The sequence below is a fragment of the Hylobates moloch genome, unplaced genomic scaffold (assembly GCF_009828535.3).
Source record: "Hylobates moloch isolate HMO894 unplaced genomic scaffold, HMol_V3 SCAFFOLD_9, whole genome shotgun sequence".
Taxonomy (NCBI): domain Eukaryota; kingdom Metazoa; phylum Chordata; class Mammalia; order Primates; family Hylobatidae; genus Hylobates; species Hylobates moloch.
In genome coordinates this window covers 55,144,741-55,216,829 of record NW_026652284.1, presented here as the reverse complement: position 1 = coordinate 55,216,829, position 72,089 = coordinate 55,144,741, and the positions used below count along the sequence as shown (strand labels likewise).

At 36.0% G+C, this 72,089-nt stretch overlaps 1 protein-coding gene across 2 annotated transcripts; it reads right to left on the bottom strand.

The window, feature by feature from the left end:
- Nucleotides 1–13,882: 13,882 nt before the first annotated feature.
- PI15 (peptidase inhibitor 15) lies at nucleotides 13,883–44,377 on the bottom strand. Of its 2 annotated transcripts, none has more exons than XM_032758457.1 (6): nucleotides 44,236–44,377; nucleotides 43,384–43,724; nucleotides 24,846–24,964; nucleotides 23,681–23,813; nucleotides 23,445–23,560; nucleotides 13,883–19,792 (listed from the first exon to the last, which is right to left on the bottom strand). In XM_032758457.1, the coding sequence occupies exons 2-6, from the start codon at nucleotides 43,654–43,656 to the stop codon at nucleotides 19,657–19,659; spliced, it is 777 nt and encodes a 258-aa protein (XP_032614348.1). In that variant the 5' UTR covers nucleotides 43,657–43,724; nucleotides 44,236–44,377; the 3' UTR covers nucleotides 13,883–19,656. The 2 variants fall into 2 exon arrangements, with proteins under 2 accessions (XP_032614348.1, XP_032614347.1); XM_032758456.2 differs by having other exon boundaries at nucleotides 43,384–43,696.
- Between the last annotated feature and the right edge of the window lie 27,712 nt (nucleotides 44,378–72,089).

Here is a 72,089-nt window from a genome sequence, read left to right as displayed (position 1 = left end):
ATGTTTCAGTCTGAATCCACTCTATGTTTGCAGTCTGAAAAATTTGAATCCAGGAACTTAATTTAAACTGGTTCCAGATTGACAATGTCCCTATGGGACTAACTGAAGCAAAGACCTCTTAGAGAAACTCAGCTTCAGCCCAGGCCTCAAATAATCTGCAGGTAAAATTCCTGGTGTGTGTGTGTGTGTGTGTTTGTGTGTGTGTAGGGAAGGGAGGGCTTTATGTAAAAAATCACAACAAAAACAAACTTGCAACTAATGCAGATATTAGAATTAGCAAATGCGGACTATAAAATAACTACCTTTCATTTATTCAAAAAATTAAAAGAAGCTTTTAAAAATATAAATAGAGTAAGATACTATAAATAATAACCAAGCAAATTTGAGTAAAAACCAATGAAATCTTTGAAGATAAAAATTTAAATGTTTTGTCAGATTTTTTAGAATTCTAGTATCTTTTTCTTTTTGATTTATTCAACAGTTCTGGATATAAGTACTTTTTTGGAAGTGCACTATAAATTATTTCTCCTAGTTTATACTTTACCTTTTTATTCTCTTGATGCCACCTTTTGATAAGCAAAGGTCTTAATTTTAATAAAATTCATTTATATTAATAAATAATTCTATTTTTTGAGTTAATGTTTATTGTGTCATGCTTAAGGAGTGTTTGTCTATCCCGAAGTTATAGATATTTTCTTAGGTTTTCTTCCAGAAACTTGGTTTTAATTTTTGCTTACAGTTCTGTGAATCAAATTAATTTATGGTGTGAGGTAAGCCTCAATATTATTGGTTTGTTTGTTTTCAAATGGATAGTCAAATTATAAGGAAGAATTTATAGAAAATATCAACCTTTCCCCAGTGAATTGCAGTAGTACTTATGTCTTAAATCAGGAAACACAGACACACACACACAAACACACATATACATATGAGTTTGTTTCTGGTCACTCTATTTGAATTTGTGTATTCTTATGCCAATACTACACTGACTTACCTACTCTACTTGTTAAAATCAGTTCTGAGATCTGGTAAAGTACTTTCAATTTTGTTGGTCCAGTTGAAGACTTTGGCTATTCTAGTAGGTCTTTGCATTTTCCTGTAAATGTTATATTCAGGTGGTCAATTTACCCCCCCCCCCACACACACACACACAGGAACTTTAATAGGGACTACATTGAATTTATAGATCAACTAGGAGGGTACTGGAGTCTTAAGAATACTGGGCTTTTCAATGCATACAAATGATTTATACATTTCAATTGATTAGCTTTTAAAATTTCAGAGTAAAAGTCTTACACATATTTTATTAAATTTATAACTATTTGCTACTTTGGTACTGTTATAAACTTTTTTTTAATTTAATGTTTAGCTTTTGTTGCTGATAAGCAGAAAGTCAAACTTACATTTGCATATTCAATGACCTTGTCAAACATACTTATTAATTCTAATTATTTGTATATTCTTCTAGATTTTATATGTACACAATCATGTCTTGCATTAATAGTGGCAACTCAAATATTCCCTTTCCTTTCTCTCTCTCTATATATATACACATTATATATATATGTATCTTTTTTCTTTGCCATGTTACACTGGATAAGACTTCAATACAATGTTGAATAAAAGTGATGATAGTATATACAGTTGTTTTATTCTTGGCTTCCATAGAAAATTGTTCAATATTTAAACAGATTAAATATGACGGTAGCAGTAAGACGTTTGTTAATATCTTTTATCAGATTAAGGAAGGTTACTTAGTTTTCCAAACAACGAGAGGTTTTTGTTATTGTTTTATGATAGTTCATTAATTTTATCAAATGATCTTTCTGCTTCTATTTAAATGACATATGAATTTTCATCTTTATTGTGATAATTATTAGAATTATGTTAATTGATTTCTGGATGGCAAACCAACTTCAAATTGGTTTTGGATTTATTGGTTTCAAATTTATTCAAATTACTGGAATAAACATATTTTGATAATAAAATACATAATAAGCTGTTCATATATATATATATAAAACGAATACAGAATCTGTGTGATTTCAGTCTTTTGAAATTTGCTTAGTCTTGCTTTCTGGCCTGTTATAGGGTCCAATTTGATAAGTGGTCCACGGACACACATACAGAACATTATTATGCAGTTGTTGGATAAAGTCTTCTATATGTACAAATAAGTCATATTGGTGGGGGTCCAATCTTCTAGGTCTCTCTTGAATTTTTTTGACTGCTGATTTTGTCAATTATTAAGACAAGTGCTCCAACTTCCCCCAATGATTGTTGAAATGTCCATTTTTTTCTTTTAGTTCTGCCATATCGTTACATTGAAAATATATGGCTTGGTGCCTAAAACTTTATAATTTTTATATTTTTCCATAAAATCAAGATAAAATAACTTTTTAATGTAATTACTGACATGCAAGTTGAATTGTATAATCTAGCCGTTGGTTCTCTATGTCTCATCTTTGTTTCTTAATTCTTTCTTTTTGACTTCTTTTGAGTAATCCATTTTTCTCATTTTCCTGCTCTATTAGATTTTTATTTTTACATTCTTCTATTATTCCTTCAATAATTGTTCTAGAGATTATATGGTTTCTTAAATTATTACTTAAATTAATACAGCTACTGTTTCCTAATCAATGCAAGACACTCTATTTTCCTCCCCACTTTATATTATTGTTCCCATATATATTATTGTATATACATTATAAACCCATAAGACATCATCATTGCTGTCATTTTAAACAGTTAATACTCATTTATATTCCCTTTATATTCACCTTTCTGGCATTACTTATTTATTCTTATAGTTTACTTTTTTCATCTAGTGTCACCTTCGTTGTGTCTGAAGAACACCCATTAGTTTATTCAAGCAATAATTCTCTCAACTTTTTTCTTTCAATCTGCAAATATGTTATTTCATCTTTATGTTTGAATAGTAAGTTCTACAGGTTTGGAATTTCAGTTTGGAGATTTTCTGCTTTTACTACTTTAAGGATATTATTCTTTTGCCTTCCATCGTTCAAAGTTTCTATTGAAAATCACCCCTTGGTCTACTTCTTGCACCATTAATGACAATTATCCTTTGTTTCAGCTGCTTTAAAATCTTTCATTGTCTTTGATTTTTAGTAATTTGACTATGATGTGCTCAGGTGCAGTTTTCTTTTAATATGTTGTGATTAGAGTTTTAAAACTTTAAATATATTGCCACTTACATCACTTTGGGAAAAATATCTCATGATCACGGAGAACAGGAAAAGGAAGAGAGGATTTGTTTCAGAGATCATCTTGGTCAGAAAGTCTAAGAGTCCATAACTACCCACAAACCCCAGGTCTTCCTAAGATATACTTGATATTCTCATTTAATATTGCATTATAGGCCAGACATAGTGACTCATGCCTGTAATCCCAGCACTTTTGGGAGGCTGAGGCTGGTGGATCAACAGAGGTCAGGAGTTCGAGACCGACCAGCCCGGCCAACACGGTGAAATCCCGTCTACTAAAAATACAAAAAATAGCTGGGTGTGGTGGTGCAAGTCTGTAATAGCAGCTACTTGGGAGGCTGAGGCATGAGAATCGCTTGAACTCATGAGGCAGAGGTTGCAGTGAGCTGAGATCACGCCACTGCACTCCAGCCTGAGTGACAGAGTGAGACTCCATCTCAAAAAAAAAAAAATTGCATTACAGTACATTTCATGCTGGAATGTAACTAGCTAGCTTTTCCACTAGAGAAATGAGTAGAATGCAAATAATGTGAACTGTATTTTAATATGTAAAAATATGTATGTATATGAAACATATAGAAGGTGATACCATTATACTTTTTATTTAATGTTTTGCTTGTGCATTGTGCTTATTAAAAAAAAAACTAGGAAATAGAATAGGTGCTTTGAAATGCCCTAAATAATTTTTATTTACTCGAGGGTATTATGAATTATTTAAATAGTAAAGTTATATTTTGCCATAAATATTTACTTAACAAGCAGATCAGCTATTCCATTGTAATTGGTATTTAAATTTATACTAAGTAGAAATGATCTTTGAAAATACTTTTTGTTTGTTTGTTTGTTTGTTTGTTTTGAGACGGAGTCTTGCTCTGTCACCCAGGCTGGAGTGCAATGGCGCCATCTCAGCTCACAGCAACCTCCGCCTTCCAGGTTCAAGCGAGTCTCCTGCCTCAGCCTCCTGAGTAGCTGGGATTACAGGCATGTGCCATCACACCTGGCTAATCTTTTGTATTTGTAGTAGAGATTGGGTTTCACCATGTTGGCCTGGCTGGTCTCGAACTCCCGACCTCAGGTGATCCACCTGTCTTGGCCTCCCAAAGTGCTAAAATTATAGGCGTTAGCCACCGCGCCCAGCCTGCAAATACTTTTAATTAAAGTAGAGCCTTGACCATTTTTGAAAAAATTTACAACCCTTATATCAGTTTCTCACTCTTATTTAGTCAATGTTTCTCTTCAACTTTATTCTCACATATCTTTGAAAACATCACCACACACTCACTGGTCCACTTGAAGTATGAATTACGTTACTTTGTCAAAGATTGGAAAACTAAAAATCATTCACATGTTCTCTGCATACGTTTCTTTGATAAACATTGTCTATTTCTTCTATATTTGAGTATAAGTAATGGAAAAAATATATTTAGTATACCTATGATGTAACTACTCTAAGTTCCCATAAGTTTGCAACAGAAGTATGCCACTGCAGATAGCTACAAGAGTGGCATCTGTTAGTCACTCATGTACTTGCAGGCATATGACTATGGCACAAATAATATGACAGCTTGACCACAGTCCTGAACAAAAGGATCAATTCTTTCAATGGTGAATGGCTTTTCCGAGGTAAGAGTTTGTAATACAAAGATGACCCTAGCACAGACCTTGTTGTGTACTAAAGATATTTTTAGGATGTTTATGATTATGCAGTAAGGGAAACTAGAAGGTATTTGCAAGAATAGAGATATCTTTCAAATGCTGTTGGGGCTCAAAGGAAAGAAAGTATGCTCGTAAATGAGGAAACCAAAGACCCCCAGAAGAGGTAAAATTAAAGCCATGACAGATTTATGCTGTCCCACGCATGCCCAGGCGATGTAAATTGTGTGAGACTCAGCAGAGATGTTGAGAAGTGTGGAAGAAGATATAAGAAATACCAGGTATCAGTTTATCTTTAGAAAAAAGTGTGAAGCATAGCAGAAATAAGCTGTAAATATAAACTCTGGCCTCAGCCTGAGGGTAGTTAAATGGAAATAAACGCTACTTGCATTTATTCTATAAGTGGCAAGAAGCAAAGAATTTGAACAGCAGAGTGACATGTCAGGCTTGGCCTCGGGGATGTGGGTTCCTCATTAAACCACTCAAAGTCCCAGAGATAATAGAGGTCAAGTAGGAAAATACAGAACTGAAGGAGAAGAATTTCAAGAAAAATCAAATGAAAACTGTCTTAAATTCAACAGAGACAATGAAGAAAGACAATAAAAGTGCTAGTTATTTTCAGTGAAATCACACAATTCTTTCAAGGCACAGTTGCATTTCAGGAAGAGTGGACATCACTCAGGTGTTGGCTCAAATTTTACCTCTTCAGTGGGGCCCTTCTTGACCAGCTCAGGTACCCATGGTCCCATCACCCTCTCTGTCCTCCCCTGTTTCCTTTTTCCTCATAGCAATGATCTCCACTGGGCATTTTATTATACACTTAGTGACTTCTATATTTCTGCCACCTGCCACCACGACATAAGTTTCTGGCAGGTATGCACTTGCCTGATTTTTATTTTAAATAGTACCTAACATGTGAAACATGCTAAAAAATGTTTGTAGAATGAATGAATTGCAAGAGGCCAGGGATTAAGCAGGCAATTGGGATAACCTGCAGAATGGGAGAAAATATTTTTGAACTACCCATTTGACCAGGTTATATAACCAGAATATATAAGGAGCTCAAGCAACTCTATAGGAAAAATCTAATAATCTGATCAAAAAATGAAGTCAATGACTGTGTGAGGCACATTCATGATTCTGAGTAGTCACGGACTAAACAATGGATAAGACAGTGGCTGTTTTCTGTGTGCTCTTCTGTGCTAGGAAGAAGAGTAAAACTACCAGAGAAAGAAAAGATGATTGACAGAGCAAGATCCTAATAAAGGTGACCTCCCTGCCTCTTTACAGTCTATTTTGAGCACAGTGAAAATAGTGATCCTTCTGAAATGTGTCAAATCATGGCACTTTTCTGCTTAAAACTCTCAATGACTTTCTGTTTCACTCAGAATAAAAGTCAAAGTCCTTACAATAATCTGATCCACACAGTATTTTGTGACCTCCCTGTCCTAATTTCTTTTTTTTTATTGACTCATAAGTGTACATTTTATGGGGTATACAGTGAGGTTTTTTGATACATGTAATATATTGTTATCAGATCAGGATAATGATCTCAAATATCAGTTTTTGTGTTGGCAATATTCATTATCTTCCTTGTAGTTATTTGAAACTCTATATTATTGTTAACCATGATAAGCCTATGGTGGTATAAAACTTATTCCTACTATCTAGCCATAATTCTGCATCCTTTAAGGAATCTCTGGCCCCTCTTCTTTTTTCCTCTTCTTTTAATTTTTTAATTTTTAATTTTTTTGTTTGTTTTTGGTTTTCTTTTTGAGATGGAGTTTCACTCTGTCGCCCAGGCTGTCATGCAATGGCACAATCTCAGTTCACTGCAACCTCTGCCTCCAGAGTTCAAGTGATTCTCCTGCCTTAGCCTCCTGAGTAGTTGAGATTACAGGCACCCGCCACCACGCCTGGCTAATTTTTTGTATTTCTCGTAGAGCCAGGGGTTTCACCATGTTGGCCAGGGTGGTCTCGAACGCTGGACCTCAGGTGATCCACACGACTCGGCCTCCCAAAGTGCTGGAATTACAGGCATGAGCCACTGCACCCGGCCGCCTTTTCTAATACTGTTTTATCATCCCCCTCTGCTGCACATCCGTGGACCAGATAGGCATGGTCCTGTCACAGGGCCTTTGCCCTCCATCTTCTACCGCCTGGAAACTTCTTCCCCGGAGATCCACATGGTAGATGCCTAGGTGTAGTTGCCACATGGCTATCTCCAGCAAATCTTTCCTATCTTTGCTGAAATGTTACTATCATTAGGACTTTCCTGACTCCTCAGGTAAAATTAAGCATCCTCTCTCCCCGTTCTTCCTCTGTCTCGTCCTGCCTTATTTTTTCTCCATAGTGTTGATTACCCTCGGACATATTCCATGTTTTACTTTGCATCTCTTGTCAACCTCTCCCCATCTAGAATAGATGTTCCCTGAAGGCATGGATTTTTACTTGGTTTGCTCACTGCATAGCTCCAAAACCTAGAATAGAGTCTGGCACATAGTTGGAACTCAGGAAAACCATGAAAAAAATGAACAACCATGCGCATAATTATAATAAAATACAGAAGTAAGCAGCACACAGAGAACTTTAATAAATTAATCAGACTAGTTTCGTTCTGTTTACTCATGAGTGTCTCTATCAGTGATTCTCAGAGATTCACAGTATCCCTCCTCTTCCAGAAGGGCATTCAAAACTGTGTACAGGTAATTTTGTTTGTCACCACAATATTTTTTAAATATATGGATATAGTGTTCAACCCCAGGGAAGACTGTAATTTATCTGAAAATTTGTTAATATAATTATAGTTTAGTAGAGTTGTTTCATTATATAGTATGGTTTAACATTTTATTTTCTAGCTCCAAAAAAAATTTCACACACTTAGACTTTTTTTTCTATGTGAAGTAGTCTCTTCTTCATATTCATTTAATGGCTCAAGCTGATGAATCAGTTAGACAAAATTCTCACTTTTTTAGTCTTCTGGGTAGAACTCATTAAGTGCTGTAGAAAAAAACACCCAAGTTTCAAAGATGCCAGTTGATTCGGTCATTTTCAGATTGCCCTATTTGATTCATACTGGAATTACTTAGCAAACTTACTTATTTTTCTGAGACAGCGTCTCACTCTGTTGCCCAGGCTGGAGTGCAATGGCATGATCACGGCCCACTGAAGCCTTGACCTCCTAGGCTCAGACGATCCTCCCACCTCAGCCTCACAGGCATACTTCTCTTCATGTATTTCTTCGTTGTCTTTGTGGCCTATTTTCATTTTTAAATACAGACAGCATAGGAAAAAGCTAAAGGACTCCGTGCTGTTTTCCCAGAACTTGCATTCTTTGCCACGTTCTTATCAATGTAAAGGTGAAATCAGGGGCCAACATAAAAATGTCTATCTAGGCAACCTGTATCATGAGTTGACTATTCAAACTATATGAACCTGTTCCCAAAAGATATTAATGTAATTATTTCCAGCTACAGATTTTTTTTAAAGTAACATAGCAGATGATAAATACTAGTTTTCTGAAAAAACAAGCTTGGTTTACTGCTTCTATGGCAAATTAGCTCTGTTAGCACAAACATTCTAAGAATATAGATCTCATAGATCCCTAATTATTTTTCAGAACATTGTAAAAAATGATAGAGATAAATAATGATTTGTGTTATTTCCTCACAAGGAAGCATGTTTAATGTTCTATGTGCATTACTTCATTTAATCCCTATGACCCCATTCATCCATTCGTCCCCTTAAAAAATATTTACTGGGCACGTGCAAAGTATTAAGTACATTTCTAGGATCTAGGAAAATGGCAAATAAATAAGGAAAAATCCCTCTTTCATTAAGCTTGCATTCTAGTGGGAGAGACAGCCTTAGGTCAACATGTAATGCAACTGAATGGCGCACATACGCTCACACAGGGATCTTAGCAGAGTAATCAGTGTCACTGCTATGGAGGTAATAACACTACGGCCAACGCAGGGAGTGCTGGAGGGGCGAGAGGGCTGTTTTAAATCTGGAGGTTGGAAAAGTATCTATTAGGAGGGACCAGAATAAAGTGAGAGATAAAAAGCCATGTAACTATCTGGGAGGCGGTAGAGGTAGAGGGAAGAACAATTGAAAAAACCCCACCAAGGAGATAAACCTGGAAGAAAGAGAGCAAGTAAGGTCGGGGCAGAGTGAGCGGCAGCAATGCAGCAGAGAAGGACCTTGAAGAAGGAGGCAGGAGCCACCCAGCAGAGCTCCCATGAATAGTGATGGAGCTCAGATTTCCTTATGAGTGCATTGGAGGCCAGTCGCGGTGGCTCACGCCTGTAATCCCAGCACTCTGGGAGGGCAAGGCAGGCGGATTGCCTGAGCTCAGGAGTTCGAGACTAGCCTGGGCAACATGGCAAAACCCCATCTCTACTAAAAGTACAAAAAAAAAAAAAATTAGCCACAAGTGGTGGTGGGTGCCTTTAGTCCCAGCTATTCAGAAGACTGAGGCAGGAAAATCGTATGAACCTGAGAGGTGGAGGTTGCAGTGCGCCGAGATCTCGCCATTGCACTCCAGTCTGGGTGACAGAGCAAGACTTTGTCTAAAAAAAAAAAAAAAAAAAAAAAAAAAGAGTGCATTGGAATGTGGCTTGAAGGTCTTGGGCAGGAAAGTCATGGGATGTGTTTTACTTTGAAAATGATCAATTCTGGTGCTGTGGGGCTGGACAGTGAGAGAGCAAAAGTGGAAGCAGACAGACCTGTTAGGAAGCTGCCCCGTTCGCACCTATTGCTTATAAAATTTTTGGCTGTGCAATCTGATAGTAAAAAGTTTTGGATCTTCCCTTCCCCGTTGTGTATGATATAAATTATAATGTGTGCTGATATATGTTAGACATTAAACATTAGATCCCCTGGGTTCCATGAATTATAATACATTGTATACATTATAAAATATTCAAGTAACAAAATGTTTAGAGTAAAATTTCTAATAACTGTTAAAAATATTTTGTTATCAATGTTATAAAGTCATTTTGCTTTCCCCAAAACAGTACTGAGATATTTCTATTATAATTTCAAATTTAAATTTTGCTAGTATTTACATTTTTAGTAGAGCAACGTGATCAAATATGCTCAATAATTTTGAAAAGTTTTCTTTAGTATATCACTTTAATCATCATTTTACATTTATTTTCATTTAGAAACAGTGCTAATCATGATGGCTTAACTCACCAGCTAATCTATCAAGGCAGATATGAATCATTAACAGCGCATTTATTACTCCTAGTAGTCTGGAAAATTTTGAATTCCTTGGCCAGTCTATCATAGTAGATTATCATTATTTTTACCTTATAATGTGGTTGACAGCTTGTTATTGCAAGCAAGGTAAGTACCAGCTCTTACATTTCCTAGTGTTACTTGTGTATTCATTATCAAATTATTTTTAATATTTGTTCTGTGGGAATTTTCTGAAACTTTTCATCAATGTTCATTAAAAGCTGGGTTTCAAAATTAGTTCATTCTCTTATCCGGTTCACTAAAATACAGTATGTGGAAAAGCCCTAAAAGCAAACACCCACGTGAGGAGCACAGGCAACACTGCTGTCATGGGCCACTCGCCATTCTTCAGACACCACACCCTTCTGGGGAAACATGTCCCTTACTAATGGACCAAGAGAGAGCCATCGCTGTCAATCCACTATCCTGCAGGGAATCTTCATTTTTTTCTTTCTTTTCCTTAGATAAAATTAAATATCAAAACAAGTTCTTGTGTTTCCTAAGCATGACTCTCAACTGTGCTTCTTGAGCACTAGGGACCACAAACCCCACTTTGGACTCCATTAATGTATGTGAGAGACAATGGTGTCAAGGATTAGGTGGTAGCAGCTGAAGTAAGGCCAAGCCTTACCTTAAGCGATGAATGGTGTTAGGGACAACAATCTGTGCACTAACTGAACTTAGCACTATTGGATTCCGAGTTTCTAGGACTTTACACTGTTCAGAGGTTTTAAGACTACATTAACTCAAACACCTTGAGTTAATATTGATGTTTCAAATTCATACTTCAGTGTTATTTTTTGAGATGGTACCTCTTTTCTCTTACATTGAAAACTTTGATTTCTAAAAAGAGCAGTCTAGTTACTTATGTGCATTAGTCTCCCACCCCTCACTAATAATACTACAAACAGGCTACTGAATAAAACGAAATCTTTCTTTGCAACTCTATCTTTAAAATATGTTCCACTAAGGATGTACACCCAAAATACTAAGTGTCAGAGTCATTTGAAATATTTTGGTCCATTTATTAGGTTCCCTTCTTACCCCTAGAGGTAATAATTTTTATTCTTTTCTGATTCAGCATTCCACTTTTCTTTTTGCGAATAAAAACTGATAGTATCATAAATGAATGTTTGTTACGTGTAGTATTCCCCCAGAATCTTCTCACAAGGGTAGCATACCAGTTACACTCTTCTCTACACTCTTCTACTTTTTTCACTTAGGGATGTATCCTGGGAGACCACTTTGTATGAGTTTATAAAGATTTTTTTCAACTGCATAATTTTTATGGACTGAGTGTATCCCCACAAATTCAGATATTGATATCCTGACCCCCCCAGTGTGATGATATTAGGGGGCTCACCTTTGAGAGGTGATTAGGTCGTGAGGGTGGAGCTCTTATAAATGGAATTAGCATCCTTATAAAAGAAACCTCGGAGAGCTGGCACACTCTCTTTCTGCCACATGAGGATACGAGGAGAAGCCAGCAGTCTGCAACCTGGAAAAGAACTCTCTGTAGCCTGATCAGGCTGGCATCTGATATCAGACTTCTAAGCTCCGGAACTGTGATAAATAAATGTCTGTAGTTTATAAGCCAATCAGTCTGTGATACTTTATTATAGCAGCCCAAACAAAGGAAGGCAATGTATTATCTCATGTGAGCATACTACTCAGCCAACCCCTTTCTGATTGACATTTGTTTCTGGCCTTTTGCTATTGAAACCGACCCAGTAGTCCCAAAGACAGTTTGTTGTTGTTGTTGTTGTTGTTGTTGCTGTTGTTGTTTTTGTTTTTGATAAACATAGAGATTGACCCTTCTGGTCTTAAAGTTTGAAACTCACCAGATTCAGACAATGAGAAGCCAGGCCCTTCATTCATTATGATTTCTTCTTTACCTCTCTAGAGTTCCTGTTTTTCCATACATGGTGACATTTCCTCCCTGCTGTATAAACCCCTAATTTTAGTCAGAGAGGGAGATGAATCTGAGACTGATCTCTCATCTCCTCCACTGCAAACCTTCTTCCTTGGCAATAATCATTGTCTCAGTGATTGGCTTTCTATGCTGAGAGCAGCAGGAGCTAGACTGAACCCCTGATGTTTCGCTAACACTATTACAAATAGTTACAAATCATATTATAATGATTCACATTGTACACATGTCATTTCATTTTTGCCAGTATATTTCTGCAGTGGATGTGTAGAAGAGGAATTGCTGAGTTAAAGGGTAAATGCATACACAATTTTGCAGGATACTGACAGATTCTAGAGCTTGTAGAATTTTCACATACCTTTTAGTTTTTAGAATAAAGTATAGTTATACCATTTTCATGTGCATGTTTTCAGAAAAAAAATCATTTTTGAGATAATTAACTACATTGTTCAATGTATTATGTAGAAAGTCATGGAATGAATTTCTGTCTGCACCTAATTTTGGTAAAATCCATGTGTTCCTTCATAAGCTGGCATGTTCCCTTCAATTATTAGGCTGTCAATGAAGGAAACATGCCAGGATTTCATTTGTCCTTCATCAAAGGAGAGAGTTGAGGTCACAGACATTCAACTAAGGATGTGTGCCACCTCTCCACTTTGCTAAGACAGGACCAGACAGGACCAATCACTCCTGCAAAGTGTAAGGACGGCACAGGAGAGAGTCAGTGCTTCCTGGGACCACAGTGCCAAGGTTACTGTCTCAGAAGGACCTAGGGCAGAGTCAAGTGACAGCAGGAATAGGCTTTGCTCACAAGAGTACAGTATGCTGTATCTGGGAAAGCCAGTGTCTGCCTTGTCAGGGAGCATTGCCTTTCATAATTAGCATAGGCTAATTATTGCTCACCGGTGGGTAAGACTGAGCAGGGTCATCACCCCCCGCCCCATTTCTTCACCTTCAGAGGTGTCCAAGAATAGAAGGGTGAGATTTTGCTAGCATCAGTCAGGCCTCTGTGGGGCTAGAAATTGCAACACATACACCTCACACACCTGCACACCCATGCATGCACATACACACGCACAGATCAGTGAATGGAACCCCACCTCCTCTGGAGATGACAGAACTTCCCAAAATTGTGAGTGGAAAACCAGAGGCTTCAAATAGGAGGAAGTGAAGTGAGCAAGGACAACTAGCAAGAGAAAGAGAAGCTGAGAGACAGCTACAGGTTTGTGAGGGAGATGCTCTTTGAAAAGGCTTCAGTTAGTGAGGCTCTCTCTATGGTAAGGAAAAATGTAAATGAAGTCCTAGATTCTAGTCTTTCTCAACTGGCCGGTGAGATCAACCATCTCATTAGAGATGAAGGAGTTACCTCTCTACAAGGAAGAACCACCCTGGGAGTCTCCAGCCTTGGGCAGACTAGTGGCCTGAGATGGTGCCTCTCCTTTAGAAGGGCTGAGAAGCCCTCTAGGAAGAAACAAAAAATATTCATGATCAACTGCGGCAATTTTCCTTAGTCAGAACTTCTTGATGTTGTTCTGTTGCTCTCCCTCCATGGAAATATCCTTTATAATGATACCTCAAAATATTTTGGGGGATTTAGTGGCAAAAGAAGGAAAGCAGGAGGGCAGAAAATAGAAAAGGGAAGGAAGAAAGAAAAATAGAGAAGTTGGTGTTCAGTGATGCATTAAAGATACAATCACTGTTGCTTTAGAAAAGTGATTTATCTCTCATCAAAACTGGTAGATGGTCCAACAGGCCAGTTCATCTAGTGTCTAATCTACTTTAAAACTATGAAAAAAAGGAAACAATTAGATATACTTCAAAAACAACACAATTAATTATACACTTTTATTGAAAGAAAAAACAATACAATTGACTTTAAAAAGCTACATTTGTTATAGTTCATAAGGACAGAGGTTTACACAGGTTTTATATATGTACACACTCACAACACTATATCACAACATCAGAGGCACCTTTTTTGCCACAGCATTAGGTAATGAATAAAACTTCTCCAAATTAATCTGTTTAAAAAATATCTAAAATGATACAGTATATTTGAGGATTATATAAATATGTGAGACATATTTAGATATTTTTAAAAAATAGTGTTTATATATACGCATCACAATCATCTCTAATTCTCAAAATACTATGGTACCAAAATTCTGCTTGTCAAATAAAATACAAGATGCTGCAATATGTATCCAAGCACCAGCTTAGCACAGTATTTAATTCTCCCCCAAACTAAAAGACTGCTAACAGGTACAAACTGAACTGAATATTTCAAACAACCATTGAAATAATTTAAGCCCTCCAATTTTTTTTTTTTTCATTAGCTGATTGTTTTTAGAGAAAAAAGAGGGAGCTAAACCACTTAGATTAATGTTGCTCTGTGTGATAGAATCAATCCTAGGGCTCAGAGAAGAATATTCCTAGGCACTGGGGAAGGTGCGGGGAATAATTAAGTCCATTTTATATATACTACAGGTTGGGGTTTTGCATGTGATTTAGTTCATAGAAAAGGTTCTACTGCTTTAAAATAAGTTTGAAAATATCAATTTGGAAAGTGCTTCAAGGTAAATCTTCCTTGATTATGCTAACATAATTTAAGAAATCTGCCAAAACAGATTACAAAAGAGATTACACCCAGTCAATTATATATCTAAACTGAAAGTTTAGAGTATTATCTATAATAGTTACACGTGATATAATCCGAAGCTTTTACATACATTTTTAAATCTAGAAGGACTTTGAATGGAATAATACATTAGTTCAATAATATGACCAAATAACATTGTCAAATGATAGACCAATAATTAAAGGTGGAGAAATAATAATTTTATATATGAAATTGATTATTTTTCTATATATTTTTCTCTTATGAACTCTGCTAAATAAAAATAAATGATCACTTCTGAAAGTGAGACAATTATAACTCTGTTAATTAATTGTAATTCTAATTGTATTTATAAAACTAACTAAATTTAAAAATATATTTTACCAATACCTAATTCAGGAAAAAAAACGCACTTTAATAAGTGCCTCAGAACTGGAAAATCATGGAAAACATTATTAGGAAAGTGGGTGCCAGAATATATTAACTCTCTTTTCCTCTTAGATACATGTTAATATTATCAAACATTTTAGGAAATATATGAGAATTCTAATCTTGCACAACAAATTTTTATGGAACAGAAATGGCTTTTGCTGTAGGTCAAGTAGCCATTAAGAATTTGTCTTCATAACCACCAGAGGGCGCCAGTGCCTGCAACATTATTAGCTGCAGAAGTACTCTAACCAGTTTAGGTGGTTTTTGACTTTGGACATTGTCAAGCTATAAAAAGATTTTAAAAAGAAAATCAATAACTCCCAAAGAAATATATTTACACTCTGCAACATATAAATAATTTTGGACCGTTGAATTAAAACAACAGAGTTAACTTGCCTATTTTTGGTAAAGATTAATTTAACATAGGATTTTATTGATATTTCTGAATCAGGAATCGAATGGATAACACTAAATTTAACAATGAATAAAAGGAGCATTACTAAAGCCATCAACACTAACAGTTCATTTAGCACCATATATTTAGCACCAGAATAGATACTGACAGTTCACACTGAATAAAAAAACTTTAATTGCTAAGAAACTTCAAAACTTATAGCAAGGATATGTGGTAATTGTAATGTGTTTTCAGCACCATTAATCAGTGAAGTGTTAAACCTTCTAAGTTTTTGACTGATCTCCCATAAGTCAAATTTAAACAATAACATAATTTAAAAAATTATTTTGCATGGTTCAAATGATTGGATGTGATTATATGTTTCACCAGCATAAATAACCACAAATTTTTATGAAACATAAAAGCAAAGATAATGTTAGACATTAAGACAAATGTAACTTTATTCTCCCTAAACACTTTGGTAGGTAAGAGCTTCCATCTATGTCAACTTTTGCATCCTTCGATACTGCAGAGCCTGGGTATATGGCTACACAGGAAGAACCTACACCAAAGTCTAAGCATTATTTTTCCTTCACAGACCCATTCAAATTGTATGTTTAGCTTGTGCATGTATTTCATAAGCATGGCATCAACACAAAATACTTAAGCTGGCTTAAATATGTATTAGATTTAATTATGCAGATAAGTTGGTTTCACACAGGTACATATTATGAGAAAAATTTATATTGTTTCAATTCAAATATTCTGTGTAAATTGAACTTACCCTAGTGTTTGGTCAACTCTGTGCTAAAGCTGCATGGAACTTTCAAATGAATGTTTTCATAAGCTTTTCAAATGAATGTTATGGCGCTGCCAAATGAAATTTGTAGGGCAACTCTGCTGAGTGATGGGCCACAGGAGGGATGATGCTTAGACAATGGAACAGAAGCAATAACAATAATAACAATAATGGCTTCCTCCACATTTTTTGAGCAAACTTATCTATCATAACCAGAAACATTAAGACTGTGCTTACACAACTCACAGATAATTCTATAATGAAATCCATCAGTTTAATTCTAAAATTAGAATTTTTCAGTCTTTTGATGATATGGAAGCCCCAAAACCTGTATTGTGAGAGTATTAAAATTTTTCTACTGGTCATACAAAAAAAATCAACACCAAGAGAAGATCGATGCTGTGGAATATGTATGCCAATTACTTTTTTTTTGAATGACACCTTTCCACATGAAAACCTTAATACTGACAATTTAAAGCTGCTTTTATAAAATAGCTTATACCCAGACCCTTTCTGCCTCTGGCAATTACAGTAAGAAATAGCTATCCTAGCACCATTGTTGCATGCTGTGAAAAATATGGCAGGCTGTGTTGATACTAGCAAACTTTCATTTGCTTTAGCCTGGAAAATAAAATATTTTACATGGCCAGTTTATATTATTAACTTTAAAAAATAGAATTAGAATAAAAAATATACCCGTTATATTTTCAGCTGAGTTGTTAAATTATAAATAAATTTGTAGTTTTTTTCATGGTTTGGAAAGGACTATTGCCTAAGTGTGTAGACTCTAGTCTTAATCTGATATATTTGATGATTTATCTGGATTTTTGATATAATCAAAACTTTCTATTTAAGACATTTTTGTCTTAAGCATGGAAAGATGGGATTTCTGTAAATTGTTGCCATTTTTGGCTTTTTAGTTAATTCTAAAAATCCATTCATATAAGCATTTATTAAACATTTATTATGTTACAGCCACCATTTAAGAAGCTGAGATAAATACAAAGAATTAAACAGAGTTCCTGCCAAAGAGGGGCTCATGAAAAATTTAACTTAATCTCAAATAAGTGTTTTATATTATTAATGATAATTTTAATATTCATAAATTTTTATTGATCTGGTAAATTTACCTTCATAAGAACCCCTGTGAAATATGTAGCATATATTATTCTTCCTTAGAACTGAAAAGTGAACTCACAGAAGCAATTCAGCAACAAAATTGGAACTTAGTGTAGCCATCTTCTGTTTAATAGTACTTATTGCTGTTCCAGCAGAATGAATATAGTAAAATCGAAGAAGGAAAAACTTTCTAGATAAATCAAGCCAATATTCCATGAATAAGCTTCCCTTTCAATTGTTTAGATATATTAGAAAAAAGTTGGATTAAGACCTAAATAATGTAATTACTTTTATTCTCCATTTTAATCTCCAAAAATATTTATTTTTTGTAGTGTCTACATATGTGCCCACAAAGACAGAGCAGTATGATATCAAAGCATTTGGTCACCATATTCAATTTATAAGGATAATTGGGCTAGTCATTCATTAACAAGTAGACTCAATCTCCAGGTGGTGAGTTTCTTTACCATTGAATGGATTTAACGATCTGTCATCTTTCAAAGTATCCAAATGTGTATAAGAAACTGCAAATGTTTATGGAATTTTAAACAAGTAGCTTCCCTCTGTTATTTGCACTCTGGAACTAACCATATTTAATTGTTCTGTAAATCTATGGGAGCATTACACAACCTGAATAAAACACACACACACGTACTTGAAATGCAATATGTTAAATGTCCAGACCAAGATGTTGTATTCCCCTCTCTGAAAGAGATTTCATGATAGGAAAATGTTGCATTTCCAAACTACATGAGTAAAATTTTCACAGTGACTTTGAATGGATTTCCATAATCAAACTCAATGAAGAACTGAAAATGTTTCTTCTACAGAAACACAGAAATAAAGTTGGTAACTAGCCCTTAGAAAAGCATCTGAAGAAGGCTACTTTAACAAAATCATGACTGTGTGTGGTGTGCACGAAGGATCTTTCGTACAATACTCAAAGACCCAAGATGATAAGTAGATTGATTCAACGACAAGATAAACAACAAAGAGATGGAGGTGTCCTCAGCACCTCCACATCTCTTTTTGGAATCCTTTGTCTCCTGCTGAGAGGCCTCAAGTTGTACTAGACCCTAAGGATAGCCCATTCTGAAGCTCTCCATCTGGTAGTTAGGTGCAATTACACTTTTCATACCTGTCCACTAAATTTTATTTCTCTTAGACTTCATTAGTTTTCTAAGGGTCTTACTTTCTGTTTTCCAAAATCACAGCTGTACGATCTGCTCCAGAAATCTTGGCATTTGTTAATTCTTCCCTTTCCCTTCTCATTCCGAGCACTGTAACTAAATTTCCATGAGAAGCAGAAGCCTTATGTATATATTGCACAGCATGTCTTATTACTTGCTCCACCTACAGGTAAATAGTGCTGTGTCTGCTTCCTTCAAAAATAATTTTATAGCAAAATCATTAGTCTGCATTATTTCCTGACTACTTTTGTGAGCTTCCTGAGGGCAGGAACCATGTCTAATTATCTCTGCATTATTAGAACATAACTAGCAGAGTGCCTTGCATGTAGTAAGCACTCAACTCATGATGACTGATTGAATAAAATGAGACTAAGCGGAAGGCATATTTGAGAACTTTTATAAGATATAAGTTGGCATTATCCTTTGGCAGACTCAAATAAGAAAAAATATCTCCAGGGTGAAATTCATGGTTGCTTAATTGAATTATTATTTCCAGATATCATTAAGTGTTATTTTACAAATTATCATTTTGTGGGTATTATAGAAATGGGTGTTAAGAAGTCCCATCACCTCATATATAATTGAGAATAGTTTTTTAAAAATTTCCCTCAAGTTGACTACTGAATCATATTATCATCTACGTGTTACATCACATATTATATGTTTGTGTGCATATATAACTCCATACACATACATATGTATATGTATACATACACACACTTACAGGTCAAATATATATTTATTCCTTAGGAACATAATGATATAATTCCTTTGGAATGTAAGTTTTAGGATTGGATGCATCAACTATGTCATCATTACATATACAATATCTTAATTTAGGCTTAGAGGTCAGAAAATAGAAAATGATGTTTCAAATATCTCAAAGGATTAAACAAACATGCTAGACAAACACTAACTTACACAAAGGAATACTAAGAGGAAAACAAGATTAGCACAAAATATGTATAATATGTGCAAAATTCAATATATATATATATATATACACATGCCCATGTTCCCAGAAATCATTATATTTCCCGGAGGAAAGGTAAACTTATTTAAACCAGTACAGGTAGTTTGACGTAACTCCTGGAAAACACAGATTGTCAGTACAAGATCCCCCATAACTTGGAGGACAAGATGAACATGGTACCCCTACTTTATATGGTGCTTCTCCAATCCAATTGCCCCTAGAAGGGAAAACAAAAAAGATAGCATTAGTGCAACCCACCCATTTTTTAAAAGTAGATTGTCCTGAAGCCATATGTTCATATGTATTGACATGTGATGATCTGTTTGAGAAGTTGCTTTAGAAAGTCACTGAAAGTTATAATCATTTCTTATTTCAATAGTAACTTATTCTGTATATCTTGCTTTTAAAATCTATTCTGAGTATTATATAAAAAATTAGCCGGGCGTGGTGGCAGGCGCCTGTAGTCCCAGCTGCTGGGGAGGCTGAGGCAGAAGAATGACGTGAACCCAGGAGGTGGAGCTTGCAGTGAGCTGAGATGGCACCACTGCACTCCAGCCTGGGCGACAGAGCGAGACTCCGTCTCTCTCTCTCTCTCTCTCTCTCTCTATATATATATATATATAAAATATATATATTTATGTGTATTTATATATTCTGAGTATTGTTGATGCTATGTTAATTTACAGATAAGAAGTGAATGCCTACAACGCCTGATGACACAGAGCCCTGGGACAACAGGGTCATTCCACTCAAATCTCTCTCCTTCTACAGCAGATTTCTGGAGCACATACTCAGGCCATATTCCCTTAAACTTACCCCTTTTAAACTCATAGTAATGCTCATCTGAGGATGATTTAAAAAAACAAACTAGTATTTTCTGGGAGGCTTAAAAATAATGAAACGAGTAACAAGTTATCATATACACAAAATAAAAGGACAGTTATTATGATAAACAAGTTATCATAAATAAAAGGAGATTTGCTTCTGTAAAGTATTTTAGTTTCCCAATCTTCATAAAATGAGATGTGAAAAACTTCATATATGGTATAATGGTATAAACCAATATACCATTATTCTCATAAGAGAATAATGTCTCTCAAGAACAATGAAAGGTGATTTCAAAAGTTTTATTTCATATGCAAATTCATAGCTACTAATTGTTTTAAATTAGTGCTATTAGATTTTTGATAATACTGAACCCATTTAATTGAATTACTTTGTGTTGTCAATATGTCTCCTTCACTGTGTTGATGGCGATTATCATAATAATAAACCAAAATCTCCACTTCACAGAGTTAAAAACTTCCATGATGCCATACTGTTATTTTGCTCTTTTAATTATAAAGGAGAAGTTAATAAATGTGTTTTCAGTAGCGTGGTGATAAGTAACTAGAATACTAAGAAATAGCAATATAGACAGCAATGTGAAGACAGTTGAATGGTCGGGAGAAAATTTGGTTATCGGTGGTAAAAAGTCAGGGTTGAAGATAAGACAACAATAGGTAAGAGGTTAAAATGTGAAACAGGTGGTCCTCATCTTCCTGAAGACCCAACTAAGATCAAGCAGTGACTCATAAAGTACATCTATAAGATATGAAAATATCTTGATCAACCATTCAGTTAAAAATTCAGACTTTTAATTACAAAATATCTACACAGGAAAATCTATCTTTAAAATGAAAAACTTTTATTCATATTACAAAATGAGATGGGATTTTAAGACTGCCCACTTTTATTAAATTTATTCTACACTATACTCAAGGATAAGCTTCCTCTTGCATAATTTTGATACCATCACAGGCTTGCTCAGAAAGGTTCAAGAGGGACCCATTATCTTATGAGTGTGGCTCGCTCTCTTATCCTAATCCTGTACCATTCATAATCTTATTTCCCTCTCTCTCTCTATATATATATTTTTTGAGACAGAGTTTCACTCTTGGTGCCCAGGCTGGAGTGCAATGGAGAGATCTCAGCTCACTGCAACATCCACCAGCCAGGCTCAAGCGATTCTCTTGCCTCAGCCCCCTGAGTAGCTGGGATTACAGATATGCACCACCACACCAAGCTAATTTTGTATTTTTAGTAGAAACAGGGTTTTGCCATGTTGGTCAGGCTGGTCTTGAACTCCTGACCTCAAGTGATCTACCCGCCTCAGCCTCCCAAGGTGCTGGGATTACAGGAGTGAGCCATCGCACCAGGCCCTCCATCTATGCATTTACCCAAAGTTATAAAAGCATATGGGCCAAGCTAATGCTATCTTAATTTAATCTTTTTGCTGATTTGTTTTACACACATTTTTGGAGCACATATTTTTAGAAACAGAAACTTGGAAATAAAATTGTATTGTAAGTAAAATTATTACATATTTTATATTATAAACTTTTACATAAATCTCAGATTTTATTGAATAGAGGATAATTATATTCAAAGCAGTGAATCAGCCAATTTATACACTTATACTATTCATTCTTTTATTTTATGCTATTCTAACTAAATTATTTCTCTTTCTCTCTCTCTTTCACTTCTCTCTCTCCCTCCTTCCATTCCTCCTCCTCCTCTCTCTCTCTTTCTCTCTCTCCCTCTCTTTTTCCCACTGAATAACAGTTAGACTTGACATAATTTCATATTAGGTTTGGAAGAATTATATTCAGCTACCAATCAGGATTTTAAAACCTTCTTCATTACTTAGTTTTCAGAAAAATTGTTCTGTATTACAACTGAAATGTAGCATGTTAATGTAATATCTTAATCTCTTGGACCTATAAAGCAATAATATATCTCACTGACAATATTAGAAAATTATAACTATGGGCCAAAAATGAATAGTTACATAAATGAAACAAAAATCTCTTAGACTATTTGGTTACTAATTGGCCTATTTATGTCAGTGAGAAAGGGTAAAGTCTTCATAGGAAAACGCAATGTGTAAAACTAAAATTTTCATACAAATGTACAATTTTAATGCTTTTTTTAATAATGCAGACACAGTCTACTTTCCAAATCTTCCCATTCTAATAATGATGAAGAGGGGAGCATAGGGAGAATCACTATTTTTCTGACTTTGTAAAAACACTGCCACTGGCATACTACCACATAAATGAGTAATGCAGTTATTTGTGAAACATTTTCTCATTCCCTCCCCATGCTGGAATAGCTGGAGAAAATCTTTGTTTGAGACTTACTTTGGAAGACACCAAGAGTGTCATAAATCCTTTGCACATTTTGGTATTTATTCCAAATGGGAACAGAATTGTGTATAAATATTGGAACATTTTATCATCCAAAGAGTTATTGTAATCAAGAGGCATTTTACCAAATGCTGATAAATGTTTATCCTCATAAATAATGTTCACAAATATGGCTATATCTTACAATGTTTGATTAATTTCCATAATCCATTTTGTATGCCCTAGGATGAAATTATGAATTTTTAAAATCTAAAAAATAAGAGAAAGAAGAAGGAATTGACTTCCAATGCTTTGCTAAAAAGGTAAGCCAACATTTTTGTACTGATAGATGAGAATATCAAGGAAGATTCTTTCTTGATTTATTTTATATAGCTATTTAAAACTTGTGTGGCACAGTGTTTATTTTACAATTGCCATAATTAAAACATATGGTAAGGAGAATTTAGTGAGCCCTACCATTTCAAATTGCTTTGCCTACAATTTTGGACTAGAATCCCTGTCTTTGTGAAAAGTAACCTTTCAGTTAATCTTTTTTCAGAAATATTGGAAGGATGGTGGATTTGAGGATTAGAGGCCATTATAGCTAAGCCTTACTCACTTATCTGTCACAGATAACTATCAGCCTAGGGATATTTAATGCCTTTAAAGGATCCAGGAAATAGAATCCAACCTGGTACTTACTTTGGGGCATAGTTGCATACCAAGTAAACTGCACGTCGCCAGACAGATCCCCAAACATTCATGTTTTGGCAAGTATGAATTGCGCATCCTATCCGATTGGAAGTGGCCCAAACCATCTGTGAAAAAAACCAATATACTATTACAGAAGTCAGAGCTAAGACAATGCATGTCCACCAAAATAGCACTAGCATATTTTAAAAGTATGAATCAAAAATTAACAAGGTAATTGAAATAACCTGCGTATAATGTGTGCACATGGGACCAAAACATCTCATAGGACATCTGGGGTTGCAATCCTGGGGATATGGAAAAGCATAATCTTTCACTTCATCATACCATGGCTTGACCAACTGGAGAATAGAGCGATATCTGCATACAAAGAAAAGAAAGAAATCAGAGTGCAGCAGTGGTAATATATAAAGGACTCATGTTACACTGTAAATTGATTGTTCTTTTTGCAGATTATTCGTGATGATCCAAGAGCACGTCCGCCCCTCACAATCACCATCACCACCCATTCGGGTCCTCTATTCCTCCAAGTAGGGCCAAGCATGGAAATGGCCAGGGCTGGAGTAAGTGATTCTGCATTTGTCTAAACATGTGTCTGGTCATTCCACGAAGAAAATGCGAATAATTTCAGGATTCATCAGTGTCTTATTTAATCCATGTCGAAAACTTCCTCCATCAGAATTTTATAAACGACCCAGAATTAGATGTATAAAAGTAGTCACAATATTAGAACCCAGTGCATTTTTTTCACTTCAGTCTGAATTACCTTAATTTTAATAATAACACAGTTGATTTTCCCTCCCTATTTGGGGGAGATGGGTATTTGGAGTGTTGGATAACGACATTGCACAGTGGCAGAAAAATTACCCTAGCAAATGGGAATAACTTTTCCCATAGCTGCATACATATACCTGCATGTATATGTGTGTATAAACATATGTAAATGCCTACATTTTTATTGTATATATTTATGTAAATATGGGTATATGCAACTATGGGAAAGTTGCATGCATGTGCATATGCGCGCGCGCACACACACACACACACACACACACACACACACAGCCTCTGCACAGTCATGGGGCTTTTTCCTGAGATGGAGGGGGCAAGATACAGCACAGGCTTGACTCTTTCTGAGATTTTGTGAGCTCAAAGAAAAATCCAGGCTAAGGGAAGGTGTTCCAAGGGTGAAAAGGGGAACTGGCCTTTTAGCCTAATTAGGTAATTCTGGAAGACATCCAAAATATTCATAGGCCAAGCGTTAGTACCTGACACATAGGGAGCATTCAATAAGAATTTGTTGATATTACTTGAAATTGATGTAATTCCCTCCTAGAGTCCATAATTAATACAGCCATATGGATGAATTGCATCAGTGAAACTGCTTCCTACCTTCCAGTGCGTACAGATAGATTTTGGCCCAAAAATCTCAGTAAGTAAGAAGGTCCATGGTCCCAAATGCAAGTAGCCGCCCAAGCCTCTGCCGATTTCGCAAGATTTTCATCCCAAACCTGTAGGGGCAAAAAATCTTCAGCGTTATGGAATTTGCTAATAACAAACAAAAAGTAAGATGAAATAAATGGTGCTACTATTTCCTAGAGTTTTTGTTTGTCTGTTTGTTTGTTTGTTTTTGTTTTTGTTTTTTCTGCCCAGGCTGGAGTGGAGTGCAATGGTGCAATCATGGCTCACTGAAACCTCCACCTCCCGAGCTCAAGCAATTCTCCTGTCTCAGCCTCCTGAATAGCTAGGATTACAGGCGCACACCACCACACCCAGCTAATTTTTGTATTTTTCATAGTGATGGGGTTTCACCATGTTGGCCCGGCCGGTCTCGAACTCCTAGCCTCAAACGATTCGCCCACTTCTGCCTCCCAAATTGCTAGGATTGCAGGTGTGCACTACCACACCCAGCTAAATGTTGTGATTTTTAGTAGAGACAGGGTTTCACCAAATTGGTCAGGCTGGTCTGGAACTCCTGACCTCAAGTGATCCGCCCGCCTCGGCCTCCCAAAGCGTGGGGATTACAGGCATGAGCCACCACTACAGGCCTCCTAGAGTTCTTTTAATTCTGGTTCCTGAGACTGCTATAACTAAAAGAAAGCAAATTCAGGCCACTGTTATTCAAAGTTCTGTAATGCAATATGGTTATACTACAAAAAATTACTGCCTTTTTGGTGTCATCTAGATCCAACATTCATACATCAGTTTTAGTAAAGAAAAGGTTAACAAAAGTACCATAACTAGTCGTAACTTGGGGACAGCTCATCCTGACTACTGAAATTTGAATCCAACAAAGTCCATTGGTTTTCCTAGAGATAATTTTCACAGCCATCAGAAGCCATGATATTAATGTATTTTAAGAAACAAAGATTATCTAATTTATTCAAACTGATTTTACCAAAATTAATAATGTCTACTTTTATATTGCAACGTATAAGGTCATACTCTATTATGGTATGATAAAACCCACAGAGTCTACATATATAATACAATTTGAATCATTAGTGGTAATAACAATAATACTATGAGAATTTACATTCTTGTTGGTATAAACTAGAAACAAACTAATAAAAGTAACACTGCTACATAGTGTTATAAAAACATAGTACTTCATGGTTCAATTAAATGAAGAAAAATAGCAACTGTTGCTTTCCTTTATAGAGGAAGCTAAGTTAATAAGGATGTTAGTGATGTATGGTAAATTTTCTTTCATTGAAAAATATCATAGGACAAAATCTGAATGAGCCATGGATTTAACATACATTCATATTAGTTACCATATGGATTGACACACTCATTTCCAGAGCTGCAAGAGGAAATCAAGTCTAGCATTTGCAGACCTGCCAGTAATAAATCAGTTCTGAAATGGTAATCTATTTTCTAGCAAGTCCTAAGTTACAAAAATACAGAATAGAGAATATTTATAATTCTTATACACATTATAGAAAAAGAAGTTTAAAAAAATTTCCCTAGTGGTAATATAATTTAGTGAAGTATTTACCTGTTGAAAATAATTATTTTAAAATTGGTTTCATAGTTCAATGTCATGGCATTATTTCCTAAACTATTTATAATATTTATATATTATTCTACCTGGAAAAATAGTGTTCACATTGTGAGTAGAGAGTGGTTAGCAGTATATTTTAGAAATTGAGACCTTGTGTGAAGAAGGAAGCAACAGTTTTATAATCACTTATATTTACATGGAGCTTATATGAGGAGGTATGTAAATGTCCTATTGATCTTTTTTGTTCTACTTTTCCTCCATCAGATTGTGTTCAGCTAAGTAAGGATTAGTAGCTATGCATTGGCAAGTTACAAGCTTTCAAGCAAACTCATGGGAATGCTTGACCATCTCACTGAAAAGGCTTCATTTCCCTCAAGGATAATGGATTGCATCGATTTATTTAATGTAACAACATATTTCATTGAAAGAAACTAATTTAGTGACTTTAAAATAAAATAAGAAAAAAAGATAAATTCTTCAAGAGACCCTGTTACCTCAGGAGGCCTACTTTCAAAACACATTTGTTAGTTATTCAGAAATAGTTTTAAATTAGGAAAAACAAAGTCATCTTACATAAATCGACCTAGGATTGCATAAAATAAACTCACTCACAGAGTTCATATAAAAATCATAGTATTCTGGGGCTGAAATGAACTTTAAAAAACATTTTGTTTGGTTGAAAATTGATTTATCAAATATTTTTTCTTCTGACCAAATATTAACAGAATATGGATTCATAAAATATTGATTGCAGTTCACCACAATACAAAACATTACAATTAATTTATAAAGGAATTTCTGACAGAGTAGCTTCAACAAATTATGTCCCCTAAAAGGTTATTAACAAATTAGAGTTACTTTGGAAAAAGTACATGTAAGCATTCTGTACATATCGGGCTAGAGTATGCACTCAGATCTATAACTGCTAAAAACACTTTCTTATGATCTTATGCTAAAATATTAGCACAACATGCACACATAGCGCTGACCTGGATCAGTGACTAATCTAACCCTAATTCCACTGCTAAGGTCATCTGCGACTGAGGCCATGTCAATTATGATCTCCCAGTTAACTCATCTGTAAAATGAGATTGAATGAGGTCATCTTCAGGGTCCCTTTCATCTTTAACTTCTTGTGATTTAGATACACTTGAGTAGCCCTAGCATCAGAGCCAGGAAGATCTGTGTTCTACTGGCCTGGGACTTCCTCAGTTCTGGCGTTTTCCATATCATGGAGAAAGCAAATCTAGATTACTTTTGAAATAATTAAAAATATTCAAGACATTTCTCTTTCCTTATCTCACTCTCTGTATGTATGCCGAAACATCACATTGTGTACGTTAAATATGTACAGTAAAAAATAAGTAATAAAAATTAAGGCATTTAACAATTTTAAAAGAAATTTACCATATGTAATCCTATCTTTATACTCATTCATATATTTAAAAGATAATATTGGGTATGTCAAAAAGATAAACTAAAAAGCTCATGCCTGAAAAATATCTTACAAGACCATCCTTTGTTAACTATTATAAGGAATTTAGATATGAAGAAAATGTGTTCACTGATGTCCATGCTTTTTGGTATTTCTATGCACAAATATTATATATTGGAGAAGGTAGTTACAGGGAAGGAGGGATAATTGCTTTCTCTCACTGTGTTTGCTTTTAGGAAACTAGGAGGGTTTCTACCTGTCTCCATGTACCTAAAGGAAGGTTCTGGAAAGTCTGACAGGTACTGTCAGACTCCCACATGGAGACAGGACTGACCTACCCTCTGATGCCCACTGCAGCAGAAGTCAGAGGGCTCCATGCTCTTTCTTGCCTCTCTGTCTCCAGGCAGAACTTGCATCTACTCAAGAGGGGGAAAGTCTGGCTTGAGTAGTGAGCTCTGAAATTTGGGAATTACATCATATCCTCTGGTAAAGCTGAGACCTACATTTACTTTCTCTGTCTCCCTCCATTGGTTACAATTCCCAGAGAAAGATGGGTAAGTGATTTATCCCCTTAGTCTCCAGTTATTTAAATTTATTACTATGATGAGGTCTTTTAAGTTTGAAACTGACAAGCAATGATGACTTTATTTAATAACTATCAGAACTATATGAAGAGAAGTTGATTAATGGGTACAAATATAGAGTGTGGTAGAAAAAATAAGACCCAGTGCTTGACAGATAAGTAGACTATAGTTTACGATAATCTAATGTATATTTCAAAGTAACTAGAAGAGAGTTATTCAAATGTTTCTAGCATAAAGAAAAGACACAAATTTAAAGTGATGGCTATCCCAATTACACTGATTTGATCTTTGCAGATTATATGAATGTATTAAATTATCACATGTATCCTAAAATATTCTATTATGTATTAATAAAAAAATTAAAAAATTATAAAACAAAAATATAGAAATTTTCAACAAAAAGTGCGGTCTGTAAGTACTTATGATTAATTCTTTCCTATCTGGAAGCTCTAAGTTGTAATGAATGTTGCCATTGTAATTATGGGAAACATTTAACAACTTACAAAAGTTCAGAAAATGAGGATGTAAATTGTCTAAACATTTGACTTAATTTATTAATTTCCAGATGCTTAATAGGCAATCTATCTGATAAATTTCTCTGAGTGTCTGTAGCATTTATTTAAAATGACTTTAATATACTTTACAGATGTATCAATGGAAGAAAGAAGGGCACAAGTGTGTACTTATTTCTATGAAATGCCTAGTAAATATGCAACAAATTGTTATCTATTCGGAAAAACTAAACACCTAATATATACGGAGCTCTTATTAAACCATATTCAACATTCTGACTTCCTAGTTCTTCTCCCTCTAAATAGATAAGGTATTTTCACAGATAATTTGCTTGTAAGGTATTTTCACAGATAATTTGCTTGTAAACGCTTAAAATATTTCAATTTAAAAATGAGGAAAAATTAAGAATATTATGTGTAAATATGCACAAATATTTACAGGACCCACTAGAAGTTATACATTATGATTAAATTAGATAAATCAGATACCTTTTAATTCACAAAATTAAAATGGTTCATAATGGTGTCAGAATATGCATAGGCTTGTAGGATGCCTTATTGCTTCCAAGCAGTTTTCTTCCATTCTTTTTTATTAAGAGCCATTCAGTTGGTCAGCTCATAAATTGGTTGATTTAGCTTTGGACTAAAATATTCACCATGAGCTATTGTGCTTATAAATAAAATTAGAGAGTTTGAGATAGACACAGTACCTTGTCTGCGAAGCACAAGAAGTTGAAACCACCAAACTAAGACATGACACATATCCAGAATTCACACTGAAGTCATTTAAATATCTAAAAGAGTAGTGATGCCAAGAGATAGAAGGAATATGAAAAGAATGCAGGATTATCATCAAGTTCAGAGATCTTTAGAACTTGAGCTGAATACAAAATTGAGTAAAAAATGTTGCTGCATGGGCAAAGGTTGCTGACTTCCATTAAGTAGACAGAAAAATTTGATGATACTGATCCAAACCAGATATGAGGCTGTCTTATCAACTGTTTTTCTAAGTTTTGGGATCCTCAACATAGTGGCAGCCAGGACCATAAAGCACACTGACATCTGAAGATGTTGTCTTAAATCCCAGCCACTATCTCTGGCTAATAAGAAATGCCATAAGAAATGGAAGGCAACCCCCAAAATTACCTGGGACTCTACTCCTAAACTTGATTGAGATGACTTTTTTTCCTCTTTAATTGGGTAAGATCCTTTAACTCCAAATATAAAAATTAAATGTAGAAATGTTTAAAAAGATAAAATTTAAGGTAAAAATCCAAATAGTGCCCATTCTCACTTATAAGTGGGAGCTAAACATTGAGTGTACACACAGACACAAAGATGCAAAAAATAGACACTAGGTACTACTTGAGAGGGATGGGAGGGAGGTGGAAACAGTAGAAAAACTATTGGGCATTATGCTCACTACCTGGGTGATGGGATCAATTGTTCCCCAAACCTCAGCATCATGAAATATACCCAGGTAACAAACCTGCACATATACCCCCTAAAATATGAAAGTTGACATTACTTTTTAAAAAGATTAAAAAGAATGGGCTTTTAGGGTAAGGAATCTGATCTTATTTGATATTACTAATAAATGTAATGGTTACAAAAATGCCCTATTACAGTAACATGTGAGTCTTACATTTTCAATTTAAAATATATACGCATATAAATACTTGAATTTATGATTTCTTATCATTGAAAATGATAAGAAAATCTGTTAACTTTTTTCAAACGGTTTTGCAAAATTTAGGTGAAATGAATTGCTACATTTCTTAGAATTATATAACTTATTTAACTATATGGAAAGTATTATTATCAATAAATCAATTGAAATACTAAACAAAATCAAAACTATTAAACCTATACACACAGTTTAAGAAATTTAATTTGCAAGTGGTAACAAACATTAAATAAATGTGATTGTCAAAACTTGCTATACTTATGAAAAGAACAAAAATTTATAAAGTTAAAATTTTAAGGAAAAAAGAATATTAATTATGAAAATTAAAGTGAACTTTGAGAAGTCTATTCTACACATGGAAACCATTTTCAAATACACAAAATGCTAACAATAAAAATATCAGACTTTGAATTTTGGGGGACAGAAATAAAGTTATTTTCATAGATGCCATATCAATGGCATTGGAGACTGTATGGCATGTCCTTTAGGACATTTATTTTTTCTTGGACGTTTATGTGTCATTTTACATACATAATATAAAAAGCAAAAGCATCTTACATAGACAAGTTTTTATTTTTAAAATAATTTAGCTAGGGCTATTTGATCTTTTTCTTAGATTGAGAAAAGAGTGCTAACCTATAGAAGTGAAAAAAAAGCCATTAAAAATTAAGTGATGCCAAAATTATTTTCCTTTAGGGCAGTCAGAGGCTTAAAAACACTTCATAGGCATGATTGTGGTCCTGTTTTAAAATTGGCAGATGTATCCTTATTAGATAGAAATGCTTGTGAAATGGCCAATAAGGGAAACTGACAGCTGAATATACAAGAACTTGTGTTAAACCAGACAGGAGGGCAGCACTGAGCCTTGTTAGGCCAGGGAAGGGGAGGGTGGGGCAGAGGAAGAGAAAGGGCTTTCATAGGAGAATTTGAGAGTGGTGATTAGATTAATTAGATGATATTAAAATAGTTCTCTGTAAGAGTAGAAGGAGAGGATTAAAGAAACTTGATTTAAAAAGCATTCCCTTCAACCTCAAAAATAACTACAAAATATGACACTATGTTATGTATATCAAAAAATATAAAGGTGAGATCCAAAGGATTTTTGTAATGTTTGAAAAAAGATAACGCTTTCCTTAAATAAGATGAGTATTATCTTTCATGTAAATTTATTTATCTATAAAGAGTGGTGTAAGGTGCACCATTTTTAGGGACTCTGAACTGAATCATTGCCAGCAACATAAATATCTCAAAAGCACACAGATATTTGTAAAAATCCTCTCTTGAACCCTTTTCCTATTCCAACTGCTATGCCATTCTTCTCCTTTCTTTTACAACAAAATTCCTTGAAAGAGTTGTCTTCACTGGGAATTTCCAGTTTTGCTTTCCCCATTCTCTCTTGAGCCTACCCCAGGCAGATTTTCCACCCCATCCCCACTCCACCCAAGCAGCTGTCTTCAAGGTCATCAAAGGTCATCTCCTGGTCATCACCTTCCTTGGTCTATCAGCAGCTTTTGGCATGCCTAACCACTTACTCTTTCTGCACAATTTCATTCCTTGGTTTCATGACCCTACACTTGCCTGTTTTTCTCTGGCTGCTTCTTCTCTATCCCTTTGCTGATTCCTCCTTATCTCCACAACTTTTGTGTCTGGAAAGTTCCCAGGGCTCAGCCCAAGTCCTTTCTCTTTTTTTTTTCCATCCTTGTTTCATTTATATTCACTGCCCAGGTAAACTCATCCAGTCCCATGGATCGAAGCACCAATTATATGCTGATAGTATTATTCCAAATTGTATTTCTAGACCTCTCAGTTGAATTTCAGACTAATTTATTCAACTACCTACTTTTCCAAAATTGAGCTCCAAATATTCACAACCTTACCCCCATCCCTCCAGATCAACTACTCCTGCAGTCTTCCTGGTATCCGTGAATGACAATGTCCTTTCTCTAGTCCAGGAATCAGCTAACTATAGTGGACAGGTCACATCACCTCCACTGCCTGTGACATGTTGTCTATGGTGTTTTCCTGCTACAGAGGCAGAGTTGAGTAGTTACAACATAAACCATAAGACCTGCAAAGCTGAACATATTTACTATCAGGCCCTTTACAGAAAAAGTTTACTGGTTGCTGTTCTTTATTGCTCAGGCCAAAAATCTAGTCATCTACTCTATTTTTTATAGTCTATATCTGCTCAGTGAGCAAATCTCGTTGACCCTACTTTCAAAATAGTGTATATCTAGACTATAACCACTGATCACCACCACCACAGTTACCACCTTGGTGAAAGCCATCACCATTTGTTATCCGGATTATTGAGACTCTAAGAGTGTGCTCAATACAGCCTTAATAGATAAATTAATGAAGAAATAGATGAAAGAAAAATAGAATTTTGAGAGAGTATTTAAATAGCTTGTTGATTAAAAAAATCAAGGAATAAAATTTCCAGTGCTCTAAGTCTATGCATCATTAAATGTGCACTGTGAAACCATATTTTGGTTAAGTGCTTTGAAAACAACAAATTTGCTTCTTTTGAAGTTTTCTTAGTCAATAAAGCACATTCCCAAGTAAGGTTCATTCCCTGTTGTAGGTATCTATAGCTCACCCATAGTGCTCACATGTTTTCTAGAAGTAGATGCTGAATGAATAGTCAAGTGAAATTATGTGATAATGTGGAAATTATCCACAGAATAATTTTTGCTTTAACCTATTATATAGACAGATAAGTAGATATTTCAACCATATAATATTTTTCTCAACTTGGTTTGGAATCCTGAACCATGATCTTAAAGCACATTTTACGGTTCTCACCAGGGAAATAACTCTAGAATCTCCCAGAGAACTTTTGAGAAGGCAGATGTCTAGCTCAATCCTGAATCTATCAAATCAAAAATTCAAGGTTGGAGACCTTGAATGTGTACTTGCAAAGTGGTTCTATGTTTATGGAAACTCTAAATGGCTTTATTGGTTGAAATACCTAATGTAACACGTGAGAATTGTATGAAACTTTCTGATAATCCAAAATTTTAAAAAAGATAAAAAAAATTCTAAAGTAAGATTTGAAGGGATGGGGGTAAGGTTGTGAATATCTGGAGCTCAATTTTGGAAAAGTAGGTGGGTGAATAAATTAGTCTAAAATTCAACTGAGAGGTCTATAAATATAATTTGAAATATCATCAGCATATAAGTGGTATTTCAATCCATAAGACTGGATGAGTTTACAGCAGCAGTGAATATAAATGAAACAAAGATGAAAAAAATGCAACATCGTCTGCATTTACAACACACATTTATGTGACCTACAAGCAGCTTAGTTCATGAGAATGTGAATCATCAGGAGAATGTGCCCACTGACTCTGCCAAGTTAACTTTAGGATACCTCCACAGAAGTAGAGCAATTGGAGAGTAATTTGTCACATAAATTCTAGGCATCTCACAGTCAGAAGAACACACACATGTTGTAACCCAACCAGAAAGCACAACCAGTGATGGGAATTCCTTGCTCAGGGCCGCACGGCTTCCAGGTCCCAAGATGATCTCACTGTCACTGTTCATGCGTGCATATGTGGAGTAAAAGGCAGGTGGGGAGTGCCTTGACTTTCCATTTCCTTAATGATAAACTTCTTACCTTTTCCAGGATCTTCAGAAATCAAATGTATTTGTGTAGCCTCCCCTGACAGCTTATGTTGGCATCATCTGGATGGGAGGGATTGTGTGTGTAGATGTTTAACACAAAGGGTCTTGAGGCTAAGAAGGGGTTTGGTGACTGGATCCACTGAGTCAAAGATCTATGACAGAGGTTTTCTTCCCTCTTAATATCCATTCTGAGACTGGATGCTCTAGCCTGTGAGTTTTTCTGTATGATTTCCAAGGGTATAAATAATACAAAGAGAAAGATTTGATTCTACATGAAGAAATTCTTTCTAATATATGGCAATATCCTCAGATGAAATGCATGTAGGGAAATTCTCTATCCAAACGGCTCAGAAAGAGGAGAGATGAACACAGAAGAGGAACAGGTACTTTACATTGCCATTTAAAGCAGTGCTCCCCAGTGTTTTTGGCATCAGGAACCAGTTTTGTGGAAGAAAATTCTTCCAGGGAGTAATGTGGGGAGGGATGATTTTGAGATGAAACTGTTCCATCTCAGATCACCAGGCTTTAGATCATTAGATTCTCATAAGGAGTGCACAACCTAGATCCTTCTCATGCACAGTTCACAGTAGCGTTCACACTCCTGTGAAAATCTAATCCTGCTACTGATCTGACAGGAGGTGGAGCTCAGGCAGTAATGCTCCCTCATCTGCTGCACAGCCCAGTTCCTAACAGGCCACAGATGGGCACTGGTCTGCAGCCTGGGAATTGGGGAGACCCCTGATTTAAAGCATGGGCTTGTAGTCAGATAGAATTGTGTTCTTAACATTTTTATTTACTTGCTCTATGACCTTGGGGAAGTTACGCTCTCCAAACTTAAGATTCTCTATCTCCAAATGAGGAAAATTATCTCATCTCTCAAGACTTGAGAGAGTTAGATGAGATAGTGACTGAAGTGTATTTAGCACAGCTCTAGCAGGGCAAAGGTGTATTTAATGGTGGCTATTATTATTGTTGGCGATTTGGGAATGGTGGTAGAGTCAGTCACCTAAAATGAAAAGTAGTGAGGTGCACTTTTGATCACATTATCTGGCAGCCTGAAGTTTAAGAGATATCAAGAATTAATCTCAACTAACCAGGCAATCAGGTAAAGTGAAAATGGATAAACCCTGAAGCAACTAGATAATCAGAAACAGAATTATAAGGAGATTCTAAGGAGCTTGCTTACAGGAAGAAGAAGCTGAAAATTAGAGAACATTTTAGATGTTTTAAAACATATTAATTCATCTCTGTAGATCCCTTTTTAATACATGTTTTGTCATTAAATTTTAAGACCACTTGTTGATAGAGTCTAACAATCATCCCACTTTCCAGGGAACTATAGTACCCACCAGCTATCATTTAATATTAAAATTATAAGCCAGGAAGAGATTTCTACATGTGTTTAATTGTTTTCACCAACTCAATGGTATATTTTAATAACTAATTTTTAGATTGTTGAACTCTCCTGTGATACTCCTGCAAACCTCATATTTTGCCATTGCCCACTTGGTCAAAAGGATTCAAATGCCTTCCTGTCTACCTACGGCCTGCTGAAAACATGATCTCTCTGGAATACAGAGAGACAGATTTGGTAGAATGTTCATATTTAACTAAATTATGAAAAGTGAATTTGATGCACTTTTTACTAGAAAACATTATTATGTCTTTGAGTAACATTTTTGGACTGCTTCAGTTTGGAGTATGTGGTGTGAAATTTTAAGAGATTTTATGAAAAGTTTAGTCTTGTTGGGAAACGTGTTGGCCATTCTTCCATATTTGTGTTAAGAAAAATGCTTGGTACCTGATTTCAGATACTATGGAGAACATAGACTGGAAGAATTCAAATCCTATCCCTCCAAGCCTCACTCTAGGTTGCATTTTATGCCAAACATCTTTCTTGACCATTTTAAACTGTTGGTTTATATCTTCTGTGCCCACTTCATACTATTCTTCAGAAATTCTTATAGACAAGCAAATACCTCAAGTTCACAGCTATTTAATGGTAAATGGTTTTCATAAATACTAAATTCATGACACCATTAAAAAAACAGAGGGGGGTATTTTCATGCATATTTGTTGAGTAGATTCCCAGGTATAAAATAATGCATCTATGCTGTCTCCATGACACTACCCAACCTCCATGATGCAAAGTGGTTCATTTTGACTACTGAAGGATATACCCATCCAAAATTCTTTGTAGTAGAAGAATGTTCCTCCCCCCACACTAGCTGCTTTTTTCAACCTCCAGAGGTGCGTGTCCTGGGCGATAAACCTGCAGCCACTAATGGCTTCCAGAATTCTGCTCTTTATTTTGTGTTCTCTAACTCAGAGAAACTTAACTGTCCTTGTCAAAAACGGAGGCGTCCTCCTTGGCTGCCTCATCATATAAATCCTTATTCTACTTCATCATGTAAACCACTTACTCCTATGGATTTGCACCTTACATATTTCACGACTCTAATTTATGGTTTTTTTATATCCTTATTGCCTTAAACATAGCTGAGGATACCTAGACTATCCTAACAGCCTCTTGACTGCATCTTTTCTTCATTTCTTTGATTATATAACTTCCCTGCTTAAAACCTTCAATGATTACCCTGGATCTTAAAATGAAATTCGAACAAATTTCTGGGTGCCTTCCTCAACTTCATCAAACATCACTCTTTCTTCTCTACACTAATCCAAGCCTCAATGAATTTTTATCCATGTCTCGAGTGTACTACATACCCTCTTAGAACATCCTCCTATACCCACTACAGATCCCTCTTTCCTTAACTCACGCCTGTATAACTTTATTTATTTTGTATATTTTCTATTTAAAATCATTCCTTCTGGAAGCCTTCCCTACCTTCTTAGCCCCACTCCACATCTGAGCTAGGTCTTCCCACAGGATTCCAAAGAACCCTGTATCTATCCTAGTTCAGCATTTAGCACACTGCCTTGCACCTGACTTGCCTGTTCACAGTACTTCCTACTGAAGAGAGTCCCTTTGCTCCCCACTGACTCCCTCAGCACACAGTGCCAGGCATACGAGTAAAAATTATGGAGTGAGTGCTTGAACATTGTACAACTCTTGCCCCCCAGAGCACCACAGTCACACACTAACCAGAAAAAGTTAAAGGATCTCATTTAATTATTCCACAAATAGTTACTGAGTAGTCACTGCATATTCTCTGTGGAGCAGACATGATGCTAGGCTCTATAAATATTCAACAGAAACACAATAAAATTATTTTTCTACAATGTTGCATTTGGTCAAATATCATTTTCCACCAAAAAAACTGTGTCCAATACTTGGAAGTACCGTCACCACTTATGTGGCCTACCTGTGATTCACAGCTTTTCTGCCTGCCACCTGATGCTGAGGTTTCAAATCACATCCTGTTACTGCTTTTACATTTGCATTTTTCAGAGCCTATATTGAAAATGGTGACAAACAAAATGTTCTTACCTTTGGCTGGCTCCCTATGGAGAGAGCAGAACAAAAGGCAAGAACCTTTAAGGTTACTACCTTCTTCAGGCGTATTAAAGTGATACTAAGCAATGCGCACCTTGGAAGAAAATTCCTACAAAATGTGCCCAGTCTCTTCCTGAAGCCAAGACATTGAAAAGATTTTACATCCAGGAGAGCAGGAATGCAGAGTTCTGAATGTACTGGAGAAAACGCCTCCTGCCAGCAATTGTTCTCAGTACACTGCCTTCTGGCAGAGGCCCTCAGGAGGCCTTCTAGTGGTCACGAAAGCATGCATTGGAGAGCTTTACATTACACACATTAAAATTCTCACGTTTATAGCAAGAACATTGAGTTATCCTTCCCAAATGAGAGGAAATGCGCCATGTGGGACGGTATATGGCTTTGTTAAAAAAAAAAAAGATATATACATGTATATATAAAGACAGACACTACAAGTGTTTAATCAACTACTGAAGAAAGAAAAACAAAAAGTAGTTTACCTTTTCCACATTCTCTTCCACATGAAGCCCAAATAAACAAAATCAGCATTTTTGTTTATTCCCAAGTCATAAATTATCATCCTTGGCAAATAGTTCATGGGCTCTTTTCAAGCATGGATTAATCTGTTCTCCATTCATTCATTTAAGTCATGTTTTCTGTAACTTTACTACCTGCTGTGATTTGGTATCCAGTATTTTTCTTTTTTCCAAAAAACTATAGGAAACCTTATATCTGTAGCTCTGCAAATAATATTTGCAGGCATCAAACAAATAAAATAGATACTGTATTATCAATATAGTTATTTTGGCTTCTTAAAATTACATTATACCTTTTTTTTTCAGTTTTAAGGTGATCAGTTCATTTCCTTCATTATATTCACATTGTCCCTCATCTGCCTTTCCACCACTCCACACCATCTGTGAAGGCTGCCATCTCACCCATGACACTTCAGGGAGTTGTCCTGCCTGCCACTTTATGTTGGAGCAGCTGTGCAGTTCTTCCTTATCTTTGGCTGAAGGATTGGCATTGCTTACTCGGGAGTTACCACCTCTCTGGTCACTTTCACTGCCAATATCAGCTCCATCAACTGCCAGGATCATCTTTCTAAAATGCATCCCTAATCCTTCTCTAAAATCTTCACAGTCTTCCTAATTGCCTTTGGAGTAAGGAATCCTCAACCTTTTCTCAAACTCTTCAAAAATACAGCTCAAGTGTCATGGTTTTCCTCTGCTGGAGATTTTGTTCATGCATTGCTTTACCTGCTGTAACAGCCAACCTTGACCCTTCCTGGGCATCTATTTCACATGCTCCTCCTCCAAGGAGCCTTTCATGATCTGCCAACTAGAGATTATCGCTCCCTTCTTCAACTCCTCCATGGTATTTGTCTGTACCTCTTTTATTACATCAATCTTATACAGCAGTATATTATACTGAATTGTATCCTTAGCGGAATTTTTTTCCATTTGTTTTGTTTTTACTGCATTGTTTAGACTTTAAAGACAAAAATGTTTGTTTTCTTTGGATCTCTTTCTCTCATGGAAGGACCTCAAAGTTTTTCAAATTAATTTATTCAATTGACTTAAATTCAGAGAACATCCTACAAATTTTACTCTATGTGTGGGTCTTGCAGTTTTATTCTTTTGGAGATAATTCTTATTCTAAGAAACTAGTGTGGTTTGTGGTTTAGAGTCATGGTTTAAGCTACCCTCAGGAAGAATAAAAAACAGCTGGTGTCCAAGAAGCTCTGGAAATTAGTCAATAAACTAATTGTAGAACAGAAGCCAAGAGTAAAAAAGTTTTACTTGCAAATTTTAAGTTCTATCTATATGGGTTTTTTTTTGGAATTTAAGAAAAACTTTTTAATTCAGGTGTGGAATCAAATATTATTATAAATGATGAGAAAAACTCTATTAAGCCATTTATAATATCAAAATTAATGCTAATTATAAACACATAACAATTCACAAGGATTTCACCTGAATTCAACAAGTAATGGTTGATCACTTTCTATACACAAGAAATTGCCCAAGGAAACAGAGATACAAAAATGAATAAGTATAGACACAGCACCCAGAAAGCTCAAAATTAAAAAGTTTGCGAGAAATACACAAAGTAACTGTAAATCACTTCATGAGAGCAAGACATGTTGAGAGTAGACAAGAAGAGCTACCTCAGCTCAAAACTGGGATAAATCATCTGTGGTCATGGATATTAGAAGCATTCTGGTATCAAAAGCTTGAAGGATAGTATTATAAATAAATGAATAAACTAAGGAAGAGACTTTAGAGGGAGAGAAAATGGAGTGGTAAAAGGCTCAGAGAGTTGTAGGTGAAAGAAATTACAAACCAGGTTGATGCAATTAGAAGCCCTGAGCCAAAGACCATCTCCTGTTAAGTTCCCTTGGGTGATATCACTCACTGAGGAAAAGTTGAACACACAGCTGGTGATCAGAGCACATATATTTGTGAGGTATCAAGTGAGGGGTGTCTTAAGTTTCTGAGGTTCATAGAACAGGTTAGGAATTCTACTATCTTTCACATGCTCACAATCCAAATCAATGTTGAACAAGTTTAACTAAAGGTAATAGTATCAAACTAAGATCTGCATTTTCCATCTAGCCTAGAGAATTCAAGTCACTTATAGTCCCTGCTTCAATCTCCAAGCCACCTACTATACTGTACTTCCCTCCAAGTTCCTCTGGGTCGTCATGAGGGATTTAGATGAACTCTTTCCAGTGGCCAGTTTACTCAAAGAGTCCTTCTGATTTCACTCAATTGAGCACATTTTTCTAACTGAACTGATAGATATTCTCCCACCTCCAGGCCTTTGTCTAGACTCCTCACTCTTCCTTCACCTTTGAGAGTGGCTCACTCCCTCGCCTGCCTCCAGACACTTTCAGTGACTCTTCCTTGACCACTTATTAAAAATCAAACCCTCACCACAAGCTACTTTGTTTTTCTTCATAACCTTATCATCTTACATCCTATGTAACTTATTTATTTACCTGGCTTATTGTCTGATTCCCCACCCAGGGAGCCAAAGATGTCTATTTTATTCATGAATGTATCCCCAATTATGTAGCCTAACATATAGTCAATGCTCAACAAATATTAAATATTTAATAAATATTAAATTAGCAAATACAGGTGTGAATGAAGTGTATGCACAGTATTTACATGAGTATTTGAAACAAGCCCTATTTTACTTTCTAGCACTTACTGTTCTCATTACTTTTACTGAATTAAGGAGCATTTACAAAGCATCTACTATGTAATCAGCATTGCAGCTAGTTCTTACAAAATAAATCATATATAATGGTTCTGATATTCAAAAAATAATAAGAATGGAATAATAAATAGAGCATGAATATTATAGGACTTCAGCTGGCATTTTAAAGAAGGAAAGAAAGATACCTTGACATCTTCAGGGGTCCTGCCATGGGGCATTTCCTTAATGCAGCAAATGAGAAGATGCTCCCCAATAGAAGCATGGGCTTTGAAATTACACAGACCTAAATTCTAATTCCAGCAGTGCCATTCATTATGCTTACCACTTTGGCCTAGTCGTTAACATCTCTGGGTCTCAGTGATTTCATTTGTAAAATGAAGATCACAATGGTAACCTCACACAGAGAATGTGAGCTATCAAATGAGATCATCTATGGAAACAATTAGTCAAGTCCTTGGCATACAGAAGCAATTAAATAAATGCATGTGGAATGAATTAATTCTTGATAAGTAAGGGAAAATAGAGCTAGAAAAAATGTGGCTTTTTTCAGCCTACGTATACTGCGTTTACCTAACTATGCCTTTCCTCGTGGTGAACGCTCTGACCTCAATAGGATAAAAATAGTGAATTGCATTCTTTGATTGGTTATTACATGTATTGTTATTCTCATTCTACAGATAAGTAAATTAGGTCTTAGACACATTAAATAACTTGTGCAAGGCCACAAAGTAAGCAGCAGAGTTAGGATTTGAACCCAGATGAGCTCACCGTCAGAGCTGGCTCGGCAGTCTTGGCTCTTTCTCAGAGTCATGTGATTGCTACAAATTCTCTAAACTCATAGTTGGGATATTATGCCTTTCTGAGCTTGCGTGGTATCTTAGGCATATTTATTTAATCATTTTAGTAATTTTAAAAATGTATTTGTTCATCTAATTTTTACATATTTACATCGCCTTCTAAAATCATCTCTTCTGTATGGGCAACTTTTTGTCTTTAGATCTTGAATGAGTTTTCACTGGGCGCCTTTCACAAGAAGTTCAAAGAAACCCATCAAAACTAATGTTTGTTGAACATCTAGTTAGCGACAGGCTCTGGTCTGATTACTCCTCAACTCATACATTTCTCACAACAATGCTATGTGGCAGATACCACCTTTATCTTCATATTAGAGATGATGAAAATGAAACCGTGTGGTAATGAGTTCATTCAGCATATACTTCAGGACTAGGATTCAAACCCAAGCCTTTAGATTACATAGCCCATATTCTTAATCATGAGACTATAGTGCTCCTCACACACCAGGACTGATTACATCTTCTCTTTCTTTATAAATTCTAGGAAAATGCATTTTCATAGAGTCTAAATTGTACTTCTATGAAATATGACTCTGTTACATCATTTAGCAAGTCTTTAGTTTTCCTGCGACACTGGCATCTGCAACTAGCCAAACTTTTTAACATAAAACTTATTTATATAAAACAAGTGAATCTACAATATGATAAAAATCTCAAATTTTAATTCAGCACATATAAAACTGTTAGTGGTACCCCCTCCCCTCACCCCAATTTGGAAATACCATATTGATGGTCTTCACTGCCTTAAACAGGCTCCAAGCTCTGCTCCCGTAAGACGCTGGACTGTAAATCATAACCTTGCATAAATTCAAAACCAAATAAAAATTTTAACAAGACTTTTTCCTTTCAATACTTTTTTTTTTACTTTCTAAGTAAAATGATTTAAACATTGTCTATTTTTAAGAAAGAGCAAAAAATGTGTTCACGGCAAGTTGGAACAGTGTGCAAATGCACTGGCTTCACTGTTATCTGGACAGCAAAGCATTAAATCACAAGGAGAAAAAAGTCAGCATGTTCTCTTAGAATACAAATAGATTAGCGTCAGTAAGAGCTTTGTCCAAAAAAGGGAAAAGACACCTACCCACAGAATAAATCATGCATATGAAACCTATAATTTTAAGAAGTATTTTCAAGAAATGTTATAGCTGATAAATATGACTATGAGATAAAGAAAGCACAGAAAAAGTTCATGTGACTTTTTTTTAAGTGGACCTTCCAAATGTCATCAGTCAACATACCCCACTTTTTATCTATGATTCTTACATAAGATACAATTCACCAGTAGCTATGGAACTCACAGAAGAAAGTCTACATAGATTCTCTCTATCTGTCTGTTTCTGTCTCTCTGGACCTCTCTGTCTCTCTGATTCTATGATGCAACAGTACTCAACATTATTAGGCACATAAGAACCTTAGTTTAAAATATGCAAAAAGTCCATATACCCAGACATATAAACACTCGTGGTCGTTTGATATTCTGCTAATGTACAATATAAAGCTTTCTCACTCAGAACTTAAAAAAAAAAGAATTCTTCTTACCATATATTCCATATTTGCTGCCGGTGGGAACACTTTGCCCCGAACTTGATTATGATAATCAAGAATGGCGATCATGTCATTCTGCGAAATGTAGCGCTTCCGCCTGGCTTTGGGGATATCCGCTGAATCTAGTTGTGCTTTCAGAGCTGCTTCAATATCAGTGAAATTATTGGTTGGCGGGGATGAGTCAGTGGAATTGAGTAGGACGACGGTACTTGCTTCACAGAGAAGGGAGAGCAGGAGTGCACTGCTGATGGCAGAGATTGCTATCATTTTGAGGGGTGGAGAAGAAGAGGCCACCGAGTTTACTTTGCTTTAAAGCAGAAAGGTAGAGTTAGGGTCTATGAAAAAAAATAGGGCCAGAGGGTATGAATTTACAAAGTCATCATTTGGGAGCATTGCTTGATTTGACTTTCTCCAAAAATCCAAACAAATGTTGAACTCAAGCCTAGGAGATAACCTACAGTAAAATCTCTATTCATTTTTTTAGTGTCATGAGGCAGACCCCTAAGAGGAAATTTGCACAGCAGAGAAAAATAAACAGCATGACCACTAACCCTAAAATGAATGTGAACCATTTGCCCCAAATGTCTGAACCACAAAATACATTACCGAATATTTATTTTCAGTGGGAAATTTTCAGAAATTGAAATTCACCTTGAGAGTGAAGAAAAAATGAATCACAGGTAACAACAGAGAATGTGCTGATAATGTCTGCCAGACATATAGACACACCAAGTGATAGACACATACAAAAGAGTCATAGTAATCCAATCTCATTTCTTTAAAAAAAATGTGAGCTACTTTAAAATCAATGCATGCAATATAAACTTGTTGAGCTAAATAGCTTACCTCTGCACAATGCCAAAATGAATATATTGTTCTTCCAAAAATTTAAGGTTCTTTGCTATGTGGTAGCATGAACTCTTGTAAGAGGAGTGTGTCTTATTACACACTCTCTGAGAGCAAAGCTCTGCAAGGTTTGAATGCAGCTGGCTACAGGAGCAGCTAACAGCTTTTATATGTCACAGTTTGCAACGTCCAGAAAGGGCAGTCTTTCTAAGGGTCTCTCTTAGCCAAAATCAAAGGGGAGGGGTTTGGGGTAGAAAAAAACAGTGATTGGGTGGCAACCTTTTTATGTGGGTGGTGAGGAAATTGAGTCACACCCACAGCTTACAAAGTACAAGCCATAAAAGACAAACCCCTTTTTCTCTGGGCTTCCACCTTTTCTGTGAGTAATTTCTCTCATTTTATGCTTTCTAGTTCCTGGTTCCCATACAAAAAAGAAGAAACAAAGAAGAAAAAAAAGACTGTGGGTTCATGAAAACACAGACGGTTGAGTAACAAGCAGTACATTTTTTCAAGACAGTAAATGACATGGGAGCTAAAAAGAACAAGCTGATATTAAATCAAGAGATCAGCTAACATAGTTGATCTGGGTGGCCACAAATATGATTAGAGAGGGATGCCAGGCAAATCGGTAGTAACCAAACTATAGCATATGATATTAGGATAATAGATGCTCAAGTGGCTATGTTCTCTGCTTCCAAGTGGCTGCATTCCTGAACTTTATATATTTCTTCTTCTCTCTCTTATTTTACCTTCTCTCCCTTTTTTCTTTCTCTACGGAGTGAGGTCAGAAATTACTTGCTTTTTACCTGCCTTGTATAAAATGTGAATAGAGAAGCTCATGGCAAATGACAGCAGCCAAGATAACATCTGTTTTAGGTTTAGAGCATATAGTTGAAATTTTAAGCAAAGAATAGCTCGGCCTCTCAGGAAACGTTTTAGAGGGCACAAGACAGAGGCCATGAAGAATTTTAACAGGAGCAGAAGCTGCCAACAATTAGAAGTGCCTTGTTAGGAGGATGTCATAGGGGCAAAATCTATGTCAGGCAAAGCAAGAAGAAGAATGTGAACATTGGTGCTCTATAATGAAAGAACCCTCCCCAAAATGCGTTATGATCTCATTAACAAAATGTGGACCATTTACAGTCAGTAGCAATAGGAATCCTGGAAAATACACACTCTTCAGTTTAGAAACTTACTTAACTTACACTGATTTTTTCCGGCTTGCTAATGTGATTGTCTCCCACACGTTTCAGCAGAAGAAATACCATGTGAATTTACAGTCATCAGAAATGATGGTCATGTGGCACACTGGACAGGGAGCCAAGTTTCCTAGGATATATTCCCAGTTGGATCATGAGTAGCATGTGTGGTCAAATGCATACTGTTTAACTCTTCATTGGTGCACCTAAAAATGGGGGAGAAAGGATTCACGTTCTATGGTGAGACAGATGTCATCAAGTTCTTTAAGAGGGTAGTGAGGTATACCAGAAGTGTCACTAAAATTCAAACTACAGTGATGAGATACAGACTTTATAATAATATGTACCAAAGTTCAGGTTTTGACACATTTTGATGACTATTCAACTTCTAACTAAAGTGAAATCATTTTAGGAGAGCCATAGCTGAAACATTGAGAGCTTTAAACAAGGAATTAATACTAAAATTGAAAAGACATAAACAGATAATATAAACTCAAGAGATGAGCAAGGATATTATGAAACATTGGAGCAGCTAGAGGAAATTCACATGGTTGTTCACAGCTGCAGATCTTAACAAGTGGAGCTGTCCAACTAGGGTTGCACCACTTCGGAAAGTATTCATGGCACCTTCAATGAATCTCAAATATGCTATATTAGGGATTCCTGAATTAAATTAGAGGTTAGATGAGAAACTCTCTGTAGGCCATCCAGCTCTAAGATCTGTGGACTTTTTAAGAAATTAGTGGCAGCACACATTAGCCTTTACTCTCTACATACCTCATACAGCTTCCCAGCTATCTGAGGAACTAAAGGACTTTTAATACCTCAACAGCAGTCATGAGCCTTTCATTCTCCAGGGTGAATGAGTTCTTGCTTAGAACCTCGTAAGAATCGAAAGTTATATTTAAGACTACACCCTTTGTCATATACACAAAGAGGTATTGTCCACCTCTTGGGGTTTGACTTGAAAGATTTCCATAGGGATAAAAATGTGATGCTTGAGAAACTTGTCTAAACCAAAAATGGATTTCCTTTAAGTGCAGGAAGTGGCGGGATGGAGGATGGGGAGAAGGAATTTCTGAGATGCATCTAAACAGCAGATCACCTCTGAGTCCAATTACATAAGGGCAGAGCCAATGCTTGCTTAATCCGGAGACCCTGAGGCATGTCAATGATTTCAGATGTCTTTCAGCACACATGGATTATATTGTGGAATTTCAGACTATTAAGGAAACCCACAAGACTATGGAATCATAAAAGAAAAGACCTGTGGCAGGAGAGTTAAGAATTCTGCTTCCAAGCAGACATTATTGCTAGAAGAAGTATTTGAAATGCTTTGGAAGTAATTTTAATTTTAAAATACTTGCAAAATTAGAGGCATACATCCAAGTTGTCAGTAAGAGGACTACTAATGAACAACTAACAATGAGGTGGGTTTTTTTTATGAGGACTCTTCTTGAAAAAGACCATTGACATGTTTTGAAACCTTTAGGTCCTGCTTGCCAACAGAGACAGAAATGGAATGTAATTATATTACTGAGAAGAAATACATATATATTTGGCAGCGTCTTGAAACCTGTGAGAAAATGGTTGTTATTTAAAAATGGAAATCAGATGTAAGCATTCCAGAATGGTACACCTGCTTAAGCAAAGCTACTTTGATGTGTGTGTGTGTGTGTATGTGTATGTGTGTATGTGCCACATATGCATTTGACTTTAGTCTAATTCTTTTCTAATTGAAATATGTTCTGTGGACTAGTACCCTTGAGATCACCTGGAAGCTTGTTAGAAATGCAGAATTTCAGGTCCAGCCAAGACCCACTAAATCAGAATCTTCATTTCATCAGGAACCTCGGATGATTCATATGCACATTAAGGTTTGAGAAGTACTATCTAAATCACTTTCTTTCAGAGACACAGAGACACAATCTACTGCACACATGCCTGAATCAGCCATTGGAAAAGTCGATCTATCTAATAACATGGAGAGAATTAAAGACAATAGAGGTATGCCCAAGTGTCTTTGAAGTGGAGAACACAAGTCAACCTCTATTTTATATGGAAAAAAATGGACTGGGCACTGTGGCTCACTCCTGTAATCCAAATACTTTGGGAGGACGAGGTGGGTGGATTCACCTGAGGTCAGAAGTTCAAGACCAGCCTGACCAACATGGTGAAACCCCGTCTCTACTAAAAATACAAAAATTAGCCAGGTATGGTGGCAGTGCCTGTAGTCCCAGCTACTCAGGAGGCCGAGGAAGGAGAATTGCTTGAACCTGGAAGGCGGAGGTTGCAATAAGCCAAGATCACACCACTGCACTCCAGCCTGGGTGACAGAGGGAGACTCAGTCTCAAAAACAAAACAAAACAAAAACACCGGGAAAAGAACACACAGCATCTTACAAAGAAGTTTTTAGCAGTGGTGAGAACCTTTGCAAGATTACTATGTAAAGCATATTTTTAATTTAATACATATTAATTCATCACAAGATTGCTGAAACAACAAAATGCAGTATATCTGAAAGGGCTCATAAACTGTGATGTGGCATATAAATAAAAAGCTATTATTTTATTCTGTCTCCCTAAGACAGAGGCCCTTTGTTCCTCACTCTCTCACCTTGTTTCATGTAATCAATAACTCTGGAAAAAGTGTATTTTTATCTCTGACCTGTTTTGCCAATCTACCCTTTTTATCATCATCATTATTATTGTGACTGCTTAAAGTTAATGCCATTATCTTTTTCTAAAATTAGAATAATCACCTTCTAGCTGATATTTCTTACTCTAGTGACTCTCCTCCTATTCCATTATTCACACTGCTTTCCGCTACCTTCCTATAAAAGAAACTGAATCATTTAACTCATCCACATATAACTCTCTACTGGCTCTCCATTGTCCACAGGGCCAAGTTCAACTGCCTTGACCTGCCTTACAAGAGCCTTGACTATTAACACACAAAGCATATTCTTAAATTTGAGTGCTCTGTGTAATTCACATTATATATTTTAGGATATAAATATATTATATATCATTACATATTTACATATTATATATAATACATTTATATAATAAATATATAATTATAAAATGCCAAAATACTGTATTACCAAAATATTTGAGAAATTTTAGAAAATATATATTTATTACAATCTATTCCTATGCATGCAGCTTAAATGGGGCTGGAGGATTAACTTCCAGGATGGCTCATCCACACGACTGGCAACTGAGTGCTTCTGGCAGGAGGCCGGCATACACGGACCCCACCACGTAGACCTCTCCATTGAGCTGTCTGATCGTCCTCACCGCATTGAAGCTGGCTTCCTCCAGAGTGAATGATCCAAGCAGGAGCAAGATAGAAGATACAACATGTTGTATGGCCTATCTGTAGAAGTCACACACCAGCATTTTCACAACATCTTATTGTTAACATGGGTCACTCGAACCTATTCAGTGTGAGAGAGGACTACACAAAGCCATGAACCAGTAATTGAGAATTATTGAGGGTCATCTTGAAGGCTGGCTACAACAGGGAAATTTTGGAAAATAGCTGAAACAGAACTACAATTAAACCCAGCAATCCCATTACTGGATATATACCCAAAAGAAAAAAAATATATTCTACAGAAAAGACACATGTACTCATATGTTCATTGCAGCACTATTACAATAGCAAAGACATGGAATCAACCTAGATGCCCAACAGTGGTGGATTGGATAAAGAAAATGTGGTCCATATACTCCATGAAATACTACCCAAGCATAAGAAGAATGAAATCATGTCCTTTACAGCAACATGGATGCAGCTACAGGTCATTATCCTAAGCCAATTAACACAGGAACAGAAGAGCAAATACCACATGGTCTCACTTATAAGTGGGAGCTAAACACTGAGTTCACATGAACATGAAGACAGGAATAATAGATACTGGAGTCCACAGAGGAAGAAAGAGAGCCATGGATTGAAAAATTACCTACCTGGGTAATGGGATCATCCATACCCCAAACCTCAACATCACTTAATAGACCCGTGTAAAAAACCCTCACATGTACCCCCAAATCTAAATAAAATTTGAAAGTATTTTTAATGAAAATAGCTATCTAAAAAAATAAAGAAATATCTATATTACTTGGAAATATGGAGTTAACTACCAATAAGAAATTTTTTAAAGAGGTAAAAGTGGTTGCTTCCTGAAAGCAGAAATATAGATGGGAGTGAGCAACATGGGATTATTGTATTTTTTATTTTAACTTTATAGAACTATTTGACTTTGAATATTATATGCATTTGCAACTTTAACATAAAAGGTAGTTACTAATTAATAGAAATTAATTTGGTAAACTGCAGATTAAAGTATGTTCAATGAACTAATAAACAAATAACAGAACTAGAGATGTAGATAAAACTGAAACCACATTTGAGTTTGCCTGGTATCTCTCTCATTGGGTTTGGTTATGTTACAGAAGTTTCTAACTGGCTGGAGCTTTAATCTTAATTCAGTCGCCTTACTCTGAAAATAACCCTTCAATGTGTTAAATGATCCTTGTCTAACTTTCTTGTTCTATTGAGTTTGAGACTACCCTTTTATCTTCCAGTTCAATGAAGGAAATGAGGCCCTGAATTAGCATGTATATGGCTGTTCCTCAGTACAGTAGCATGGCCCCAGATAAAGAGGGGGTAACCTTCACACTTCAGTTTTCTAATCAATACTTAAAATGCACACACTTTTTCTCTCTGTTTGCTAGGTATCCTTCAGAAAGACTGGGCAATAAACCGAAGGCTCCTAAAAAGAGCAGTGTCTGGTGGTCAAGTAGAATCTCAAAGCTGAACTAAATTTGATGAATCTGGACTTTGCCAGCCCTGAAGAAGAATAAGCATGAAGGAACTCTTCAAGTAGCTAGTGCATTTGTGTTGCTGTCAGCAAAATAGACAGTTGGAGAGCTATGCTGTTCTCCACTAAAAGAACTGTAGAACCACTGGGCTTTAAAAGGTTTGAAAGACTGTATAATTGAATTTATAATCATCTGGCTTAGAAAATATGCAAAATCACATTCATAGTGAGTAGATGAGTTATGGTATCCATGGACAATTCTGATAGGAAATATTGGTTATATCTGGTGAAACCCATGATAAACCAAAGGCAAGTTAAGGGCAGATGGTTGGAGTTGAGGTATGAGTGTTGGTCATATGGTGGAGGGGAAAAGACTAGGATGTTAGGATCATGCAGAAATTATGTGGTTGCCCTACAGAAATGATAAGCCATAAAGTTATACTCTGGCCAGTGTTTTAAGTCGATGCTAGAAAAGAAAAACAATAGTGACACAGGGGTTGGTTATTTGTTTTCCACAGGCCAAGAATACGTCAAAATAAAGCCCAATAGGATGTATATTCAATGGTCAAGTAGACTGAGAGATGTTAACGCACTTATTCATGGCATCATTTCAGATTTTGCCTATAGTAGGCATTCAAAAGATGTTTGTTAAATTTTATAAATAAACAAAAGCTATATCAGCATGGCCTTTTTCTAATCCAAGACCTGGGCACACAGCCAGGATAAACTTAGGCTGTCCAAAAGCCATGTGCACTCTCGCCAGAATCATCAATTCTGTCCAGTCGTTTCACTATGAAGAAGGCCTGGATGAACTTAGTGGGAAAGTCCCATTAGCTGCCACTCTTGGATTGCATATCTACTTATCCTTCAGATTTTATGTCCCTGATCTATTTGTGTTCTTGCTGGTCCTGATTTTAAATTATTGCTTTTCCTTTTAATATTGCTCTGATTTATTTTTATATGTTACTCAATATTCTTTAATGACAGCAAATAATGATAAAAATAATAGCTGCCATGGCATATTGAGGCTTCCTATGACAGAAACTCTTCTAAGATAAAATTTCATCCTAATGACAACTCATAACCTTTGAGAAAGTTTCTATAGATTTCTATTTTACTACTAAAAATACTGTGGTTTAGTGAGATTATGCAATTTACTCAAATTCACAAAGCTAGAAAATGCTTCAGCTGGGATGCAAACCTCTATCTAAGAGAAAAACCCAATTTCCTCGTTGCTATATATACCATTAATTTGAAGCAAAGCAGAATCACTTAAAAATCCTTTTAAGTGATGATTAAATAAATCATCAATTGTTAAACAATGATTACATTCTTAATTATTTTCAGTCATTTGTTTAGCACTAAATATAACAACAATAGTAGTAATAATAATAATGATAACCCATCTGCCTGTGTTCTTAAGTGTCTTATATATTAGTTGTGGAAATAAGACATATATGATGACTTGTTAAAGACCATAGAAGAGAATTTATACCTAAATATGTTCATGTATTAAGTAGTACAAGAAAGTCATCTGGAAATTTTAAAATAAAAGGAAATCTGCAAATATTAAGTCAACTGGGCATTTCTTTTCAGGAAATGAAAATTAAGCTGAATCTGAAGGGTGCTAAGAACAAAATTGATGGTGAAGACAGAGACTTCTACATAAAGGAAATAGTTACAAATTAAGCACAGAGACAAAAATAAAAGACAGTGTTTTGTGGGGGCAGAGTGATTGGGCATATCCAAGAAACAGGATATATTAAGTAGATTGATAATAAGGTTTAAATGCTTCAAAAGTTCTAAGCCTAGATGCTTGGAAACAAAATTTGACCAAGAATTTGGGTAATAAATTTGAAGAATAAAATGAGAAGCTTAAATTTGCATGTGTTCAGTTTAAAATGATATTGGGTTGGAAATACCAAATTGTAGAGCTGGAGACATTGTACTGGGAATTGAGTAATGGTCAGGATTTATTACACTGGGACAGAAGAGACGAACACATAGAATACACTGAAGGTCAGGTTCTGTCCAGAAACCACTCAACACCAGAGCGTTAATGAATGTGTGAATAAGTAAGTACATCTTCTTAGCTCAGGCAAGGAAACTGATTTAAAATGTAAGAAGTCTGTATGGATGGGAGAAAGAAATGGAAATCAATTTAAGGGAAAAAAAGCAAAATCAGAATATACAATCTCTCTTCTGAGGCCCTAGTCATATGTTGCTAACTATAGAGGAGTCATTAGATAAAAGTGTGTACATTTGGAAGCAAACAAAGACTGCATCCCATGAGATTTCGGAAGCTATGATTATTATAAAGAGCATTAGACTCTCAAAAATACTCTTAAAATACTATACATAAAATAGCTAATATTTAAAGGCTCATAAAATTCTTGAACAGTTACTAGCCATTTAAGAAGTGATGGTAGAGTGAGAAATGTATAGGTCAGAGAACAGTCCTTGGAAAATGAAAGGAGTTAGGAAGTAAAAGAAAGAAAATCAAGAGAAATAAATGAAAGAATGACAGAGAAGAAGAAGGAACTATGTTGACATTTTTGTAACTATGATCATACTCATTATGTTTCACTCTACCTTATCTGCATTTAAAGATATATAAAAATAAATAAATATAGTATAATAAGCTATATAATATAATATCCTAGAAATAATGGCCTTGAATATTGTGAAGATGTCACTGTGTTAGGCTGGTGATCCGTGGATATATAGTGACTATTTGTAATGTGTTTTGAAGAAATTTCAAGATTCTACTTACTACCTAATCTCCCCACTATTCACCCCCTCCCTCCCTGCCCTTTCACCAATGAAAATGCCCAAATTTAGAGTCCCTCATGACACAGTCAAGAAATGCAAAGCAAATGTGTACAAAAGGCAATATTAAAATGCATTTACGATACTTTCCACCTCCTTTTCCCATCCATACACAGATACTGTAAGTTAATTCTTCCAACATACACCTTGAAAGTCATAGATGATTTGCCCCCCGAGGACCTCTCAATCCCCACTCCACCCGCACCTTGTAATTGGCCTTACCTTCTCAATTCTCTTAGAGCAGAGGCTCTCAAACTTGAGCATTTATCAGCATTACCTGGAGGGCTTGTTAACACACCATTAACTGGTTTAGAGTTTCTGATTTAGTAGGACTGGGGTGGGCTCAAAAATTTGTTCTTCTAACTTATTCTCAGTTGTTGGTGACACTGCTGGTCTGGGGACCACAAGAACAACTGGCTTAGAAGAATTTTGTTGTTACATACAGTTATAGTCGCCAGTTAATTTCACACTTACCTCCTTCACCAGGTAATATGATAAGGAGAAGACTGTCTCATTTATCTCTGGACCCCCCCTGGGCTGACACATACCTAGCACAATAATAAGCATGGGCTGAATTAATCAATAAACGAACAAATTTACTCCCATTTCTATCTCACAGCATTGTGTATGTGTGTGCGCTTATGTCTAATTTAGTATCCCTCACCCCCATTCTTAGAGAAATACATCTTTTTTTCTCTTAAAATTAAATCTTCAAACTTGCAACCTTGATTTCCTGCATTTCTGGAAGAAATAAATGTGGAAGGGAGGCATCTCACTCACAATGAAGCATATCACATCTACAAGTATTCCTTCCCTTTCCAGCCTTTTCAGTATACATTCTCTACAATTTTTACTTTTCCATGACTCAAATTTTTCACAAGTTCTACTATTTCAGAACAGTTTTTGAATAAGTTTAATTTTCTCCTCCTCACTTTTACCTTGTAACTTTTGGTATCCCTTAAATCAGGGCTCCCCCACTGGTTCCAGTCCATGGCCCATTAGGAACTGGGCCGCACAGCAGGAGGTGAGCGGCAGGCGAGCCAGCAAAGCTTTGTGTGTATTTACAGTGGCTCTCCATCTCTTATATTACTGCCTGAGCCCTGCCTCCTGTCAGATCAACAGCAGCATTAGATCCTCATAGGAGCGTGAACCCTATTGTTAAGTGTGTGTGTGAGGGATCTAGGTTGTGCACTCCTTATGAGAATCCAATGCCTGATGAGCTGTCACTGGGCTTTCCCATCAACCCCAGATGGGACCATCTAGCTGTAAGAAAACAAGCTCAGGGCTCCCACTGATCCTACATTACAGTAAATTGTATAATTATTTCATTGTATATTACAATGCAATAATAATAGAAATAAAGTGTACAGTATGTACTTGAATCAACCCCCTCCCTGGTCTGTGGAAAAATTGTCTTCCATGAAACCAGTCTCTGGTGCCAAAAAGGTTGGGGACCACTGCCTTAAATCTCAGGCGTTGGGTCCCTTATCTCTCAATAGTACTTCTCTAAGAAAGTTGTCTAAAGGTTTTTATCTTCAGACTAAACTTTTCACTCAAATTCCAACCTCATACTCCACACTACTTTCTAAGAGATAACTTCAAACTCAATAATATCAGAATAGACTACAGGTATACTATACATCTGAGATATTGTAGATTCGGTTTCAGATCACCACAATAAAGTGGATATCAATGAGTCACATGAGTCACATGAATTTTTTGTTTTCCCAGTGAATATAAAAAGTTATGTTTACACTATACTATATTATATTAAATGTTCAATAGCATTATGCCTAAAAATGTGCATACCTTAATTTAAAAATACTTTACTGCTAAAAAAATGCTCCCTATCATGTGAGCCTTTAGCGACATGGTAATCTTTTTGCTGATGGAGGGTCTTATCTCAATGTTGACAGTTGCTGATTGATCAGGGTGGTGGTTGCTGAAGTTTGGGGTTGCTGTGGCAATTTCTTAAAATAAGACAACAATAAAGCTTGTCCCCTCAGTTGACTCTTCCTTTCACAAAAGATTTCTCTGTAGCGTGCAATACTGTTTGATAGCATTTTACTCATGGTAGAAATTCTTTTATAATTGATGTCAATTATCTCAAATCCTGATGCTGCTTTATAAACTACGTTTATGAAATATTATAAATTATTTGTTTCCATTTCAACAATATTCACAACATCTTTACCATGAGTAGAGATTTCATCTTAAGAAATCAGTTTCTTTGCTTATCCATAAGAAGCAACTCATCTGTTCAAATTTGATCATGAGATTGAAGAAATTCAGTTACATCTTCTGGCTTCACTTCCAATTCTAGTTCTCTTGCTTTTTCTACCACATCTGCAGCTACTTCCTCTACTGAAATCTTGATTCCCTCAAAGTCACCCATAAGGGTTAGAATCAACTCATTCCAGTTCCTGTTAATGTGATTGTTTTGACCTCATCCCATGAATCATAAGTGTTCTTAATGGCATCTGGAATGATAAATCCTTTCCAGACGGTTTTTAATTTACTTTGCCCAGATCCATCAGAGGATTCACTATCTACAGCAGCTATAGCCTTATAAAATGTATTTCTTGAATAATAAGATGTGAAAGTAAAAATTACTTCTTAACCTATGGGCTGCAGAATGGATGTTGTGTTAGCAGGCATGAAAGCAACATGAATCCCCTTGTGCATCTCCATCAAAGCTCTTGGGTAACTAGGTGCATTGTCAATAAGCAGTAATATTTTGAAGGAAATCTTTTCCTCTGAGCAGTAGGTCCCAATCGTGGGCTTAAAATATTCAGTCAGCCATGCTGTACACTGATGTGCTGTCATCCAGCCTTCACAGTATGTCTCCCCAGTGGTGTAAACTCATTCTCTCTTCACCTCTGCAGATCTTTTCTACAAGCTATCTAAACACTTCCACAAGTTGTCTCATGTCTTTTGTTTCAAAACCTTTTTAGAGACAACATGAAGTAGTGCAAACCAATGTTTATCTCACTTCTCTGAATTATCCTATAGATGACACCACTCTATTTTGTATTTGACTAAATACTTTATTATTCCTTCTCTGTTTTATGTGGATAAATCTGCTAACTACCACACAACCACAATGTTTTTTTCATCTTGGTGGACAAAGACTATAATCGTCTCTGCCCCCATAGTATCTAGAAAAGTAATCTGTACATAATATAGACTCAATAAATACTTTTTGGTTGTTCAGTTATCTATACACCTAAAAGTTAAAGACAATAATGACCTTAGTATGAGTGAAAGAAAATGATACAAAAATCTTTGTATTCTGATTAAACTAAGCTCTTAAAAACTCGAATGACAGGTACCTTTTGTGTGTGCCCCTTTAACATCTCAAGTCAAATTGTCCTCCACAAGCCACAATATCTATCTCTGATTAACAGTAACTAAAACAAAGAGTACAGTTTCCCAACATTGTGGTGGAAAAGTCATCCCATATTACCCACTTTTCTTGTAATTTTCAGTCATTTATTAAACAGAGGGTTTTTCAAGTGTACATACTCCCACCACAATGTAACGTCAGCAGCGTAATCTCTTAACTCCCCCAAACTTGTATACTTGGCCAAAGACCACATCCTCAAGCCAACTTTTCAAGGATCTGAAAAGTAACAAGTGGTACCCAAAAGCTGAAAAAACCTATAACATAGAAAAATATATTTTTCTTTTCCAGGAGATGGTGGCAATTAAGCCATAAGAATTCTTTCTTCTTTTTTACTAGCTCTAGGATATATCCAGCTTATTCAAGTGTCAGCCTCACATTTACCACAATCTTTTCCTATACTGGGGGAGGGAAGTGAAAGGCAGCCCAGCAGGGCAGTTGAGAGCACATCCTCTGGAAACACACAGCCACCTCCAGCATATGTCCAGCCCCACTGTTTCCCAGCTGTAGGCTTGTCAGCAAGTCACCTAACCTTCTTAAACCTAATTTTGTTCTCCTCTTTAAAAAAGGGATAATAATCTACTTCCCTGGGTTGTTGTGAGAATTAAAAAGAAGTAACCTACAAACAGCACTTGGCACACAATTATACACACATGTACATATGACATAGCACATCTAGGGCATTTCTGCTGGTGTCCAAGAACCCTGAGGGTGTGGGGGGAAATTGTGAGAGTGAGGAGGTGGGAGGGCAAGGGATGAAAGGAAGGAGAATGTCCAGATTTTTGAAGGAAGAGGAGAAGAAACATGTTCTGGCAATTTTCTAACTTTAAAAATTGTACGTAGTTGAGAAGGTCATCATAAAGGGAGTAATAGAATTACATTTTTGAGAAAAGTGAACTTAGTGTAGTGAAAGAGAGAATAAAAATGGGTTGAAAGGAAACAACTCTATACCTAAGGGTCACAGTCTCCCACACTGTTCATATGCCATTGTCAGCCTCGGTGTGAGGTGGTCAGACCAGCTGCCAGAGGACCCCATGCCAATTCCTGAAGAAGGTGGATACTTGGAAAAGTGGAGGAAGAAACTGATAAGGAGAAGGGAAGAAGGCAGGCGTAGGGTTAATAGGCAGTCAAGAGATTCAGTGGGAACATCTGTGAAATCCCAGATGTCTAGACACATCAGTGAGGTCTGAGTGTCACACTGTCCCAGCACACTGAGTAACATTTAGAACTGGACAAACACAAGTGTCCTTTGGTCTTTCTCCTTGCTTCATTTTCCCACCAATAGTGATTGCCTCTGTGCTCACAGAATATCTGTGCATCATCTGAGCTACATTAGTCCATCGAATGATGCACTTGTTCAGAAAGAGGTCCGTGTGATTGTCCAAATGTTCGGGCCAACTTCAGAGAACGCCAAGCAAGATCCACTTCAACAGATCATAATTTATACTGGCAGCTGGACAAACAAAAGCAGAGTGACGCATGAACCAGCTTAAGAAAATTGCCAATCCTCCACCAACTGCTTGTTATATTACTCTTAAATGTTTCTAAATAGGTCAGTTAGAATAACATCATGTGGGCCATAGTAAGTCAGAAGAAAATAAATGTCACTTTTAGCAAGTTGAATTCTTCTAAATACCTTTGGTCCTTTTATTTAACTATCATCTGGCTGAGGGTAAAAAACAAAATTGTCATGGTTTTGTAGTGCTCAGCAGTTTCAATGATTCACATTTCAATGTGGCCCTGTGACAGCTATGGGTCTTTTCCAGGTGGTTTTTGGCACTACCTACATCACTGGTCACACAATGTATTTTGCCTTGGAGACTGGAATAATAATAACAATGACCCCATCTCTCAGAGAACCACAACTTCACTCTGGCAGAGGTTCTGAGCCAAAAGCTCTGAGATCCTGAGCTCTAGGATGGAAAGGAGGTCCAGAGTCTTGGGTCACCCAACCTCTCCTTCCTCGATATTCAAATGACAAGATAATCCCTGGAAGTTTCCCAAATCAGTTCTCTGGCTGAAGTTGGACCTCATGTCAGAAGTGATCTCTAATGAGATTTTAGCCAAATGGAGTTGTGTTAATGGCTTTGCACATTTGGAAATGCAACCAAAATAAATTTGTCAGCACTGAAAAGTATAAAGGGCAGCTGCCTTTTTTTTTTTTTTCTTGGCTTGTATATACTGTTCTATCTGTGATGCTACCAAAGGGAAGAAATTAGTAGGATATGTTTTTGAGGTAAGAAAATAGCAAAATTATAAACGGGGAAAGAGGAGCTGAAGTGACATATTTTTCTCTTGATATTGTGATAGTGTATGATAATCATGCCCTCTTTCAATATAGAAAACAGTGGTCTCTAACCACTCCTAAACACCACTAATTTGCGCAAAGACTAAATATGAACCCATAGAACTGGTTCAAAACCCACATCATGGGCCTGCCCTTGTCTTATCTACAGTAAAAAGGGCACTATATGTTGGTCGGTTTGTTAGTGGTGGCAGGTATCTGAGTTACCAGCCGTTAATCTGTATGGGTCTACAGCAACCTCAATTCTTGCCTCTTCAGAAAAAAGAATACAACTGAGGGGCATAAGGTAGGAGAAGAGACCAAGGCAAGTTTTAGAGCAAGAATAAACGTTTATTAAAAAGCTTTAGAGCAGGAATGAAAAGAAAGTAAAGTATACTTCAAAGAGGGCCAAGTGGGCATCTTGGAGGACAAGTTCAGGATTTGACCTTTTGACTTGGGTTTTATATGGTGGCATACTTCTGGGGTCTTGCATCTCTTCTCCCTGATTCTTCCCTTGGCGGGGGTTGTGTGCATGTGCAATGGCCTTCTAGCACTTGGGAAGGGAGCATGTACAGTGTGTTTATTGGAGTTGTATGCATGCTCACTTGAGGTGTTCTTCCATTTACCAGTGGAATGTCCCCAGAAGGTCACATACCAGTTAAACCTCACCATTTTGCCTCTTAGTGAACAAGCTTCAGCCTACAGGCCCAGCTCCTGAGATCTTACTGGGAAGTTGCTGGTCACCAGTTACAGGTGTTTCTATCTATTATAAAAGCAGGCTGGAGCAGGCTGCAACCAGTTATTATTTTAGAGAGCCACTGTGAAAACTGCCTGACCATCACCTGATGGTTGCCTCACATTCCTAGTGGGGTGGGGGGCAGCCCTCTCCTGCCCTCCTCATGCCCACTAGCTACCTACTCTAACATGTTCTTCACACATCATTTAGGTAAAATCAAGATCATTAGTACAGCTGTTTTTCAATACATAGCTATCTTTAATATATTTCTAGCCAAATATATTTTATATGTATTTCAGAATATGATACCTTTGAAAAGTATAATTTAAATAGCAGTATAAAACCTTTGGCAAAGGTTTTATTGAATTATTTATTGAATTATAAATATGAATGAATTATAAATAAATGCTGGCCACTGAAGATTCGCACATGGATAGACCCAGTCCCTTCCTTCAAGCAACTCATGCTTGAGTAAGGCAAAAGATATACACAGTAGTCATAGCTCAAGAAAAGGTTAATCAGCAAAATTTTAAAAGTAAAAACATAGCATTATCAAGTATGTGAGTGATCATTTCTAACTACCACAATAGGGCAAACTTCATAGAAAAAATGCATTTTATCAGAATCATGAGAGAAAAATAGAATTTCAACAGAGAGGGGTATGGATCTGTGGGTTCTTCTTGCCCACTGCATAAAGAAAAACCACAGCATTGTGGTAGAGAAAGAGTAATTTGTAACCACCCAAGGGGTTCTCCTTGCCTGTTACATAAAGACACCACAATATTGCAGTAGAGAAAGAATATAATGGATATGAGGCTGACCATGCCATATGGAAAATAGAGTTTGTACTCAAATCATCTCCTCCAAAACTGTTAGGTTAGGGATTTTCCCAAAGGCAGTTTAGGAGAAGGGGTTGGGGTGGCCAGGTACTTGCTGCTGATTGGTTGGGCAGAGATGAAATCATGGGGAGTGGAAGTTGTCCTCCTGTGGGCTGAATTGTTTCTAAATGGGGCCACAGGAATGAGGTTGGTGGGTCCAGGTAGAGCCATGGGTGTCAGGCATGCAAAAAACCTGAGAAGGTATCTCAAAAGACCAATCTACAATAGTGGGTGTTATTTGCAGGAATAACTGGGGAAGTTGCATATCTTATAACCTCTGCAATAATGACTGACGATCATTTATGTCTGCACCCCAGCAACACTCAGGCTCCTCTCCTCTCCCCAGCCTGATGGCCTCCCATTAGCTTTATAAAAGCAGTTGAGTTTTGGGCAAGGCCTATTATCATTGAAACTATAGCCTAAATGTCTTCCAAAGTTAGCTTGGCACTATAGCCCAGGAATGATTAGGGGAAAGGCAAGACGCCTGGTGGGTGGGTTAGCTCAGATCTCTTTCACTGTCATTCTTTTCTCACTGATATAATTTTTGCAAAGGCAGTTTTTTCAGTTGTTACAGGAAAGGGGTCCGGATCCAGACCCCCAGAGAGGATTCTTGGGTCTTACGCAAGAAAGAGTTCAGGGCTAGTCTGTAAAGTGAAAGCAAGTTTATTAGGAAAGTAAAGGAACAAAAGAATATCTACTCCATAGACAGAGTAGCTCTGAGGGCTGCTGGTTGCCCACTTTTATGGTTATTTCTGAATTATTTGCTAAACAATGGGTGGATTATTCATGACTCCCCTTTTTAGATCATGTAGGGTAACTTCCTGACATTGCCATGGCATTTGTAAACTGTCATGGTACTGGTGGGAATGTAGCAATGAGTACAACCAGAGGTCACTCTCGTCGCCGTCTTGATTTTGGTGGGTTTTAGCTGGCTTCTTTATTGCAGCCTGTTTTCTCAGCAAGGTCTTTATGACCTGTATCTTGTGCCAACTTCCTATCTCATCCTGTGACTTAGAATGCCTTAACCATCTGGGAACGCAGCCCAGTAGGTCTCAGCCTCGTTTTACCTAGCTCCTCCTATTCAAGATGGAATTGCTCTCATTCACATGCCTCTGACAAGATCAACAGCAGAAATAAAGGCAAGAGGCTTTACAGGAGCTGAAGTGTTCATGGCACAGAAAGCAGAATAATCAGATTAGAAGCTGAACTGTATGGAGGAGGAGAGGATGGGGAGTTGAGGCTGGAAAATAATATTAGGTCCAAATTACAGAAACGCCTTAATATTATGCTAAGAAATTTGAATTTTATTTTTTCCATGTGAGGAGGCATTGAAGGTTTTGATCAAGTAAATGGCATGAAAATAATTCAAGGAAGATGCCTCGTGACAACATAAATGATGGGCCTAGAGAGAAGGAAACAAGCAAGAAGGCATTTTAAAGAATTATTATAATAGTACAGGTGACAGACCATGAATGACTTAGACAGTAAGAGTATGCTGTTCAGAAAGACAAACTCTAAAAATCTTGGCTTAAGGTAACTAATTTAATAAAAAATAACTGAATAAAGGAAATAAAGGCAGGGGAATATTTCAAGCAACAGCTGAATGAAAAGACTTCTTAGATGAAATGCAGGAGGAAAAGCTGATTGGGGAAGGAGGGTCAAAATTTAGTTTTGGTCATGTTGGGTCAAGTTTGAAAAGGGACAATTGTACTTAGAAATAGCAAATTCTTTTATAATATTTTGGAAATAGCAACAATAAATTATAGGGACAAAAACTAGATTTCAGTGAGTTAACTCAAGGAATGAAGAGATCACAAAGATGGTAGATGTAGGCTTCTTTTGAGATAAGTACAGCTGACTGGGTTGGTAATACATTGTTAGACCTGCCTGTCAAATATATATTTTTTATGTTAAAGAGCACTTTGGGTATGACTGTTAATGTCCACAAAGTATTAGAAGAAGTTATGGGGTTACACAAAAAGAAGGTAACACACAAAATTAGTCTGAACGATGAGTTTAGGCGGACAGTGATAGAAGAACAATAACTGATTAGCTAAAGCTATTAGTTTGTTTGCATGCTATTAAAGATGGAAAATTATGGTACTTTTAGAGAAAGATAGGAGACCTCTTTTGCATTCATCTTAAACAATTATATGTGGCAGGTGGAAATTATCTTAGGAATTACTTCATCTCATTTTACTTGAGGAAATGAAGGCAAGCAAACATCTCTACACAATTCAATTTAAATTTCTCTTCATATTATAAAAACTACATATAATGCATGCTTAATAATGTTAGTAAATGGAAAAAGTAAACAAAATAGAAGCTTCTGAAGGTTTCTTCCATTTTTATCTGTAGATAGGCTATGAATGATAAGAAGGCAGTCGGATACATGCAATATGATAAGAGACTAGGAGAAAATCTAAGATACAATCTCAAGCCATGCACTCCAAAGAAACAACAACCTCAAAGAAAACAATGTGATACAAAGAAAATGGCAAATCAAGGTGCTGAGAGACTAAATTGGGCAACCAGAATTTGTTTGATATCATATGACATTGAAGTTTAATCTAGAAATGTTTCACAAAGGGTGTTAACTTACATAGAGTTGGGATTAATGAATTAGGGAAGATTTAGTGATAGGTTAAAGGGACACTCTTATAGAAAAGATAACATGTTTATAACCCAGATGGGTGGAAAACAAATGATAAATAGTGAGCAATAAGTTACTAGTCTTTGTTCTAGTTTCGAGTGTGGAATGGGATAAGATCAGATGAAAAAAGATTATTGCTACATAGTATCAATAAACAGAAAGTTACAAAGCAGATTATTGGGTTAAAATTAGATTTGAAAGTTACCCCTAAATTTTCAGCAGAACCACACTATTCAATATAAAACCCAACTGATGGGGCAACTCTGCTAAGTTAGAAGATGTCAAGGGAAATCATCACAGTTAAAAAGGAAATTGTCTAGAGAAAGAGCCCAAAGCAGAAAAGCAGACCGCTCTCAAAGGATTCCCAATAGATAGTTTGGATAAAAAAAAAGTTATTTAAAACTATTAATAAAAGAGTATTGGATTTAAAAACCAAGGAACATTTTGCTTCTCCCTTCTTCATTACTGTCATGTTCTGACCTTTTCATAACTCACCCTTAGTCACTGAGAAAGTAGTACTTGATTTATTGTCTTTCTTTCCATTCAGATTTCTGGCACCATAATAGGAGAGTCTTTCATCTTCATAGAAAACATCCTAATAATTTGGTATATTTATTCCTTGATCTTAGCAGCTTTCACTTTTATTTCGCATTCTACAACTTCCTATTTGCGGCGTCACATTTTGGGTGTTGCCAATGAAAGGACATCCTTAAAGTGCTTTAAATAAACCTTATCAATCCAAAATTCTGTATCTATTAAAATCACTCTTCAAAAATAAGGTGGAAATGAGGACACTTTCAGAAAAAAAAACTTGAGAAAAATCTACTCCTGGCAGACCTGCTCTGTAAGTAATAATTAAGGAAGTTCTTCAAGATAAAAGGAAATGATACCTGATGGAACCTCAAATTCACGGGAAGGGATACAAAGTACTGGAAATGTTTAATTTGGTTCTTGTCACTTTGTGACAAGCAATTGTTTTTTTAAAAAAAATTTTAAAGTAATTTTTCTCAGAGTTAGTGGAGTGGTGAAGAGTTCTTTTATGAATAAATATGTAATTAATACAATTGATATATGCAGGTGTTTCACCCAGTAAGTACAAATTTTTGAAATAAAAATTGAAAAGTAGATGAGCACCTTTATCCCAGGCACACTGGGACAAAGCTGAGCAAATTAATTCAGAAGTCCAAGAACCTGTGTTACAGAGGATCTGACTGCAGCCTTCTTAATTTTACTGTGGATGATACCCAAAGCTTCCAGAATTCAAGCAACCATATGAAAGAATTCATACATTATGCAGTTCTCAAAAACCTGAGACATTTTCTTTTGTGATTTTGGGTAGCAAGATTAACTTGAGTGACTGTCAAGAGTCTATGGGAAAAGCCCAGACCTGGTGCAAGGACAACAGAAGCTATCCCTACTTTGAAGTAAGTGCAAAAAATGTCAGGAATGTTATAATGGCCTTTGAGGAAGCAACTTGGAGATTTCTTGATACAGAGGATAGACTAGCCACTTATTCCTGGCAGACTGTTAATTCCACTAAAGCCTAAATCTGGCTCCTCCTGTTGTTGACTGTTAGGGAGTGCCAATCTGTTCTAACTCACACACACAGCATAAATACAAAGATGGATTTATAATATATATTTGTGGAAATGTGCCATCTACTAATGCAATTAAACTAATCAAGATTGCCGCTTCATTTGCGTATAGGAAAAGAAAAATCTCACCCAATTATCTATTTCCTGAATCATAGAAGCTTATTCTTACATATTTTAAAGGGTGTCTAATAACAATATTTCTTCTGTTTAATTATTTAACTAGATAATAATAGTAGAGGTAACTAAAACTTTAATTATAATTAAAACACGAACATCCTAAAAAAACAAAAAACATAAAACCATGGCACATACACATTTAACACAGAAATGAAGGTTATGTTTGAATTTTGCTAAATGGTATAGTAGATTATTGCTGGGGGTGTAAAGGCTCAGTTTGGTTTTCAGCAAGCCTATCTGGAAAGGTGGTTTTCATGTTGTGATAATTATCTGAGCAACTCACAGCACACTTGTTAATGATCTCCTTCAATTTAAGTGGGAATTCCTCTGCCTTGGCCCACAAGTCTAATCAGTAGTGGTGTTTCATGATCTTTTTTTCTAGGTTGCTTACATTTTTAATTCATCTTATTAACTGTTCATTTAGAAAATTTTTAGCATATAAAGCATACTATAAATACTTTAGATGTGTCCTGCTGGTTAGTAATATGTAGATCACATACCATTCAATTTCATCCAGAGAATCTGGAGAAAAAACACAGTATATAAAGGTATTTTTCCCACCTTCATTCTCTCTTTCATTTACTAACTAAATCCCAGATGTTGGTATTTAGTCTTCTCCCTCCATTGGGAAATTACCTCATATCTTCCTGACTCATGAGCTATATACACAGATACTGTAGGTCATTTCCCGCTCGAGTATTATATTTTGGGAGCAGAATACTAAGAGGTTTAAAATAACACAAGTACCACAGTCCAAATATATGAAATTATCTTTGGAAAAGTTCTGTGATATTTTGCTTTGAGAAAGTAAAAGCACATTTACCAGTTAATCAACACTTTTATTAAATATTTACATCTACTATTAAGTATAATACATCGACATTGTATTCAGGAGCAAAGCAAATAAATATGAAATATTAATGTAGTAATACATAGAAATATATGATGAAGTGCCAAGGGAGACAAGTTATAAATGCTATAAAAATTCAGAGATGATCGAGAATCTAAATAGTCAAAGTTTTCATTGAGGCAGAGAGGTTGGCTTAATTAATGTTTGGCCTTAAAAAGTGAATTCAATTTGGTCCATGATTAAAGAGGAAGGGCATTGCCAAAGAGCATCATGAGCAATGATAAGGAAGGAAAGTCTATAGTGGAGGGGTGGAAAGAGGAATTAAGAACAATTGTGAAGACCATGTCAAAGGCTTAAGTTAGTAAGACTGGAGAGAAGAATAAATCAATAACTGAATTAGTCTGTTCTCACACTGCTAATAAAGACATACTCAAGACCGGGTAATTTATAAAGGAAAGAGGTTTAATTGACTCATAATTCCACATGACTTAGGAGGCCTGACAATCATGGCGGAAGACAAATGAGGAGCAAAGTCACATATTACATGGTGACAGGCGAGAATACAGGGGAGCTCCCCTTTATAAAACCATCAGATTTCATGAGACTTATTCACTATCACAAGAACAACACAGGAAAGACCTGCCCCTATGATTCAATTACTTCCCACTGGGTCCCTTTCATGACATGTGGGAATTATGGGAACTACAATTCAAGATGAGATTTGTGTGGGGACAGAGCAAAACCATATCAATAACTAAGGTCAGATTTTTGAGAAACTAAAAAATTTCATGAAAAGAGCAGGCATGACAGGTTTGGCCATAGTAAGCCCTGAGCATTTCCTGGGGCTAAAGGATCACAAAAAAGAAATTGTGCTGTAAGAAGGCTGGTCTGATATTTAAATGGATTACCATTAAAAGAAATTAATGACACAAGGTTGGATCTGGATGCTGTTGTAATAATCCAGATGTAGAATTATAAAATTGTGACCTCACATGATGGGAGTGGGAGTAAGTGAGTAAATCTGAGACACTAAAAAGTAAAACTTAATAAAATCTGGTAGTAGTTATGATCATGGGAACATGAATGCAAAAAGTGCCAGAGGAGTTTATAAAGCCAGGAAAAGAAAAAGATTAATATTGCCACTAATCAAGATATTCACAGAGATAAGAAAGTAATTGCAACATTATGTTTATTTAAACATAAGGAATTTTGAGTGAACAAAGAATATCCACATAGAGGTGTTTTATGGGAAGTAAAGAATATAAGACTGGAGTACAGATGAGAAGTCAGGGCTGCTGAAGTTGATTTGAGCATCATTTATTCAGAGCTATTAAATGGATTATATTCCGTAGCTCACTGGTGGCTCATGGTTAACTTATGTATCAGCTCAACTGGGCCACAGGATGCCTAGACATTTAGTTAAACATTCTGGGTGTACCTGTGATAGTGTTTCTTAATTTGTTTAATATTTAGATCAGTAGACTAATTAAAGTAGATTGTCTTCCCTACTATAGATGGGCCTCATCCATCCAGCTGAAGACCTAACTAGAATAAAATGACTAAGTCAGAGGGTCTTCCTCCTGCCTGACTGCTTGAGCTGGGACTTTGGTCTTTATTCTGCCTTCTGGGACTTTTGGTCTTTATCTACCCTTCCTTGGTCTTGAGCCTACCAGCTTGCAAACTGGAACTACACAACAAGCTCTCCTGGGTCTCCAGCTTGCCAATTACAGATCTTGGGACTTGTCAGCTTCTATAATTGCATGAGCCAATTACTGATAACCAATCAATCAATCTATCTATCTATATCTATCTCCTATTGATTCTGTTTCTCTGTAGAATCCCGATTTATACACATGGTTCCTTGGGTGATGTACTTTATTTTTTCTATCAGACTGCAAACACATAGATAACATAAATAATGAACTCTTAATCTTGTCTGTGACATTGCCTAGCAGCAATAGAAAATGAACATTCAGTTTTGGAAAATGAGTCAAAAAATGTAGACCCGAAGTTGAATAAGTCCTAAGGAATAGATATAAATGGAAATAAAGAGAATATGAAAAAAAGTGGATGCTGTGAAAGTCTGTACATTATAGAAATTTCTATGTATTTATTACTGAAAAATTGAAGAAAATAGGAAATTAGTAAAAAGACTAGGGCAGAGAAGAATGGAGTTGGGTGATGTTTGGGGGTTGATTGTTAGTTTCTCTGCACTAATTTTTTCTTTATTATGCAGGGGATATAGTGAAATTTTTGAGAAAAAGAATGAAGAGGAGAGAAAATGTGAAAAGAAAAATTCCAATATTTATATAGACATTAAGTCAGTAACATTCTCTAATTTACTTCATATCCAGGCTCGGCTGTAAGATCTTCTTTTAAAATGAGAGAAGTTTCTTCCCATCATAGTAAATAGAATTGCCCTAATGCTATCCAGGGTTAGCAATATGACAAATCATGATTCTTATTTTATAATATCACATCATTATCTTAGTGATACTGGTCCATTTTTTCTACTGACAACATAGATGCAAGAAACAAAAATTGCTTAAAATCTTCTAAAATTCTGGAAATGGTAATGGAAAGATTGAAAACAATAGTAATAATTATCTATCTAAAACCCATGGATTTAGATATAGATAAAACAAATGTTCACTATTCTTAATTCTTTAAACCAAATATAAATAATTTTAACTTTGGAAACAAATGCGTTTATGTCAATGAAATTTAATATTTCAGATGACTCAAAGTAAGTAATAATAATACACAAAAAAAAGATTGACTATTTTCAATTGCATTTGATATTTTCATTATATCAACTTGGCCTTAGACTAAGATTGAACTATCATATACTGAACATCTAATATGTGCTTAGACCATCCTGAAAATCACCCTTTAAGGTAATTTGTTATTACTAAGGTTTCGAAAGGTAAATTAACTTGTCAAATATTAAATAGGCTAATAAATTTGAAGCTGGGATTCCAGCCACATTCTTTTGACTCCAAGTCCAGTCGTTTTTCAGATTATATTTTGCTGAATTGGGTATAACTGAAAACTTTTTAGATGGCTAGGTCTCTTTTGAGACCAAAATGAGAGATTGTTTGATATGTTTTGGATAACTATGAGAACCTTGCCTGCTAAATAATTCCAAACCATCTATCGAGCTCTACACATTGCTAATCCTAAATCTCCATTATTGGGAAGCTATATTTTCCAATTGGATTTTTTGCTTGTGGTCACAGACATAGGCAATAGCCAAGCAATAGTATATTGGCTGCCCCCAGAAAAACTAAAGGTTGAAGGACAATTATTCATTTGATAAGTAATTGTTGCTCGCTTTCAAAAAATATAAATAAAAATATAAATAAAGTACTGGGAACATTTACAATTATTCTAGACCAAAAATTTCTCACAGGATTATTTGGGCTAGGGATAACAAACAAAATATTAAGGAAAAACACTTAAAATTTGCAGGGAAAAATGCACTAACTTTATAATACAGTCTATATAAAACTTATAAATTTTCTTCTCAAGTCTTTTCAAGAATTGGTCATTCTGTTTGACAGTAACGAAAAGAGTAGTAAGATGAGTATCTAAAAAGCAAACACAATGGCCAGGCCACAAAATGTACCTCAGAAAAGTTCACTAGCAAGAGATTAACATAATCAAGCTTACTGCAGCCACTTAGATATGTCAAATTAATTTGTGAGTTGTTTTTATGTAGATTCTATTAAGAAAATAACACTGACTTTTAAACAAATGCAATCAGTGACTAGAAGAATAAATGACTTAGGGAAATAAATGATTGACCAATAAATGTTTTCATTCTTTCAGCCAGGCATGATGGCTCATGCCTGTAACCCCAGAACTTTGGGAGACCAAGGCAGGTGGATCACCTGAGTTCGGGAGTTCGAGACCAGCCTGACCAACATGGTGAAACCCTATCTCTAATAAAAATACAAAATTAGCCAGGCATGAGGGCATATGCCTGTAATCCCAGCTACTCAAGAGGCTGAGGCAGGAGAATAGCTTGAACCCAGGAGGCAGAGGTTGTGGTGAGCTGAGATGGCGCCATTGTACCCCAGCTTGGGCAACAGGAATGAAACTCCGTCTCAAACAACAACAACAAAAACACTTTCACATCTGAATGACTAAATAATTGGAAATAATAAGGGTTGTGGGGGAGAATAAAGCTACTGAAATATGGAAAGAAGACTAACACTACTTTTAAACTGATGTTCTACTAATGTAGACCCATACATCATGTCACCATTACATTGTTTAAGCATTAAAGTTTGCACTGTAAGTGGCTCTTTAAACCCTTCCCTCCATTTCTTTTCCCTCTCTTTTTTTCTTCAATTGATGTGATTTTTTTTTTAAACTGACTCCCGACACTGCATTCTGAAAGTGCTTGGAAGAAGGGCATAATTCTTCCTATTCCAAAGTCAGTTAAGCAACATGAGGAATTTGTATCCATCTAAGAAATATTTTCCTCAATACTTCCTCAGAATTTAAGATGAGTATCATTTTTTCCAATAAAAAGAAACTTACATTTCATTAATTTGATGATAAAACAGATCTATAATACAATATATTTAATTCTGAAATATTTGCATAAAAGAAGTAAGATGTAGTATAACTAATCCAAATCGTGACGAAAACAAAAATAATTTACATTCAGCTTGACATTTGTTTTTGTATTTTTTAATGTAAAAGGCTTATTTTCTTATTTCTTGTTTATGCAAGTAATTAAAATTAATGTTTTCTTCCTGAATTGGATCAGTCCAAATAAAGAATTCAGATTTTCCCACACACAAACAGAAAGTCCATCCAGCAAGTAACTTCTTGTATATAAGTTGAATGTGAAAATTTAACGGAATGGTGGTTGCAGAAGCTGTCAAGGAGCAAGTTCTGACATTAGGAAAAACATTCTGAGAAAACCAAAGAGAAGCTACAACATGTAAAGTATAGGAACAAGAGTTCAGAATTTCAAGAGACCACATGAAATCTCAAGAAACAAGAAAAATAGGGAACTCATGAGAAAAGCTATGAATTGCTTAATATTTTTAAAACCTAGCTTTCTCAACTTCTTTTGAGCATTACTGAAAATGCACAAAAGATTCATGAAGAGAGATATGTGATTCATTCTTTTAACTCATTTACTTATCACCAGTGGATTCGCAATATACATGGGAAAATACAGATCTCAAGAGTTAGAACTAGAATTTATCAACCCACAGATATCTGATGACATGATGGGAAAGCTCTCTTGGATTTTGGATTGGTCTCTGTGTGAGCTTTTCAATGCTGTTCAGAACCAGGAAATTACACTAGGTTTCTTTTTGTTACTAAAATTTGGCTTTTAGTCAGAGTTAAGGCCGATGTTAGGTGTAAATCATAAGAGTATCTGGTCCAACTAAAATATTATTTTTGAACTTGGTTTTAGACTAGACCCTCATATATATCAGCTGTTCCCAGGCAGAGTAGCAAAAAAAATCTGTTCAAAAAAACACTGTTTACTTAATCCTATCTCCTAATATTGTGCTTAAAAACGATTATGACAATACTGGGAAAAAGATTGGGCTTTCCGTTTTGCATTCATAGAATTGAACTTTAATTTAAATAATAAAGCAAAGGAATATAGGATCAAAAGCAGTTTTTTCATTGTTTAGTTTCTACAAGTTATGACCTTTTAGTTTTAGGTAAGGGGAAATCTCTGTTAACACTTTCTGTTATCTAAAAGCTTCCTAGGACTCTTTCCCCTTTTCTCTCCTTTTCCTCACTGCCAGCCCCTACCTTGTTTCCTTTACTTTTGCCCACCCATGTTCCCTCAGTAGGATCTTTTCAGTTCTCCCTATGGGCCCAGATGCATTCCAGACTGGGACATTGAGTACATCAGAAGTCCCATATTCTGTATCTAATGAGTATTGAAAGTTAGATCTGGTGGCCCATATCAACTCTATTCTTCAGCCTCAGGATTCTGGATGATTTCTCTCCAATCCACTTATGACCTAGGGCACAGTTCCTACCTCATGCTCCTGCTTGACAAGCTCATTCTCCTTAAGGGATTGTCATAGGTGTTTGAACCAGAGCGACTCCATTTTGAATAGGGGCTGGGTAAAATAAGGTTGAGACCTACTGGGCTGCATTACAAGGAGGTTAGGCACTCTTAGTCACAGGATGAGATAGGAGGTTGGCACAAGATGCAGGTCACAAAGACCTCGATGATAAAACAGATTGCAGTAAAGAAGCTGGCCAAAACCAAGATGGTGACAAAAGTGACCTCTGGTCGTCCTCACTGGTCATTATATGCTAATTATTATGCATTTAGTATGCTAAAGATATGCCCACCAGGGCCATGACAGTTTACAAATGCTAGGGCAATGTCCAGAAGTTACTCTATATGGTCTAAAAAGGGGAGGAG

Excerpts from the sequence above, each read along its gene's own strand:
- PI15 (XM_032758457.1), bottom strand. The coding sequence starts at position 43,656 with ATGATAGCAATCTCTGCCATCAGCAGTGCACTCCTGCTCTCCCTTCTC. Across the intron at positions 24,965-43,383 it reads CAGCAAATATGGAATATATG|GTTTGGGATGAAAATCTTGC; the intron begins GTAAGAAGAATT and ends TTGCCCCTACAG. Across the intron at positions 23,814-24,845 it reads CTATCTGTACGCACTGGAAG|ATATCGCTCTATTCTCCAGT; the intron begins GTAGGAAGCAGT and ends CTTTGTATGCAG.